Raw genomic sequence first — 71,188 nt, forward strand, 5'->3', positions numbered from 1 at the left:
AATCCTTTAATAAACCTCCGATAGTAACCTGCTAAGCCTAAGAAGCTGCGAATCTCGTTAGGCGTAGTTGGTGATCTCCACTCATGTACAACTTGTACCTTGGCAGGGGTCAACCTTAATCCCTTTGGATGAAGCAATATGTCCTAGGAACGTTACTTCGTTCAACCAAAATTCACCCTTGGTGAATTTGGCGAAAAGCTTCTCAGCTCTAAGCGTTTCCAACACTACTCTCACATGTTGTTGGTGCTCTTGCTCACTCTTCGAATATATGAGAATATCATCTATGAAAACTAGGACAAATTTCCTCAGTTATTAATGGAACACTTGATTCATGTGATCCATGAAAACTACTGGTGCCTTCGTCAAACCGAATGGTATAACTATGAACTCATAGTGCTCATACCTTGTTTGAAAAGCTGTCTTAGGTTATATCCTCCTGTCAAAATTTCAACTGGTGGTAATCTTATCTCGAGTCAACCTTCTAGAAAATGCTCGTTCCTCTTAATTGATCAAACAAGTTATTTATCCTTGGTAAAGGACATTTGTTCTTGAGTGTCAATTTATTCAGCTCTCGATAATCTATGCACATTCTCAACGTGCCATCCTTCTTTTAACAAAAAGGACTGGTGCTCCCCACGGGGATACACTAGGTCTGATAAAATCTAACTCGAGCAGTTCTTGTAGCTGAATTTTCAGCTCTTGTAGCTCCTTAGGTGCCATTCTGTAGGGTACCATCGACACTGGTGCTCCTCCAGGTTCTAGATCGATAGTAACCTCCAACTGTCTTGTTGGTGGCAAATCCTGGTAAGGTCTTGGGAAATACATATCTATATTCTCTTACCACTGCTACATCCTCCAAGTTTTTTTTACTTGATTCTCCTTCATCATTCAAGTAACTAGGTAAGCTTGTGCTCTGTTCTCCTTTACCAACTTCGACGCTTGAAACGCCGGAAGATTGGAACTCTCTTTTTTCTATCAATGCCGTGAAAACATGTCTGTTCCTTCCCAGGTGTTTGGAAAGTTATCCGTCTCTTCTTAAAATCAATCAGGGCAAAGTTCTCTTCTATCCAGTCCATCCCTAGCATAATGTCTACGTCCCACATAGGCATTAAGTGCAAGGTTCTCGTTCTCATCTTTAGTGATCCTAACTCAAGCTCCAAGTTAGAAATCATATAAAGAAACTGTAGTAGCTCTTCCTACAGGAGTGATTACTCTCAACTCGGGACTAGGTCGTTTTGGCTCGAGTTTGAAGGTATCTACTTCAAACAATTAAAGAATGTGAGGCTCCTGTATCAAACAGAATCCTGACTGGTACATCCTATAACTTGCCCCTACCTCTCAGGTTTCCCTGATTTTTCTCTCGGGCTGCTTCTGATTTAGCGCAAAGGCTCTCTGATGCTGTGGCGGCTGTGGAAGTTGTTGCTGCTGCTGCTGTTTCTGTGGACATTGCGGTTGACGCTGTCGTTGGGGATATCCCATGATGGCGCTCACGGGTTGAGCCGAATTCTGATTAGGCTTCCCTCTCACCATTTCTTGTTGTCTACCCGAGCAGTGTGACGAGTAGTGACCATCTTGTCCACAGTTGACGCAACTATTATTTCCAGCTTTGCAAACCCCCAAGTGCATCTTGTTGCACTTGGCGCACGGCGACGTCCTCTGTTGTCCTGATGACTGTCCAGGATATTTTTGCTTACCCTGTTGTTGATGGACTTGTCCTTGCCACGGTTCTTTGTTGCCATGTGCTTTGTCCTCTCACTTTCTCTTTCCATTACGTCCTTAAGGTACAGTCTGTTGTCCTCTAGGTGTTTTTTTTGTCTGAGTCAGCGGCAGTGTGGGTGTCTGCAGTATTTTCTGTGGCTGTAAAGCCAATATCCATATCCAAGGCTCGATTCAAAGCCTCGGTGTATGACAAGGCACTCTGACTTGCCAATACTACTTTAAAGTCTTGCCTTAATCGGCATAAAACTCAAACATCTTCTCGTCAGTATCCATCTTCTGATGAGCGAAACGTAATAGCTCACAGAATTCTCGGTTATACTCTACAACTGATTTCTTTCCTTACATCCAACTTCGATATTCAGCCTCTCGCTGCTTACGGTACTCCTCGATACATACTTCTGAGTAGCCTTGAAACGTTCTCAAGTGTAGTTTACCAGTTGCTCGGGTGTCAGAGTCTTCTGACGTGTCTCTCACTAGTCTTATACATCAAAAGAAACTACTAGGACAACTCAAAAGTTGTAAGGGTTCAACCGTAGAATGACATCAAAACAAATTGTTGCAAACAAATTTGCTCAAGAGACTCGAATGAATGACCAGAGGGTAGAATGAAGTAACTACCAGGTCGAACAAAATGACCTAGAGTAAGAACCCATCTGATCTTTTTCAACCGAAAGTTGAAATGCGTGGGTTTATAACCTAAAACACGTCTACTGAGATTTGGATCACGCGGAGTCGCGGACTGGCCAGGTCCAACATAATCACTCCCCAGTCACGCGGGAAATACTACACCGAACTTGAAAATTCTGGGTCCTTGAGACCCTCAACATACTATACATAAGAAAACTTATGTATGCAACAGCAAGCTAAAAGCTTCGTCTTTGGTTCTTTGAAACCCTCAACTCAACCATCACTCTAAGCGTCCTCGAAACTCAAGTTCAACTCACTCACTCAACTCTAAGGAAACCCTCACGGTCACCTCAATATAGAATACTCATGCTCGTTCTCGAAATTCTGATAAACGAGCTCGGTTCGTTTATCGAGAAATTCCGATTCACTATTCACTCATCGTCCAAAAATAAAAACTTTCGTCGTTGGACTCGTTTCGAAAAACTAAGAATATTTCTCGACGACGTGCACGTAAGATTTTGAAAGTCGACAAAAAGACGAAATAGCAGTATTTTACTATTCATCATCAAAAAGTCAAAAATTTCAAAAACGTCTTAACGGACGTGCACGTAAGATTTTCAAAGTCGACAAAAAGACGAAATAGCAGTATTTTACTATTCATCGTCAAAAAGTCAAAAATTTCAAAAACGTCTTAACGGACTCAGATCTCACTTCCGAGTTCTCCGTTCTCATCTCGAATTATTCAAATACTCAAACTCAAATACGGATATAAAATCCCACATCATTCTCACATCATTAAAAGAACATCTCAACATCACTTCATCAAAAATAACAAGAAACTTCATATAACACTTCACATCATTACCCAAAATAATTTCTAACAAGGGATCTAAACCCTAATTACTCAAACTTAACAATTAAACACGTCATCAAAAGCCCGGGTATTACAGTAGCTTCAATTCAGGAATACGAAAGTTAATGATTGAGCATCTAAACAAAGCAACTGTTGGAATTAAATGACAACATGAATTACTTGCTAGTTGTGTGCTCTTGAGATGAAGAATCTTGGACCCTAGACTTGTTTTGCATATGATACTTGTTAAGTTTTACTGTGGTTATTTGTCTTGATTTATTTCTTCTTTGTTTAGAAACAATTCTGGAAAAAATGGATAGAATATTTAGGATGTTTTTAATTTCCGTGTGTAAAACATAAACTCATTAGCTCTGTAAAGCTTTCGTCGAGGATACGACTTGTCAACTTATCACTCTACGATTGGCCTTGTACTCTTGCGAGCAATTTAGAAGGTACTCTTTAGGTTGATCAAAATTTGGTGCCGTTGTCAGGGAAATCTTTAGGCTTTGTGATTTGTGTCAGACTTTTTTTCGTGTTTGCTTTTTTTTTCTTTTTTTTTTCTTTTTTCCCTAGGTGCGCTAGATCGGTTTTGTATTTTTGTTTACACAATGATTAGTGCATCTAGGAGGGAAATTTAGTGATACATGTCTAGCAGTTGTAGCTTTGGATCTATATGAGAATACATGGCATGGTATTAAGGAAACACGTGGAATACAAATGAATTTGTATTTGTCCGATGCTCGCTATTAGGTTCTAGTAATGAGGAACGCGGCGCAGGCACTGAGGTGTGCGCGCGAGACTCAGCCGCTGGGCTGGATGATATGATCCTTGTCGATCAATCAATCGAACACGCAAGCGGAAGACTGAAGAACGAACGATAGATGGAAATTTTAGAACCTCTGAATCTAACCCACAGAATGATATAGGCGAATTGAATCCCTACACCCCAACGTGATGTTGACGCTGTAACTCGGGAACGATGAATGATACTCGACAAGGGTTGGTTGACTCGCCATTACATCGATAGATGAATTCGTCTTGGAATTTCAAGAGGAATTCGAAAACTCTCAAGAGAGAATAAAACTCACAATTTTGATAGAAAAATAATGTTCAACTCGGCCAACACCGATCAAGCCCTATATATAGGCAAAAACTAAACCTAGTCTATTAAGGAAACAACTTAAATAAAACCCTAATCAGCCAAACAAGGCCCTTATTCCTAATTTTTGAAAATAACCCAATTGGGCTCTAAAATAACAATGCTGAAAATAAAATAAATAAAGTCTTCCAACTTTGGCCCAAATGCACATAAATCAAAATCAAACGTAAACGTGGGCTATCCAACACGCCAACTCCACCATCTCCTATTGGCTTCTTCATTCCCCTCATTGACCATGAATCTTGGGCTGCATCATTCTCCTCTTCTTGAAGATGATTCGTCCTCAAATCCAAGTCATCACTTACATCAAAAAGGAAACTTTTCCTTGCGCATATGAAACCTTTCCATCATGTGCCCCTTGGCCAGTAACTCGCCAAATGGCCTCTCGTCCTTCACGGCCCACTTCCAATCACTAGCTCTTGTAAGAAATGATTTGTGCATCAACCCATTCTCCTTTTTAACTACAGGCTGCTCCTTGGACTTCACCTTTTCCGCCTCCTTTTGCAATTGCACTTGATCCTCATATGCTTGTTTAGGAGTAAGAGGAACAAGTGATACCTTCTTCAGATTATATTCAAAGGAATATTTGTTGGTGAAGCCATCATGAGTTACGCATCGATCAAACTGCCACGGACGTCCCAACAAGATGTGGCTCGCTTGCATTGGAATCACATCACACAATACCTCATCCTCATACTTCCCAATGCGAAAAGAAACCTTCACTTGCCTCGTAACTTTGATGACGCCGGTCTCATTCAGCCACTGCAAATGGTACGGCTTGGAATGCTTCACTGATTTATGCTTAAATTGCTCTATTTTTAAGGGTTTGTATGTGTGTGTTTTAAGATAATCTTCTGGAAATTGGTGCGTTTTATGGTGTATTTTATGCTTTGCAGGAGATTTAGGCTTTCGAGATGGAAGAATGCAATTTTGGAGAATTTCGGATGAATTTGGCATTTTCTAGGTGTTCTGGTCTCCAGAGCAGAGGAACCGACATCTCCAGAGCAGAGAAGTGAAAAGTCAGAGAAATCACCATTCCTCTGGTGAAAGCCCAGATCAGCGAAGTCGAAAGCCAGAGCAGAGAAACCAATCGCCAGAGAAGTCGAAAGTCAGAGCAGAGAAATCAGTCAGAGAAGTCGAAAGTCAGAGCAGCGAAATCAGTGCAGAGGAGCAACATCAGAGCAGAGAAATCACCATTCCTCTGGTGATAGCCATTTCTCTAGCGCGACCCGTTCCTCTGGCGATAGCATTTCTCTGGCGATAGCCGTTTCCCTGACGACAGCCGTTCCTCTGGCGAGAGCTGCGAATTCGGCAAGAGTGGGAGTATTTTCCAAAGCGTGCATCTAGCTGGAGAGTTGCCTTATTTTACACGATTCTATTACCTTTAGAATTCTACTTTGCATGGCAACTTCCATGGTGATCGAAGGAAATCTGAAAACTATAAATCGGTCCTCTTTTGACCTATCTAGGGCGGAGACCCCCAGACTTAATTTTTCAGTTTTCTAGCTTTAGAATTTTATTGCTTTCTAGTTTTCAAGGCTTGGATCAAGATTGAAGATTCAAGCTGCTACAATCATTCTTATTCGGTTTTTATATAATTCAGTTTTTCCAATTGTGTTCTTTTTAATTATGTTTATGTTTTCTTTTATTATGTCTGGCTAGTTTCGTTTAGCTGATTCTAGGGTTTGTAAATAGTTGATTGAATTTATGTGATTTATTTGTTAATACCTTTGTGCCTTCCAGTTTATGATTTATAATTCCTGGTGCTTAATTTCTTGTGAATTATCTGATCAATAGTTTGCATGTTTAGCTATTCGGTTTGAGACCTAGCGGAGATAACTGCTTAGCGGATTCAGGGATGTATGATATGATTTTAACCTTGAGACCTAGCGGAGATAGGTGAATCATAGGGAGCTATTCTTAGGAGCTATTGGGAGTTAGTAGATTTTCTTGAGACCTAACGGAGATAGATAATTTACTAATCTACGATCGTTGCTGCTCTAGCGAGAGTGATTGATTAATTAAGTGATCTCTCATCATAACTGGATTAAACTGGTACATAGGATTAATAGATTTAGTTAATGAATTTACTACCCTAGGATCAGTTGTCTTTCATATTTGAATTCGTTTACGTGCTTTTATTTATTGCTATTTGCGTTTTAGTTTAAGTCAATCAATCTCTACTTTTGTTTGCATGTCTACTGTTATAGTCTGTTTAGGGGATAGCTAAAGTCGTTTCGTTGTGTCAGTCCCTATGGATACGATACTCGGTTACCAATTTTTGCTACAATTGCACCGTGTTAGTTGCGGTATTTTGTTGCTAATAAATTAGTGATCAACTTTTTTGGCGCCGTTGTCGGGGACTGATAATAAGTTACTTTAATATTTCCGATAGGACTTAGTAGTACTTCAGGCGTTTACTGGTTCTTTTTATTTTTATTTTTCTAATTCTCGTTTTTTTTCAGGCACTGCATACGATGGCTACTGATGACCAAATTCGTGCTCTACAGGAGCAGCTGCAACAGCTGTTGGACGCTCAAGCTGCTAAAGAAGCTCAGAATCAGCCTCCGATTGCAGAGATGTTCGTTCCTCAGTATGAGTATCAGGAACCTCCCCGTATTAATGCCAATAATTTTGAGCTAAAGACTGGTTTGATCACGATGGTCCAGCAGAACCAGTATGGAGGACACGCTATAGAGGATCCTAATGCACATCTGGCGCAATTTCTAGAGCTTTGCAGCACTGTAAAGATGAATGGAGTATCTGATGATATTATCCGTCTTCGTCTTTTCCCTTTCTCACTGCGGGATAAAGCGAAGTCATGGTATCATACATTGAATTTGAGTGAAACTACTACGTGGGAAGATGTAGCCCAAGCTTTCCTACGCAAGTTCCATCCTCCTGGCCTGACCCTGAAATTAAAGATGGACATTGTGCAGTTCCAGCAGTTTGAGGGAGAAAAGCTGGCAGATACATGGGAGAGGTATCAAGAGAAGTTGAGAAAGTATCCGAGCCACGGATTTGATGAAGGCACGCTCATTATCATGTTCTACAATGCTTGTGGAGAGCATACAAGAATGCATTTGGACACAGCTGCAGGAGGTTCTCTGCTTCAGAAAGGTAGTTCCGAGGCGTGGAGCATCATTGAGAGTATGGCTGCTACGAGTTTTCAATGGCCATCAGAGAGAGTACAATTGAAAAGGGTGGCAGCTGTTTCCATCTCTGATCCTATGGCAACGATGGTTACACAGCAGGCAGCGATTGCTACGCAGCTAGCAGAGCTGACTACTAAGATTAATGCTTTGACCATTGGAAATCAGGAGCAAGCTGTGAGAGATCCCATATGCATAGAAGACGTAAATTTTGTCAATGGCCAAAACTATGGAAATTTTCAGAAGGTACAGCCAGGAATGTACAACAGAGGGCAGCAGGGTCAGCAGCAGTTCCAGCCAGGAGCACGCCCGCATCCTAACCTTTCTTACGGCAATCCGAACAATGCTTTGTAGCCTCCACCTGGATTTTTTGTATCTAGTGGAGGAGTTATAAATGAGCCGAAGAAAGTATCACTGGAGGATATGATGCAGCAGATGTTAACAGAGATGTCTAGCATGAAGACAACTGTTAATTCAAAGATGACTAATTTGGAGTCTCAAGTGGGAAATATTGGGAATAATTTTTCATCACTGTCCAAGCAAGTGCAGATTTTGGAGACTCAAGTTGGTCAGATGGCCAACCAAGCAGCTGCGCAGAACAAGCCAGGCCAATTTCCTAGCAACACTCAGTTCAATCCGAAGAGCCAATATCAACAACCTCAGCAAAATCAGCAATGTCATTCCATCCGGGTGGTTGATAATTCAGTTGAGGATGAAGAGCAGCGGAATCATCCAGAGCAGCAGGATCATCCAGAGCTACAGGACGGCAAGGATGGCAAGGAAAAAAATGTAGAGATTATGGAGGATGATGACCTGGAGACGATTGTGTGCGATTCGCCGCCTACTTCTAAGGTATCGTCGAATACCTCTGCTGTTAAGAAGCCTATTCCTACTCCTACGTTTCCCAGGCCAGAGTACAAGCCTGTAGCACCTTTCCCTCTTCCATTCCCGAGGCCAAGATTAGATGAGCAAAGCTCCAAATTTTTGGAGACATTTAAGAAGTTAGCTGTGAATATTCCTTCCGTGGAGATCTTGAGAAATAAGCCAAATGAGGTGTAAATTGTGAAGGCTGTGATGGAAAAGAAGAGTGCATTCAATGAATTTGAGGAGGTGCTCGCAGTGAAGGAGTATCAGTTGGCTCCAAAGAGGGAAGATCCGGGCAGCTTCAATATTCCTGTGAAGATTGGAAAGTCATTGTTTGAGAAAGTGATGTGTGACACCGGAGCAAGCATAAATGTCATGCCTCTCAAAGTGTATAGGAAGTTGCAGCTGGGGGATTTGAAGCCAACTAACAAGACAATTCAGCTTATTGATAAGTCTTTCATGCACCGTCTCCAATTCTGATCTCAGAATCTTTCCCAATGTTGACTTAAGTGCCTCCATCATGAATTTCGTCTTTGGATCAACAACAGGTTGATCATCATCCGTATTGGAACCCTACTCATCTCTTTTTGACATATTGACACAGAAAAACAATAAAAGGTTAGTAAAAACAGAACCTCACCACCTCACAAGCACTCGTGTATCACTCAAATAATGAATCACTCAGCACTCGTGTATGTCACTCAAATCAAAGGCTTTTTTTTCACTCTAATAGTCTCACCACTCTTGTATTTTTCCACTCAAGTTCTCTCTTAAGGAATCGAAATCCCTGAATCTACCACTTGAATTCAACACCAACAATAACAAACGAAACCACCAAACTGACCTCAACGAGAGCACTCAACGAAACATCCCGCAAGGTACCACACCAACTGTAGTGACCCGCTCTTTTATATATATATATATATATATATTAAATCCAGTAATGCGTGTTTATTACTTTTCATCAGTGAATGAAACCGGTTATTATCCTGATATGAATTCAACTTATGATCCTGAATTTATATTGTTAAGCAGTCAATGGTATTATTCCAGAGTTATAACTGACTTAGCAAAGTCACGTTATTTATTTAAGCGAGATGGAACTAGATTTTATTTTTATAATTACTTAAGTCGTGGATTATTTCCGACTCGTGAGTTAATTAAATCTACGGATTTAATTTGGATTCATTTCGAAATACGAGATTTTTTTTAATAAACAATATCAAGCAGATACGAGCACGCGATTCATATTACAGTTACAGAATCACCGAGACATAGGAATATACTTCATTTATTCACCACTATCTCATTCTCAAACTTGGCAACCTTTTTCACACAATCAACTTTCATTCATATTTCCTAATTACACCATAGTCTAGCAAGTATACAAGAAAGAGAAAGAAAAAAAGAAAAAAAAGGGGGGGAAAGGACGTGTGGGTGTGCTGGAGCAGCAGCTCCCTACAAGAAAGAGAAAGAAAAAAAAAAGGGGGGGAAAGGACGTGTGGGTGTGCTGGAGCAGCAGCTCCCACCCCTATCTCTGCACCTTTTGGCTAGCACACTCAAGTGTGCAGTCTTTCAGCCAGCTTTCCTATGTCTACCCCCATCCAATCCACCTCATACTCCAGCCACCCTATCTCTACAGCTAATACTAGCACACTCAAGTGTGTAGCAACAGCTTCTCCTTTAGTCTCACACTTCAGCCCCAATTCGCCACTCTCCTCTTTTCTACACTTAGAAACCTTGGGAGAGCAGAGACTTCAATCCAGTGCTCTGCCACTTCAAGGTAAGCTTTGGCTACAATTCCTCCATCTTCTCCATAACTCTACCTGCATTGATTGAGGAAACAACAATTGTTAAAACTGTTCCAGCCATTCAAGTTCATTCAAAACATCAACAGTTGGAGAAGTGAGGAAGAGAGAGAGGGATCAGGCATTCAATACTTGCCAAAATAAAGGTAAAACTTTTCCTTAATTCTTTCAACTGTCCATGATTCTCCCGCATTCATTGAGAGGAACCGGCCATTGTAATCATTTCAGATTATCTCAGTTATTCAATACCACAGCAACAGCCAACCAACAGTCATTCCCAAGGTATTAATTCTATACCAAATATCCATTCCAGTTCGCATACATACCAAAGCATGATCAGTTTCTAATGATAGAAAACCATTGTAGACATAATGGACTTAGCAAAGTTGCATTCTTTATAGTACAAACACCAACTGCATCATGATCCATTCATGGTTACTTCATGCTCTAGAACTTAGCAGAATCACCAAATATACTCTCATGAGCAAATGGCAGTTTATATGTAGTTTTAAATGTGCATAACTGAGTTTATACAAACAAGAAGAGATTACGCCTTGTAGTTAATTCGCGTTGAGGGCCAATAGAAGGAGGGTTGAGTTTTGACTTAGCTTTAGGAAGAAGAGTGGGCGGCTGCCCTACTCCGAATTGGAAACGGCGCATCTCCGCTCGGTCGGAACTGCGACGGCGCGGCGGAGCAGAATCTTGCTGCTTGACGGAGCTCGACGGACAGAAAAGGAAGAGCCGAATGCCGGAGAGGCAGCGGCACATCAACACAGTGCAGCAACGCGGCGAATCCGGCCGGTCATCCAGTCGCAGCGGCGGCAGATTTTCGACGGCAAGGAAAGCTAGGGCTCGGTGTCGAGGAAGGAGGATTAAGGCTCAAATCTTGGGGCGACCTCCCCTGATTTTGAGAGACGACAACAGAGGCAATTTCGGATGCAACAGTGCGACGGGCGAGACTGGAATACGGCAGCGTCGCCGGCGATTTCAAGCGAGAAAAGGGGCTGACAGGTCACGTCTTATTTTAGTGAGTTAAGGCTCGACGTCGAAGAGGAATCTGAGGACGGAAGTTGGACGGCGCCGCTCCCAGCTGACGACCGCTCGCCGGATTCCAAACAAAGGAGTAGCGACGACGATTTCCAAAAGTCTAGGGCACGATTTTGGGCTCTGTCGGAGGAGAGGGCGAGACGGCGCTGACAGCTCGAGTGGCCGGAGAAAGATGCGGCCACGCCGAACCTAAGCTCGGTGGCAGCCGACGCCGGTCGGAGCAGAGAAGGTGACTGAAGCCTCGACTGATGTTGAGAGAGGCCGACTGTTTTGGGGAAGGAATTTTCGACTGATATGAGAGATGGGGGAACTCGACTGATTTGAGATTGGAAGAGAGAGAGAAATTCAATTGGGCCTTTATTTTATTTTCCCTTGGGCCGAAAGTTGGGCCTTCTTTTTAACTGTTGTGGGCTGCAGATTATTTGATGATGGACTGGTCTTCCAAATCACTTAAGCCCAGACCCCCTTTCCTTCGAGGCATTTGTTTTTATTAGAGTTGGGCTGAGGATTATTAACAGATTCAGGCCCCACCTATTTTATTTAATTGGGCTGTTGTATTATCTTAGTTGGGCCTCGTTTGATTTCTTTATTTGAGCCCAGCTAATCAATTATTTATTCATTGGGCCAAGATTTATTTAATTACTTAAGCCAATGAATTATTTCAATTAGGCCTCTCATGTTAATTATTCAAGCCCACTTCTACTTAATTAATTATTAGGCTGCCTTATGTTGGGCCTTCTAATTATTCGAACTTACAGTATTGCTATTGTTCCTACTTTAGCCCGGGTAAATGTTATGAGGTTATACAACGAATAGACCGAATTAGTTATTTACTTTCTACCACTTACCTCGAGTGAGATTTATTTAATCGGCGGATTAGAACACCCTGAAGAGAACGGATTAATTTTAGTTAATTATTCGGCTTCATGAGACGAGACTTAGCTTTTGTTTAAATCTGATAGCCTGGATTAACAATAGAATTTCCCTGATTATTATCTCAGAATAATAATTCATGCATAAGAGGATCATGCATCGTTAATTTCGTATTCTCATTATTTGAGGATTTTGCTCGAGCAGTATCTTATTTATATTCTCGTAATAAAGGTCAAGCGCGAGATTAATAATCAATCAAGGAGCTACTGTACCACAGAAATTTTCTATCAGGTGGGCATTACTTTCATATATATATCAAATGAGTTTAATGTTACAATTGAATAAGTTATTCTGTTACAAAATCTTTGAACTGAAAATCATTTCAACTGTTGTCTTGCCATAAATGTTTAAATTTTGGTATGATATCTATCTGATGTGTTATGTAATCGAATTCGGGTCCTGAGCAGTTGATAGCTATCCTGCCAGGGCTAGTGTACACGTGTGACCGTGAGTCATCGAGCGGGTTGGCCGGTCAGGTGTCCGTGAGAGGTGGCCACCTCTCCGGCACGTAATTCCAGATATGATAGATTACAAGAGAACTTAGTCTGATCAGACGAACTTTAAGAATCACAAATGAATTTAGTAAGCTTGGGCCTTGTTAGCGAAAAACTCTCTTGCTGTACTGTTTATGATGGCATGACAATATACAACTTTGCGAAGCATGTTATATTTCATTATAGGCATATGTGCCCACTGAGTACCTTTGTACTCAGCCCTGCATATATTTCTAAATGTGCAGGTTGAGCAGTAGCCGATGGTGATGAAGTGACGAGCAGGATCTTCTTTTGTCTCGACGTTATATATATATTTTGAAAAACTCTTGGGTACATGTCTTCATACATGTAATCAGAAACCTTATTACTTCCGCTGCGTACTCAAAGAAGTCTTATGTTATTTTGGCTAAGTCGGAGATATCCGAACTTACTAGTTCAATCGAATCATTGCAACTAAACCTCCGTTATATATATATATTAGATGTTTCCTTCTTTATCAATGAAAAGTAAAATCCTTCTCTGTTAATTCACTCCCCTTTTCTACTCCCGCTTCTTATCTCCCTCCCTTAGTCATAGTTTCCCGGTTTAATTATCCTTAATTAATTCCGGTCGTGACACCAACAAACAAAAATGCACAAAGAAACAGAAACTGAAAACTAAAAAATGTGCTGCACAGAACAATAGGGGACGCCCAACAGCAGTATAAGGGCCCTAACTCTGTGTTTTGTCTATAAATACAGCTATCTGCTGTCAGAATAATACACACAAAATTAGGGTTTTGAGAAAGCAGAGTGGGGCGACAATACTGAGTGGGCGGCTACTGTCTCTGGGAGTTCTTATAGTTCGTTCTCCATCCAACATTGGGAACTGATCGGGATACAGTTCAGAAGATCTTACATACACATATTTATGTTAATAAAGCTAACACATTCGAGTTGTAATATCATACATACACATATGCACGATCATAACCTCCAACATTAATAAAGCTAACACATTCATGTCTTGACAACATTTTCCATACTTAGTTAAAGTGTGTATAATATGATCAAGTTGTTATCTAGAAAGTGTGTTGTTTTTGTGCCATCTTTAAAAATTCATAACAACAAACTCAATTAACATAAAATTTCATACCATTTTATTTCAAAAACTTCATGAAGTGTAGTTTACTCCAAAAGTGATAGTTAACCAAAAAGATTAAATGTTTTAGAGATATTACTCCTTTAGTGCAGGCTGTCAAAAATTGACAGTTTCTGCCAATATTGTTTAGGCCATCTGAAAACAAAGCAAACCTTTACAAAAATTCATCAAACTTAATCAGCCTATACCAAAGATATCCAAGAAGATTTGGTAAAATTTTCAAAAGGAAATTCGTTCATATGATCTGCCTAATAGACTATGAAACTCAGATACTTTTACTGTTGAAAAAATATGACAGCAAAACAGAGCTTTTTTGAAAGAATAAACTGATCTGTTTCAGAGGTCATAAAAATATAAGACTTATTTTTTTAGAAAGGTATTTTAGTCTATTTTCGCTTAAAAAAAACGGTGATACAAAATCCCTCATGGTTTAAGAGATATAAACGTTTTGGTGAAGCCTACCAACAGTTGACAGTTTTTGTCATCATTTTTCCCAAATATCTTAAAAATAGCAAACATCATCCAATAGACATGAAATTTTGCAGAGACAAAGTAGACATATCATAGATACACATACTAAAATTTCAATGCCATCAAGCCACGAAAACTCATCGAAACATAAGCTTTATTCTTCTGTAAAACAGCACAGGATTCCAGTCCAACAATTGTCATTCATAAACTCTAAATCAAAACTAGCATGCTTCCAGTATATATAAACACTCATATACTCAATCAATTTCATCAAACTAAATTCAAAACACACATACATTGTATACAAGACTCAACTAATCTCATTAACTTTTCGTCCATCATTGAACCCTAAGAAATTAACAAAAATTAACAAATTCACACACTAAGAAATGTTGAACACTAATTTAGATGACAACGTATGTAAATTGAAAGGTTGAGGAAAAATTTACCAGAGTGAATCGGAGAACTTGGACACTAATTTAGCTCCAGCTGGACGAGGCCGACTCCCGGTGGCCGTCCACTCACCTAATTTCAAGCATGAGATCAAGAAACTAGGAAGGGGAAATATATCATAGAAAAGATAGAAAAAGAAGGCAATAGAATTGACCTTTGTGATAAACTTCTGTGCATGACTTCTTATCTGCACAGTAGTCTTGGTTCCTATATGTTCTGTGCCAACACCAGATACAAAACAAAAACAAGAGCAAGGACAACTCTAAAATCAAAAGAAAATACACTGAAAAATAAATCTCATAAAAGGAATTATTAGTAATACATATTAATCTCAGATACAAATAACAATGTGGAAATGATTACGCAAGGAAGCATGTAATCAACCTGAACCAATTTGCAGGATTAGATCTATGAGGTAAAGTAAGAAAATAGAGACCTTGTATTCCTATTAGGTAAAGTAAGAAAATAGAGACCTTCTATTCGCTGCCAAGCATGGCCATAAAGCTTGAGAGCTTCTAGAAACCTATTGTGCTCCTCTTCAGTCCATCGCTCCCGCTGCTTAGTAATCGTGTAAGGCTTCCTTGTCTGCCAACGAAGAATAAACATTCATAGATCTAGAAAAAAATATGTGAGGAGTAGGGAGCAGTTTAAAATTCCACTGAAATATAATGAGTTATTATGCTCACTAAACACTTGAAAGGGAATGAAGCAAAAGAAAGATCCTTACAATGACATAGTTAAAAGAGAAATAAACAATATGCTAATTGCATAATCTCAAGTAATTCACTTCAATTTAAATAAACCAAAGCAGCTCAGCTTATCCTGAAAACCATTAATCAAGTTTCCAGAAGGAATGGCCTTCGAAGATCAAGCAACTGCCCCTTTCCTATCATCTACAGACTAGATAAACACAAACATATTTGTTATCAGCACAAAAGAAAAAAATGAGAACTGGTTGAGCAGCAGAAGTGGAAAACCTAACCTTAATTTCACAACTGTTAAATGCTACATAGTTCATACGAGAAGTAAGGTTAAATCAAATCCCAAAATCAGTCAGACCACACTGGTGCAACCCATGAGGCTAATAAATCACAATATCAAGCTAAAATAGGCAAATAAAATCTGATTAAATGCCTGCATACACACTGACCTGGAAGAGTAAAAATGTTAAAGCAACAAGGTAAATGCAGATTGAGGAAAACTTTCATAAATTCAAATAAACTAGACGAATTTAGTTCAAATAAACTAGACGAATTCGGTTCAAATAAACTGGACGAATTTAGATGACAACAAACCCTAGAAACTAATTTTTAGATGACAATATATCTAAATCGAGAGATTGAGGAAAATTTTACCAGAGAGAATCGGAGAAATCGGACTCCGGCTGGCGAGGCCAGCTCGCGGTGGCAGTCTGAACTCTAGGGGAGGCTGGGGGCTCGGCTGGACCCTGGGGCGACTGGAAAGGCCAGGCAGGGGCTCAGCCCTATGCGCGACTGTGCGGTGCAGTCTCTGCAAGGAGGGGTGGCAGGGGGCGCACGGCTGAAGCGAGAGCGGCGCGCGGTGGCAGGTAGAAGGGACGGAGCGGGCGAAGGCGGGGGGGGGGGGATTGATTCTAAGGAAGAAGATGATTTGGTGATTTGGGTGAATTTTTTTTTTGAAGAGGGTGATTTGGGTGAAATTAATTTAGAAAGAAAGGTTTGGGATTTGGAGCGAAAAGGTGGCGGGAGGGTTATATTTAGTTTTTAGAAGAATAATTTTATTTTTAAAAATAAAAATAAAAATAAAAAAAATAAATCATAGATAACAGTAGGGAATAACGATTACAACTACCGTTATAAATTACGCTCATACATAACGGTATTCTTAACACTGAAACAACCGTTGTTGAATCCATGCTCATACATAACGATTGGGTTAACGGTTTAGTAGCACTGTTATATATATCATAAATAGATAACGCTATTATGTAACGCTTAATTTGATACTGTTATGAATACATTTAGATAACAGTACTTACATAACAGAGATCCATAAAACCGTTATGTATATTCAAAAGTGCGCTCATACATAACGGTTTTTGACCAAAACCGTTATGTATGAACCGTTATCCCTATTTTGATTTTTAGTAGTGAGATCGTGTTGAGACAATTTCTGTGGGGAATGTGTTAGCTTTATTAATGTTGGAGGTTATGATCGTGCATATGTGTATGTATGATTTTCTAAGTCTCAAATTTTGTGGATGATACAATATGGTTGATTGTTTATGTGATTAAATGGTGTGAATTGTGAGAGTTATGATTAATGCAGCTACCTACCGCGATGAGTTAAAGGAAATTGCTCCCTATACTCTTTTGAAGTGCTCGAGTGACGCTACAACCTTGGTATGACAAGCACATTATTTCATTATCAAGTTTCAAGAATTGATCAGTTTGATATGATTCTGTGCAACTGAAATGCTTTGATTCTTGAATATGATGATGTGCACAACCCTACACTAGTCTAATGATAAATACAATGTCTCCTCTTTTTCTGTCTTGTGCTAATTGCTGCATAATCTGCAGAGAATTAGAGTCCAAGTAAGGAGTGTGTACATTGCAGGTAGAAGCCATCAAAAGGCCTTTACTTTTATGCATATAGGATCAGAATCACCAACCTATCCGATCGCCCGGTGCAACTTCTTAGACGTCATTGGATCATAACTGATGCCAATGGAAGAACTGAGACAGTCCAGTTAAGCTTCCAGTTTTCCACCTTCTACCCCTCAGTACTTCAATAGACTCGATTCTGTATCTGTTTTAATTTGAGGTATTATGCTTCACTTTCTCTATTGAGCACGTCGACTGGCAGAATGGTGAGACGCGTCTATCAGAAATGTGTTATGGTCCAAAAATATGGGAATGTGAAGATAGAATGTCTTATTTTCCCATTGTATATTGTGATGTTTAGATATATATTTGCTTCATTATTTGCAGGAAGGTGACTATGAGATGAAGCACATAGATAAAGTTGGAACTCGGACGTAGAATGTAGCTATTGCCCCCTTTGCTCTGTCCACATTTGGAGATGATATTAGTGTAGAGATTATCCAACTCATATGCAGTTTCTAGTTGTAGAGATTATGATGTTATTTAGATATATTTGACACTTTGATTATGGATGGATAAAGTTATTTGGATGATTAAATATTTATATATGTTTTGGTTGTGGAATATGTTGTGTTTGAGGATATTGTATATTGTATAATTTATATTTAAATTCTGCATTTAAAAATACATAACGGAAATAATCGTTATGTAAAATACAAAAAAACGTTATGTATAACAACAACAAAGTATAAGAGAGACATTTTATAACGAAAAAAATAAGTTTTATAACGATGAAAACCGTTATATATAGTTACAATACATAACGGAAAAAATAAGTTTTATAACGGTGAAAACCGTTATGTATAGTTACAATACGTAACAAAAAAAATACATTTTATAACAGATTTTATTGTTATGTATTACATTCATGCAAAACGGTATTTAACCGTTATGTAAAATATACAAAATCGTTATGTATAGTTACAATACATAACGAAAAAAATACATTTTATAACAGATTTTACCGTTACGTATTACAATCATACACAACGGTATTTCATGTGTTATGTATCATTATAGTGCCGTTATGTATACATAGTATAGATAACGGTATATTACCGTTATGTATGAGCGCCCTCATACATAACACCACTATATACAACGCTTGTTTTGGTACATAGATAACGGAAAATTACCGTTATGTATGAGCGTTTTTTTTAGTAGTGTCTATACTATCCAAGGAACCCATAAAACACTACAAGATTTAATGAAAATTCAAAAAAAGTGCACGCAGAAACTACCCCAACAGACTCTACACGACCCAAGAAACCCAGAAAATACTACGAAATTTAATCAAAATTCGAAAAAAGTGCACACAGAAACTACCCTAAAAGACTCTATACGACCCAAGGAACTAAATGAACAAAACTGCACACAAAGGATTTTCAAAAAATTCTATAAAACTCCAGAATGAAACAAAAAAATCGGATGTTGGATGCGTATGCGGTGTAAAATATATGTAAGATATGGAAATCTTGAATAGATAAGTAGATAGGAAAAAATACAGAAAAGATCAGACCACAGAAACCTTAAACCTAAACAGACGAAACTCCAAAACTGAAAGATATATGTAAAAATACAGACATAATCACACGACAGCAACCCTAACTGAAAAAGTCAAAACCCTAGGATGGAATGAAAACATGCGAAACACACGGAAACACAGAAATAGAATTATGAAAACACAAAACCCTAGAAAACGCCTATCCTTGACACGGATACAGAAACGAAAATGAAACATGGATACGAAACACGGATCTGGTGCCAAATGATATGATCCTTGTCGATCAATCAATCGAACACACAAGCGGAAGACAGAAGAACGAACGATAGATGGAAATTCCAAAACCTCTTAATCTAACCCACAGAATGATATAGGCGAATTGAATCCCTACACCCCAACGTGATGTTGATGCAATAACTCGGAAACGATGAATGACACCCGACGAGGGTTGGTTGACTCGCCGTTACGTCGATAGATGAATTCGTCTTGAAATTTCAAGAGGAATTCGAAAACTCTCAAGAGAGAATAAAACTCACAATTTTGATAAAAAATAATGTTCAATTCGGCCAACACTGATAAAGCCCTATATATAGGCAAAAACTAAACCTAGTCTAATAAGGAAACAACTTAAATAAAACCCTAATCAGCCAAACAAGGCCCTTATTCCTAATTTTTGAAAATAACCCAATAAACTAAACTAGTGGACTCTAAAATGCTGAAAATAAAATAAATAAAGTCTTCCAACTTCGGCCCAAATGCACATAAATCAAAATCAAACGTAAATGTGGGCTATCCAACGCGCCAACTCCACCATCTCCTATTGGCTTCTTCATTCCCCTCCTTAACCACGAATCTTGGGCTGCATCACTAGATAGCTCGGTCGCGAAGCACGATGCTTGGGTGCAGGAGACGCCCCGCCAGCGCAGAGTGAGCGGATAGCAGCGCGGGCGCAGGCACTGGCCTCGTGTGCGAGCACGAGTGTTTGCTTTTCCCTCATTCTTTGTTCCTTTTTTCCTTAAGTCTTTAATTTCCCACATTTCTTCAAACCCCTACAAAATATAGTGCACACATCAATAGATACTCAAAATTAAATTAAATATGAATGAATGTTACATCCATAAGTCCCCCAATATACTAACAATTAAGGATAAAACAACCCCGCCACACTTAGCCTTTTGTTTTTCCTCAAGCAAAATGCATATGAATTAAATGAAGAGACGGTTCAACAATGCTCAATTCCAACCAAACATTCAACAACCAATTCAAAATTTTCAATCAACACATATCTCTCAAATGGTGTAAGTAACTTAAAGTTTTAAGAGACAACACAATTATAATACAAATGATTCAGCCATACCCAATTCTCCGCTAGAGGTTAATTCCCTAATGTGATCGCCTTTATAATCAATATCTCATATTTCAACTGCGATGTTTTCACCATTTTCTATTCTGTTAAGAAGTTCTTTCTTTCATTTTCAACAGTTAAGCCAAAATTCATGAGATCAAGCTTTTTGGAGCTAATCCAAAGTCTTCTCACTTGGTTTTCCATGCTCATAGTAACACTAGAGAAGCAGAAACTCAGATCTGTCAAACATTTCAACAATCACAACACTTCATAACATCAAGATAAGATCGTAGGCAATCACACTGACAATACTCCCCCTAGCATCTACCGGACAAATCACATCATGAATTGCTCATTAGGATGTTGCATCCTAAACATTAAACTCATCACACCAAGCAAGGAATATGTATATCATGACAGACAAGGACACAACTAATCCAATCACGAATCACAAAATCAACTTGTGAACAAATCACCAACATATGAAGCATTACTCAAAGCCAAGCAAACAATCAAGGCAAAGGGGACCATTTGCCCCACACCAAACAAATCAATAATTCATCACAACAGGCAAACACAACCACAAAGCACCCAAACAGCTACATTCATAAACTTCTTAGCCAAACAAACCCCATACCTGAGTCTTGTCACCAAAACAACTCTTCAATCTCCACCTTATCTCCAAACTTCAGACGAGCCGCACCGTGAAATCGTTGGCCGCAGCGATGGGCGTGGAGAAGTCTAGAAGGTCCACAACACGGCGTAGTCTAGAAGGTCTACCGCAAGGCGATGTGGACTTCCTCCTGGTGATAGGCGACAAGTCGGAGGCGACACGCGCCCTCTGCACCCTAGAGAAGATCGAGCAGGTGCCGCACTTCAACTTCTACAAGAGCATGGAAAAGATCCACGAGGAGAAGGCCATTGGCCTCGACCAGCTCGTTCTGCTCGACGTTGGCCTCAAGCACTGCGGCCCCTGCGTCAAGGTCTACCCCATCGTCATCAAGCTCTCGCGCTCCATGGAGGACACCATCATCTTCTCGACGTCCTCTCACACTCCATGGAGGACACCGTCATCTTCGCGCGGTTAAACGACGATGAGAATGATAGCTGCATGCGGTTCTTGCACGACATGGTCGTGGTGGAGGTGCCCACCTTCTTGTTCATCAGACAAACAGTGGGTCCCATTCCAAAAATAAATTAAGTAAATGGCGAGAAACGACCGTTTTATCATTGGGTTTAAATGCACCATTTTTATGGACTCTAGGGGAGTATTTGGGCTAAGGTCGAGAATGGGGGGGAGGGTATACGCTCTAGGGGCCTCTACTTTAGGGGTGGATCTGCACCTTAATCCTTTAAATTAAATTAATGTAATTTAAATTAATGCAATTAAATGAAAAAGGCAAAAATTAAAACTAATACTCCCTCTGTCCCACGAATCTTGACACGTATGGTTTCGGCACGAGAATTAAGGAGTTGTAGATTAGTGTTTTAAGTGTGTAGTTAATAAAGTATAAAAGTGATTAAGTAGGAGAGATAATGTAATAAAAGTGATAAAATAGGAGAGTGAAGGTAATAATTATTATCTTATTTGGAAATGTGTCAGGATTCGTGTGACGGCCCAAAAAGGAATACGTGTCAAGATTCGTGTGACGGAGAAAATATAAGTCAGCAGAATGAGTCAGACCAATGTAGGCCTTGACTTATAAGTGGTCTCAGAGCATAAATGAGTGACTGGTTCAACCAATATCAATGCTCTAACAATCAAATATTCATAACTCCATTTGCTTCTCTCATTTTCCTTAATATTCACATCTCACATAATTAAATGCACTTTAATAATTTAATTCTATTAAAATAAATTGCAGCATATAATCTAACCAAGAATAAACTATTTTATTAAAATAAAAAATGACAATTTTGATCTTATAAATTAATAATTAATACAAATATATACTTCTTTGAATGGATTTATTAATAACAATAAGAAATTTGTTGGAATTTATTTGATTTAATTAATACCCCTCCCTCCATACCTAAAGACATGTTTTTTGTTCATTCTAAAAAAGATCAATAGTATATTTATTTTGTGGTGACCAAAACCCTTCATTTTTTAGTTGGAGGAGAAGCGTCCCACCTTCCTACTAATGTTATATGCTTGTGTTCACATCCATTTTTACCCAAAGAAAATGTTGATCAATTTTCCTAAGCAAACCGAAATAATAAAAGATATATATGTAAATGTTACTCTTATTTGGATGAATGAATCTTATGATGGCAATATAAGGTGAGAAACAGAGTTAGTTGTTGTAAACTGCAGAGCAACAAAATTCCATACTAAGTGGTAGCAACATAATGCTGCACAAAATGAGCATGTACACTATTGGTCTCCTGGTTGTGGTGATAAGAATTCTAAGGCAGTTACGACATCAGAAATCAATGGTCGCGATGCAGCATCTTCTTGGAGACACATGGCTGCAATTGCGAGAGCTTGGTACAACGACTTCTCTGGGTAGTTCCCTTCCAACAAAGGATCCGCCATTGTGTGGAATTTCTTCTTGTCTTTGAATAGGGGCTGCGCCCACTCGATCAAGTTGTGCTCTTGACTTGGTCTGGCGTTGTCAATGACTCTCCTGCCGGTGATCATCTCCAGAAACACCACCCCGAAGCTGTAGACGTCGGATTTGGTGGTGAGCTGTCCGGTGGAGGCGTACTCGGGGGCGCAGTAGCCGTAGGTTCCCATGACCCGCGTGGACACATGCGGGCGCTCCCCCACGGGACCGATCTTGGCTAGCCCGAAATCCGAGAGTTTAGGATTGAAATTGGCGTCTAGGAGTATGTTGGAGGACTTGAAGTCTCGGTAGATCACCGGAGGACTCGCTGTTTCGTGCAAGTACTCTAGCCCTCTTGCTGCTCCATGTGCGATTTTCATCCGCACATCCCACGTAAGCCCCTTTTTCTCAGGACTCGTATCTATTAATTCACCAAATTAAAATAAATTATTTCATTTCATTTCATTTTTAAGTAATTAATACTCCCTCCGTCCCATAAAAACATGCATAGTATGGGGTGGCACGAGTTTTACAAAATCCTGTAAAGTATAGTGTGAGTGGAGAAAATGTCCCACATTGATTGTGTGTTTAGTGGGATATATTATTGTATTATAAATGGACTATGCATGTTTTTATGAGACGGACGAAAAATGAAAATTATGCATATTTTTGTGAGACAGAGGAAGTAAGTAGCAAGGGTGCGGGGGTACGTACTTAACAGGTGATCCTCTAAGGAGCCATTGATCATGTACTCGTAAACAAGGATTCTTTGGTCGCCCTCGGAGCAGTATCCCACGAGATTGACAAGGTTCTGATGGTGAAGAAGACTGAGCATCATCACTTCCACCAGAAACTCTCTGTTGCCTTGGAACCCATTTCGGTCCAGCTGCTTCACCGCCACATCCTGCGCATGCACCCAATTAATTCAGCCTATACTCATCAAATATGAACGAGCTAGTTTAGTAGGTAGGTACCTCATCTTTTCCATTAATGCGGCCTTTGTACACCCTCCCAAAGCCGCCTTCGCCTACCAAATTATCGGCGTCGAAGTTGTTTGTGGCGACGGACAGGTCGTGGAAAGTGAAGATATCGGCAGAGATATTGTTCTTTCCAAGTTTTTCTATTTCTTCAGCTACATACCTTTGCCTGGTGCTATCTGCGAATCTAATCATCCATCAATTATATAATACTACCAAACCCCATTCAATTCGCATGCGCAGCTCATTCATTTTTGTTGATAGATATTTCATGATGACAAGGACAAAAAATTTTATTTTTATTTTTATCACAAATGCATTCTAATAATCATGAGATTATCCGAATAATTAAACACTCCCTAGCTAGTAATTGTGATCAAGAATCTAAAGACCAAGATTCAAGAAAATATGAGCATGAGAAAGCATTAACCAGGTTAATTATCCATGAAATGATGATAATTAAATTGTGTAATCCAAATACATTAATTATTATAAATGTATAATGAAAGATGGCGTGCGTTACCAGTTTTCAAGGATAGATTAGCAATAGAGGCAAGGGGTTTTGTGTCTTGGTATGGTTTAGTGGAGGGCTCCTGGTTGACGTTGTCTTGTGGCATGCAACAAGAAAAACAGAACATCCTTCCTCGAGATCACCTCAACCCCACCATTTCAATCCCCCCTTTATATTTTGCGATCAATCTGCTTTTCCTATTCGCATAATGAATTGAATTTCTTCAGCTCTCGATAAACCAGCTGCGCTTTCCGGTCTCTCAAGAAGCTGAAGAAGATTCAATGGCTCTTCTGCCCTCATAACCAGTTGTTTTCAAATACACTATATTTTGACTCCGTCAATTTTCCTATAATTAACGTGTGGTTACACTTACATGCAATGTCTACGGATTCAGATATCGATACTTTTTCCTATAATATAGGGAACTTATTTTCTGTCCCTTCCAAATTACATTTTGGCATTCTGGAATAGATTATTCAAACTAACTGCAACAACATGCTAAGGCATATCATCAAGACCACTACTTTTATTTCAATTTACTAATTAGTTAATATGCATAACAAATGAATATATATTAATTCCTTTCCCAAATAAAAGGGGAATAACGAATAATGAATATATATTGTTATTAGGATAAGAAAGATGTGGTTTCAGGTTCCTGAGTCCAAGCAGAATTGGGCTCGGACCAAGACCTGGGCCTCACACCAAACTTGAAGAAAATCAGCATTTCCATGGCCTCAAACAAGTGCGAACCATCCAACAACTCATTCCAAACCCCGCTCACAATGCAGTAGTTGTTGTTGTAGGGCGGGCGGTGGTGCGCCGCGTGCTGCAACGGCGACACCAGCACCCCGGCGTCCTGCAGCGCCACCACCAGCGGCGGCAGCTTGCTCTTGGTGGTGTGCGCCCACGCGTGGAACTGCTGGCTGAACATGATGCAACCGGAGCACAGCGCCACGAACGCCAGAACAGTTGGGTCGTCGCACACCAGGTTTATGGGTACCACCGTGAACGTCACCGCACGCGCCAGAGCATGCAGGTTGTTCGCAAACTGGCGGCGCGTGATGATCCACGGCCACTTGTGGTGCCCCTGAAACCCTTCGATTTGAGCCCCGAACACGGGTGTCTCCGCGCCGCCGTAGTTGTCGATGCCCCAGTGGTAGGCGCCGGACCCGAGATCGGCCACCACGTACCCGATTAATCCGGCAACCATCGGTTCCAGCCACATGTGCGACTCGGCTGCGCCGCCGACGGACCTGGCTAGAGAAATGAGGACGGTGGTGCAGCCGCTTGCTAGCCACGCACGGTGGGACCAATTTGATCGCAAACTTGGGTCGTTGAGCACCGGCGGGCGGGGGCTCAGGGTTAACGGGTCTGAGACGGGGCGACGGGGTCTAGGCGGCGCGGTGGCGGAGCTGTGAACGCGGCTCGGAGGTGCAATGCGGTTGAGAATTCGGGCATGGTTGAGAGATGAGTGACGTTGAGGTAGAATAGCCATTGAAAAATGTGGTGTTGTGGTATGACAAACATCAATGTTGATGATGATGTGCGAGATCACATAATAGCAAGAAAAAATAATTTGTGGTTATAGTTGGAATTGAAAGAGGTCCAAGTCTTAAGTTGATGCAAATGTGGTGGTGTGTGGGTGGGCTGCGTGGGGCTATTAGAGTCGTGAAGATGATGTGTTTACTTCGTCGATAACTATTATCCCGTCTGTTCCACCTTCATAGTTGACAATACACCTCTTAAAATTTTCCTTATTGTTTAAAAAAAAAATATCCTTATTTATTATTATTATTATTATTATTACTCGTAAATATTGACATAATTTAAGCTTCTCATAAGCAACACCAACAAAAATTAAAATGGGGAGATTTTGTGTGCGTGTATTGGCCAAGCGGTAAAGTATCAAGTCTAAGGCCAAAGGTCTTGAGTTCGAGTCCCCTGTGGCGTGGCCTTTTCATTTCTTTATTTAATATTGTAAATTTATCAAAAAAAAAAAAATGGGGAGATTTGGTATGTGTGTGTGTGTTTTGGCCTAGTGGTAGGAGGTTAATATCCAAAACCTCAGGTCCTGGGTTCAAGTCTTTCGTCGCGCGGTCTTTGAATTTCTTTATTTACTTATGTAATTTATCAAAAAAAAAAGGGAGATTTGGAGTGGTTATGCCTAAGGCCAAAAATCTTTGGTTCGAATTCACCGTCACATGGTCTTTAAATTTTCTTATTTAATTGTTAGTTTATCAAAAAAACAATGTGAAGATTTGACTCTAACATTATCTCATAAGAATTTGAATTTTTATTATAAATTTATAAATAACAATTGATGTCATTCATAAAAACAAAAAATAAAGGAAAATGAGTTATACATATAAAGTACTCCTATTCATGTGAATATTCTACTAGTAATTTTGTCCACACAGACAGTAGCAGACACCATCGACTTACATGCTCATGGTACAAAGTACTCCGATTCATGTGAATATTCTACTTGAAATTTTGTCCACACAGACAGTAGCGGACACCATCGACTTACATGCTCATGGTAGACGCAAAAGGAATGTTCTCAGAAGCAAGACAAAGAGAGCTATTTACCAAGTTTTGCTCCATGAAAGTCGAAATGGGAAGATAGAAAGAGGTGTATCACAAATATGGAATACATGAAATGATGTTCATAGTAGAGGTGGTGTTGCTCTTGAATTCTAATGAAGACTAGAAATCTCAACAGAGTTGAACAAAGTTTAGAATAAATGAAAGCTACTCTACTACAACGTCGAGCAAATATAAGATCATTGTCAAAGGCCTTGGGAATGTCAAAGTCGACTGTCCATAAAAGAATTGAAGAAGGATGTCTTCGATTGTCCATAAGAAGGATGTCTTCGACCACATTCGAATGTCGTGAAACCAACATTGACAAGAAGAATAAGAGGTCCAGGTTTAGAGTTTTGTTTGTCAATGATTAAGAAATATATGGTTGCATCTAACCATCTGTTCATTAACACGCATGACACTATATTCACCAGTCCTACATTAGACATTCATTATTCCCACATTAAAATTGTATGTTTGTCACATAAAATTGTATCCACCAAGTTAGTTACTAGAAAATAAATTGAATTACTGTCTGTAGGGGCTAAAATCTACAATTGAAGTTGACGTCTGCACGTTCGGATAGATTGGACACTAGCAACCTATCAACACAAGAACACGTAAGAGCCCTAGGTTGAGCACCGGGTGGGGGTGTCGACCGTAGAGCCTCCGACGCTCAAGTCAGTAACGGAAAAACAAAACGGAATTACAAATGAAATTAAATGAGAGAAAGACAGGCTAGAATGCGCGGTTATTCCAGGCTGGAGGCGGCGTCGGAGGGTGGAAACGGTGACGGTGTGTTGTGATAATGGAATGTGGGAGACGGAGATAGGCCAAGTTGGTCGTATCCGACTTAGAAGAGTATTCAGCCTAGCGGCGGAGTAGAGATAATTCAAAGAGTAGAGAGCAAGTAGAATTTCGTGTGTCCTTAATGATCTAGTCGGGCTGTTTATATAGTGGACATCTAGCCGCTAGGGTTTCTACAGTCCGACTTCGTCTAAACCCCTCTCTCCCAAGTTGTTACGACTTTCACGGGATCCTCAAGATTTTACTATTTTGACTACGTCAGCTTGGCGGACGATGTCTTCTAGGGTTTGACGGCTGGGAGATGTTTAGGGTTTGACGGCTGGGTTGATGGAACCCTTTGGGCCGGATGTGACATATCCGACTAGGTGTCGATTCCAAGTTGATGTATACTTTGGGTCGATCTATTTGACTAATTGGGCTTTTTAGGATCGTGCCAGGTTGGCAAACTATCGTGATGAGCTTAGACTGAGTGAGAATTATCTAGCTTGACTGTTTAGACAAGTTGGACCTTGAAGTGAGATGTTAACCTGGATCGGCCCGGGTAGGTCATGCGACAAATATAATTTGACTTATCAGGCTGGGCTAACAAAGTTCTTTAAATAATTTGAATAGCCTTGTTATCGATCCAAGTTGGTTCGAATTCTGTCAGGCTTGGCAGACCGGGTGGGTTGCTTGGCTTGCTGAGCTAGCCTGGAGTGCTGATTGGATACGGGTCATGTTGACGAATTTTGCCCACTACAGTTAGCTTCCCACTCTACAATTATAATTTTCTAATTAGAGAGTCAATTTGATTATAGTTATTCCGTAGAGGTGAATTTCTCGGAACGTCGGGTTGTCTCAGTTGATACAACCAATCGGTTTGTAGAAAGAAAATGACTCCAGTTAGTGTCGACTTGCTATTAAATTTCGAGACCGGCTTGTAAAGCGTATATATATATATATATATATAAATTGGCTTACCAGCTTGTAAATAATACCGCGAAAGTAGACGGCGTGGACAAGTTCGAATTTTTAAATGCCAGCTTGTAAATATGTGAGTTAAGTTGGATCGGTTTGCCAACGTGGGACTTGGTACTTTATAAGCTTGGAGCGATTAATCAATTTTAAAGTTTATTTTCTTCGAAATACAGCTTGTAGAGCTTTGGAGCGCTTCACCAGCTTGGGGGTTTCTTTTCCCCTTGTTCTATTGAAATTTGGAGTTTGATAATTTGAAATAGGTGAATATCTTCCACCTTGGATTTTTCTTTTTTCTTTGTTTTAGACGCCCCCAGCTTGAAATTTGAGATGGAGCAAATATCCAATGCTCCAGCTTGGCTCATTGTTGACATAACTATTTGCTCCAGCCTGTCTGAAACATTTTGAGTCCAATTGGGTAAAATCCTTCAGATTGATTATTCTCCCGGCTGGCTCAAAAATTGAAGAAAAGAAATAAAGAAAATATATGTGACGTATCAGCTTGGTTTTGAAAAGTAAAATATGTTATAAATAAATAAATCCAGCCTGGTTCGAAAAATAGAAAAGAAGGGCATCCAGCCTGGCCTATTTGTTGAAATAGTTAACTACTGCAGCCTGTGTGCAGTATAACGAATTCAATTTTCAATTTGGCTAATCTCCAGCTTGGCCCAAATTTGAGATAAGAAGATACTTTTTAGTTTGGATGTCTGGTATCAGATTTTTCTAATTTCTCCGGCCTGGCTTATTTGTCAAATTAATTAGTTGCTCCAGCTTGTAAGCAATCCGTTGAATTCAATTTTTCAATGGGCTGATTCCAGCCTGGCTCGCGAAAAGAGGAGGGGACGATTCAAATAGGCTATGCTCCAGCCTGGCTCGCAAAAAGAGTGGTTCCACCGTCCGGTCCAAATGTAGAAGAAAATGGGAGTCTTTTTCTCTCTCCCTTTTCATTTTATTCTTCTCGTTCCATTCTCTCTCTCGCCTCTTTCTTTCTGTCAGGCAGAAGTAGCTCGGACCATCAAATAGAGGGAGACCAAATCGGCGGTTGGTGCCTAGGTTTTTTCAGGTGTGGCTTTGTAGTCGTGGCTGTTGGGTGAGGATCGGCCAGGAGGCGACGCCCTTCGCCGGATAGTCGAAGGAGAAAGGTTGGATCTGTGGTTTTTAAGAGAGAGAAAATAAGACTGAGAGAGGGAGAGAGCAGCAGCGATTTTAGTGATTTAATCGGCTGCATGATTTGTAGATTTGGAATTGAGGGGTGGCGTCGCCGCTCGATTGACGGCGGCGGTAATCTGTTATAGAAAGGGAGTCGAGAAAGAGGGGTGATAGTCGAGTTTTAGCTTCGCTGGGCTTCGCTGAGGTTCGAGCAGCGGCGGATTTTGGAAGGCTGACTCGCTGGCTCCCAACAGTAGTGGAGGTGGCGGACTCAGACGGCGAAGATTGGTTAGGGCTGGTCCCTTTCTCCTCGCTGATGTCGAGAACTGGCAACGGCCACCCTGCGAATCTAAGCTCAGCGTTGTGTAGTCTTGGTTGGGTGGAGAGGTGGCTGGAATATGAGAGAAATGGCGGTCGGGCGTTGCTTCGCCGGAGGAGGAGCCGCGGCGGCGGGTCGTTCTTGCATAGGGCGATTTGAGCAATTTGGGGCTTAAGTTTTCACTTATGGCGCCGCCGCCGCTCGAGAAGCGATCGGCTGTTGGACAGGCCGATTTAATGGTGGTGGTCGTCTGCTCTGAATGAGGAAGAAAAGAGTTATGGTCGACTTCGGTGGCCGTTTGGCCGGGAATTTCTGTGGCAGCGGCGCAGTTAAGCAATTTTTTTTTTAGTATATATTTTCTGATTTAATTTGTTGGAATCGTTCCTCTTTTCGGACTCCAATGCATGTGAAAACGTATTCACAGTTGTGCAGCAGTTAGTAGCTGGATATCCTAAGCTGAGGGTAGAGTTGTAGCTACTTTTGGTTGTAACAAAGTACGGTGTAATAAAGTAAAATGGTTAGCTTCAGTAATTTCATTTTGTAATTGGAGATTTTGAATTAATACAATCTTTTCAAATCTTGATTTTCAGCTTTTGGTGGTTGACTGAATTTGTTAATATTGTACCTTCATCTGTAAAAATAGTAGCAACAGCCTTTATCTTGCTCTTCATTATTCACTATAGTTTTTTATTGAGTGTGAGAGAGTGGGCTCTGCAATATAGAGAGGTACAAGAGGAGGAAGCAATAAAAGGTCTCCGTGCAGTTTTTGTCAGATCTTTCTAAAGGTTGGTAGTTTGTAGGATTATTTTTTCTAGATATTGCAATAGCATTGCTAGAGTTCCAAGAACTTGTGGGATTCAAGAAATTCATTGACTTGGGTGTTCGTATATTGTGAGTAATACGAGGAGTTTATAACTCTTGTTTATAGATTTTGATGTAAGAATTTGACCACACTTGTAGGAATGACACACATGATGTTCGATGCTTTAATGATTTGTATGCTCGCTTGTTTTCGTTGTGCAAAGTAAATTAAAATATTTGCGTAGAGCTTGATGGAATTCCCATTTTTGACACACTATATTGTCAAGGTTCCTTATTTGTGTGTAAAAGTAAGATGCATGTTATGATTATTTAGTGCTAGACAAACTCACTGATAATGGATTTCTGCAAACCCTTCTCTATTTACTGAAGTGTTTCAAATGTTATAATGTTGTCGTTTTTCTCCAACGTGTGCCTAAGTAACAAATTCTCGCATGAGTTGTAATTCTAGCATTGTCATGTGCGAGTCGATTCTGAGTTTGTCTAATATCGTTTTCCTCTTTGCTTTGTTGCACTGTTTAGTACTTAGCAATTTATTTGTTTAGGTGTTTCTCGACATGTCTGCATCTTTTGTGTCGAGTGGGTCGAGTAGTGAGAATCATAGATCGTCAGATGATGACATAAGCTGTGTAAATACTGTAACGTCATGATAAGAAATAGGTCACGAGCCGGGCATGACATGGTTGTGTTTGATTATGGGATTGGTGAAAATCTTTCTGGACTGCTTGAAGGGAGTATTCCTGCATACAAGCTGGGAGACAGGAGCCCGAAATCCGTTATAACTTTTGACAAGTTGGATGAACTCCGTGCTGTCTATGCTATTCTTCCTTGTGCCAATCTGGCTGCTCCATCTGATTCGAAAAGGCCATATTGGTTATATCCAGGATGGACGGTCTTGTATGAGTGTTTTCTTCAGATGGGTGCCCGTTTTCCTCTTCCTCGACTAGTGTTCGAGGCTTGCACTCACTACCACGTTGCTCCAGGTCAATTGGTTCCGAACGTATGGCACATTCTTATGGCCATTCAAGTTTTTAGCGAGCTGAGAGGTGTTTACTTTAGTTTTTCTGAAGTTTTGCAGGCTTACAGTTTGGAGACGCATAGGACTAATAATGTTCGATATCAATTTAAGGCAAACCGTCCGCTTGTGCTATCCCTTCCAGATAGCGCTAAGAAATGGCGTTCTAAATACTTTTTCATATCCAATAACGCACTAGGGGAACCGCGTGATTCGATTATTCCACAGGCGTGGGAAGCTTGTAGTGAGTGTTACGTGTTGGATGACTTAGAATTTGAGTATTTTTTGTTGTAGCATCATGTTATTATTTTTATGTATTCATAACTTATACTTTTCATATTTTTCTTGTTTTGCAGCTTGTCTAAGGAGGGGGCCTACCGGCTTGGCTTTCTTGTTTTTCATGTTATTGGTTTTTAAGTTTTAGCGAAGAGGATTGCCATTTCTGTAACATTTGACCGAGGCCAACTTGCGAGTTAGCTCTTTGTGGAGCCGCGTGCCCGCAGGTATTGCTTTGCTTGTCAATTTCATTTTATTCCAACTTGTCATTAATACGACTAAGTGTTTTTATTTTGATGCAGATCACAGGATGTCGAAGTCATATGTTCCACCTCTGCTTGGGAAGGGCGCTGCCATGGATGTGATCCGTAAGAATAGGCAGAAGGCTGCTAGCTCGAGCGGCGCGGTTACAGATGATGCTGCTACCGCACGTGTCCCACACTCAACTCGTGTTCCGGCTCACAAAAAAAAAGAGGTCTGCTGAGGTTGACCAGGTGGACGATCATGTCAACCTGTCCTTTCCGAATGTATCGGCGCATGCCCAGCTTGGTCCTGTCCGTGGGGTGGCCGAACAACTATTACTCCCGCGTGACAGGGATTACTTGAAGAAGATGAGAAGTGGTAGTGTGGCTAGTGAGCTCTTTGATCCCGCCTTCTTGGTAAATATTTTCAAGTATAAATTATTTTGTTGATACGATAATTTTTCTAACTTGTTGCATTTTCATGTATGTTGTAGAGTTTGCAGAAAGCCGCCTTCCTCGTGGAGAGAACGGTTGCTATGGAGGCAGAACTTAGTGAGTTGAGGGCCGAGCGGGAGAACTGGAAGGGAGAGATGGCGGCCGTCAAGAAGACGCGTGATGAGGCCCGTCAAGTTGTCAAGAGGTTGGAATCAGCCAAATTGGAGGATGCTCGCCGGCTGGAGCGGGCTGCAGCGGACTACAAGGATCTCGAAGCAAAGGTTGTTGCGTTGGAGCAACAAATCCTTTATAACAGCTGTGAGACGGAGGTTCACATTCGGGGCGAGATGGCCTTGGCATACCTGGAGAACCAGCCCCCCAAGACTTGGGATGTCCAGCCGTACGTGGATGAATTTAACGAGTGGAAGGCTGGCAAGGAAGAGCAAGAGGCGGAGCTAGCTAGGAACTTGGCTGAGATGACCACTGAAAACGACCATCCTCAGATGGGCGAGTGACTCTCTTAGGCAGAGAAGGGATTTTGTTATTTGTTCGCTTGTTTTTATTGTTTTCTTACATTGCACTTATTTGAGACTTGACTATTTAGCCGACCTCCCGTGTCGGCGTATGCGTACTTTATATTCAGCTTGGACTTTAGACTATTGGGTCCGGTTTGAGCCGTATCTATCTTTTTATTTGAAAAACTCTTAGAAAGTTGAAACTGTCGACCATTTGTGATATTTGCCTTCTTCTATAAATCAATGTGGTTTGTTGAAATCTTGTATAACCATTTTACGTATAAATCCGTTTAGAGCATACATGCGCCGTATTGAAATCATGGTTTCAATGTCGCATGGATTAGCACAAGGTAGCTTGTATACTTGAAAAAACACTAATATGTCGAAGAGATGAGTGGATGCAGCTTGTCCTTCTCACCTTCATTTCGTTGCACCAGCCTGGACCGGATGTTGGAGAGTTTATTGTTTTTTTAGCAAGACCAGGCTGGACTTTGATTTTCTTTTAGTTATACAAGTTAGAATAGACTGTCTGTTCGGGATGAATCCAACTATTACGGATAAGGACGTTGGGGTCATCCGATACGATCAATGATAGGGTGCGGCATGCGCCGCAGGGCTGCGCTGTTGCGCGTGCCTCAGGGCTGCGCTACGTAGTCGAGCGCTGCCGGGCAGGGCTGCGCTAGTCAGTCGAGTGCTGCCGGGTAGGGCTGCGTTGGCCAGTCGAGCACTGCCGGGCAGGGCTGCGCTGGCCGGTCGAGCGCTGCCGGCAGGGCTGCGCTGGCAGCCGAGCGCTGCCGGGCAAGGCTGCGCTGGGCGGCTAAGCGCTGCCGGGCAGGGCTACGCTGGGCTATTGCGCGAGTCTCTAGGCTGCACTGACGTGCGTGCGTCCAGGCTGTGCCGACGCTCTGGCCTCCGAGCTGCTCTGCTCTAGCCTCCGAACTGTCCTGCTCTAGCTTCTGAGCTGCTCCGCTCTCGCCTTCGAGCTGTGCTGCTCTGGCCTCTGAGCTCTTGCAGCTCTGTTTGCTGAGACGAGCTGGGCACCCGGGGCTGCGCGGATCATTTTACCAGGCTGACCTGTTGGGCGGTATAATGATCCTTGGCCAACTTGTGATTGCGTTTGATTTGGGCGAATCGTGCCCCATCTTGGCGTGTTAGCTGATTTAATGCTTTCATGTAGCATGCCGGCTTGGAGTTATACTTTGAATCACAATATGAAATCGTAGAATTGTTGGCTTTAAATTGTCAAAGTCTAATATTTGAAATTGAATCAAGCTGGAATTCATTAGATTTAGGTCGTACTGACTTCTGCCAATTATGGCAAGTAAAATTTGACGGGAACACTTGAACGAGTGGCTAATTCTGACTTTCAAAAATATAAATGTTTATAAACTTTTATCTTATCTTGATAAAGCACTCCGAGCTGGGTGGTTCGTTCAACTGGAAGACTAGAGATCAAGGGTCTTGAACTTTATGTTGCGATGATGTTTACTTCCTTAGAGATACAGGTTGACGTTGTTCGTGTAGACGAGTCATCATTAGCGGCTTGTATCTCGCAAGGTGTTAACATCAAGGGGCAGGCTGGAAACACGTTGATTTGAGGTTGGTGGCTGCACTCCGGAGAGTTGCCTAGATACCTCTTGCGAGGATCAAGCCAAATGTAGTTCTTGGACCGGACTGTGCTCCGTAGAGTTGCCTACATACCCTTTGACAGGATCAAGTCTGATGTAGTTCCGACTTGGCCTAGGTAAAATTATTAGTAACAGTGTGGAAAAAATTATAAACTTAATGAAAAAATAAACAATCAAATGGAAAGTTTAGAAATGATACGATCGAAGATGGATGGCGTTCCAGCTATTGCCGATGTCGCGCCCATCTTTATCTTGCAGCTTGTAAGCACCATTGCCGAATACCTTGGTGATCAAGTATGGACCTTCCCAGGTTGGACCCACTTGCCCGCTCCGATCTCCTTGGTGTTTTGGAATACACGTCGGAGTACCCAATCGCCCAGCTTGAACGTTCGAGTGCGAACATGCCGGTTGTAGTGTCTGGCGACACTCTGCTGGTAGGATGCAAGCCGTAATCTTGCCGTATCTCTCTTTTCATCCAGTGTGTCAAGCTCGTGACATATTGCTTGGTCATTCTGGCTGTCTAAGGCGATCTCGGTCCTGGCTACGGGCACTTTGCGTTCGGTTGGAATGACTGCCTCCATCACGTATGCTAGTGAGAATGGAGTTTCTCCCGTCGAGGTTCCGGTGGTCGTTCGGTATGACCAAAGCACTCCAGGCAGTACGGCGGCCCATAAGCCTTTGGCTTTTTCGAGCCTTTTCTTCAAGGTGTTGACTATCGTCTTGTAGGATGATTCAGCTTGGCCGTTCGTCTGGGGATATCTAGGCGTTGAGAAGCTTAGCTTGATGTTCCAATATTCACAGAAGTCTTGAAAATCGTTGCTGATGAACTGGGAGTCGTTGTCAGTGACAATCTCTTTTGGTATTCCGTATCGGCATATCACATTTTTCCATATGAATCATTTCACCTCTTTATCACGAACTTTGTGGAACGCCTCGGCTTCTATCCACTTGCTAAAGAAGTCTGTTACCACCAGCATGTACTCCAACTGTCCAGGTGCCTTGGGTAGCTTTCCCACGATGTCCATCCCCCACTTCATAAAAGGCCACGGCGATGTGACTGAGATCAATGGTTCAGGTGGAAGGTGAGATATTTGGGCGAATCGCTGGCACTTGTCGCATCGTTTGGCGTAATCAGCCGAATCTGACTTCATTGTGGGCCAATAATATCCACTTGTTAAAGCTCTGTGAGCTAGGCTCCTCCTGTCAGAATGGTTCCCGCATTCTCCATCATGTAGTTCGGCCAAAACTATTTCTGCTTCTGCATGGTTAATACATTTTAAATATGGACCAGAATATGATCGTTTGTACAACTTACCTCGGATGATGGAGAATCGGGCAGACTGAGCCTTTACTCGGCGTGCTTCATTCTTATCGTCCGGGTGTATGTCTTGCTCCAGGTATTCTAGTATCGGAATCATCCAGGTACGTCCGTCTGATATGTTTGACACATGTTCTCCTTCTTGCTTCCAGACTGCCGGCCATTGGAGGTAGATAACCGGAATGGTTTTAGAGGTGGTAGTCTGTATGGAGGAGCCCAGGTTGGCTAAGGCGTCCGCGTGGCTATTGTCTTCTCTGGGTACCTGGCTGCCTGTGAATTCTTCGAAGCCAGACTGCAACTCTTTCACCTTGGTCAGGTAGGTTGTCATCTTGTTGTCCTGAGCCTGGTAGGTTCCTCGCATTTGATTTACTACCAGTTGAGAGTCGCTAAAGACGTCGATCTTCGTGCCTCTTAACTCCTTGGCCCGGGCAAGACCAGCTAGCATAACTTCGTATTCGGCTTTGTTGTTCGTTGCTTTGAATCCTCATCTGACTGCTTGTTCCATTTTATCACCTTGGGGTGATGAAAGGACTATCCCGAGTCCACTTCCATGTCTGTTGCTCGATCCGTCCACGGAGAGCTTCCACGTCCCTAATGCTTCGTCCTCCATGAGGCAGCATAATTCTTTGTTTGCATGTATTGAAAGGTTAGGCGCAAAATCATTTATAAAATTGACCAATACCTGTGATTTTAGTGAAGTACGCGGCTTGTAAGATATGTCATATTCGCTTAGCTCGACCGTCCACTTGGTTAGTCTGCCGGACAGCTACGGTTTGTGAAGGATGGCCTTCAAAGGATATGTCGTGAGGACCACTATCGGATGGCACTAAAAATATGGACGAAGTTTCCTTGCTGCATGAACGAGTGTTATGGCTAACTTCTCCAGCAGGCTGTATCTTGTCTCCGCATCTTGTAGTGATTTGTTGACATAGTAGACCGGTGACTGCTTGCCCTCATCATCCAGAACAAGGACCGCGCTGACTGCTGTTTCTGACACGGCTAGATACGTGTATAATGTTTCACCGTCTTTTGGATTGGATAGAAGTGGCGGCTTTGCTAAATACTGCTTCAGCTGGCTGAGTGCTTCCTCACACTCCGGCGTCCATTCAAACGTTTTAGATTTCCTCAACGTGTTGAAGAACGAGTGACATCGCTCTGATGATCTTAACATGAACCGACTAAGGGCCGCCACCCTTCCTGTAAGCCTTTGTACATCTTTAATACATGTTGGAGATGCAATTCTTTGTACGGAATCGATTTGGGCCGGGTTGGCTTCTATTCCTCTTTGGGTCACCATGTAGCCAAGGAATTTACCTGCAGTCACACCAAACAAACATTTAATCGGATTAAGTTTCATGTTATACTCACGAAGTATGTTGAAGGATTGTCGGAGGTGGTCGATGTGATCTTCTGCTCGTAGGGACTTCACAAGCATGTCGTCTATGTAGACCTCCATTGTCTTTCCCAACAGCTCTCCAAACATCTTATTGACCAAACGTTGGTAGGTTGTTCCAGCATTCTTCAATCCGAATGGCATATACTTATAACAGTAGATGCCTATGTTGGACATAAATGACATCTTCTCCTGATCGACGGGATGCATCAGTATCTGGTGATACCCGGAGTACGCGTCCATGAAGCTAAGTAACTCGTGCCCGGCTGTAGCATCGATAAGCATGTCTATGTGGGGTGGGTAATGGAAAAGAATCTTTAGGGTACGCCTTGTTTAGATCTGTGAAGTCTATGCACACTCGCCATTTTCCGTTCTTTTCCTTTACGACCACCACGTTGGCTAGCCAGTCTGGGTATTGAACTTCTCTTACCAGTCCATTGTCCATAAGTTGCTTGATTTCATCATTGATGACTTTGTTCCTTTCTGGGGGGAATTTTCTTCGATTTTGCTTCCTTGGAGGGTAGTCGGGATCGACATTCAACCTGTGCACAATAATATCAGGATCAATACCAGTCATGTCCGCATGGGACCAAGCAAAACAGTCATAGTGTTCAGAGAGAAATTGAATGAGTCTCTCTCTGATAGAGGGTTCCAGCTGTGCTCCAATCCGGACTTTGTTTTCCGGGAGGTCTGGATGAATGGAGACTTCATCTAACTCCATTGCATCGGGTTGGTCAGGCTGGACGGGCTGACTTGGTTGGGGTCGGATGATTCCTCTTGTTGTAATTGCTATAAGACAGCTTGCTTTGCTTTCATCGTTGTTTGATAGCACGATCTGGAATCTTTTTGGTCTCCTCGAATCTCCCTTACTCCCCACTTTGTCGGGAACCTCAGGACTTGGTGGTAGGTGGACGGTACAGCCTCCATCTCGTGTATCCATGGTCGACCTAAAATGACACTGTAAGCGGATGGAGAATCCACCACTAGGAACCGCATGCATAAGTTGACCCCTTCAGCATGGACGGGTTGCTCGATTTCACCAAGTGTGCTTTTTTGCTCTCCGCTGAAGCCGACGAGAACGGTCATCTTCCTTACGATCTTAGTTTCGTCGATTCCCATTTCCCTGAGAGTAGACAAAAAGAGGACATTGGCAGAACTACCATTGTCAATTAGTAGACGCTTGGTTAAACAATTTGCAATACAAATTGAAATTACTAAAGCATCATGATGGGGATTAAGTAGCCTGTTGGATTCGGATGTGGTGAAAGAGCTGGTTTATGCCGGCTGGATGATCGTGTTTCTTCCGGCTTTGCCATGTTCTGCTTGGGAATGTCCAGCCTATCTGGTGTGTCTCCTGGCTGCCAAGTGAGTGATTCCACTAACTTCTGATCCACCGGTTATCACGTTTATCGTTCGATCCGGTTGTGATGGTCTAGGCGGGGTGACATCCGCGTTGCTTTGCTGACGATCTTGGCCTTGTTGTAAGGTCTGACGTCCCTTGTCGGTAAGGAGGTCAGTCAGGTGACCTTGCTTTAGTAAGTGCGATACTTCTAATTTTAGTGCGATGCAATCTTCTGTTCGGTGTCCGTGATCAGTGTGGAAATCACACCATTTTGACTTGTCCCTCTGATCAGCCGACGTCCTCATCTTTTTCGGCCATTTGACCTTGTTTCTAAGCCCCTTAAGAGCTTCGACCGCCTCGGCTGGCGAGATTGACAAATTGTATTCTGGTATATTCACCCTTTCATGTGGTCGTGACTCGTAAGGGTGGTCAAACTGTCTCCTTCTGTAGTCTTGTCGTGGGGGTGGGTAAGGCTCAGACCGCCTGTCACTCGTCCGTCTCTCCACCCTGGAATCTCTTCTAGTGTGTCTGCTCGATGAAGATCGGTGATGGTTGTACTGATCTTCCTCCCACTTGATTTGTGCCCACGCCTTGGCGAGGACGTCTTCCATTGTTTTACAAGGGTATTTGGTGAGGTCTTTGTAGAGGTCCGAGTCGGGCAGGAGGCTTTTTCGAAAGGTGGTGATCGCTGTCTGGGTGCTGCAATTTGTGATGGACACCTTCTCCTTGTTGAATCGACCTATGTAGTCTCGAAGAGACTCGTCACGTCGTTGGATCATGGCGTAAAGATCCTCCGATATTTTTTCAAGTTTCTTGCTACTAGCATATTGCTGCACAAATATATCGGTTAGTTGAGCAAAACTTGAAATAGAATAATTTGGAAGGTTAGTGTACCACTGGAGGGCCGGTCCTATCAGACTAGAACCGAACCCCTTACATATGTAGGCTTGCCTCAATTCACGAGGAATTGCGGCAATGAACATCCTTTGCTTATATTGAGCTATGTGGTCGGTCGGATCCGTTGTTCCATCAAACATTTGCATGCTCGGAAAGTTGAACTTGACCGGCATTTCAACTAAGGCAATCTCATCCACGAATGGCGAGTCGGCGTAGCAATTCTCTGAGCTTTTGTAGATGGGTGCCGGGACACCAGGAATTCGCTGGATCAATGCCTCCATTTTGGCCAACTTTCTTGCCAGGTCCTCATCTTTGATTGCATATGGGCCGATCGCGGTTGGTTGGGCGAATTCATTCCCAAACAGTTGTTCTTGGGTGATCTCCCTCTGACTGGGTCCATCCGCCTGTTGGTTGGCTTGGCTTGGGGCGACCGCCAGGTTGGGCCCCAATATAGTAGGTTATGTGCCTCCTATGACGGCATTGCTCATTGCTATGCCCGGGGTGGTGAACTTGGTTCGGGCGAGTTGTCCTCCAATGATGGTTATTCCATCCTGTCGGAGTGTTCCTGCATTCAAAGTAGCACGGCCTGGATCAGTCCAGTTACTAATGACATTGCGGTTTCTTACCGAAGATGATGGATCCATCATGAGATGGTTGGATCCATCCTTGCGAGTGATTGGTGTATCTCCCAAAGGCTGCATGGAAGACACTTGGGCTCGGAAGTCGGGAGGTTCGATGACCTCGATAGGCTCCATGGCTTCGAGACGGTCATACAAGTTGGCGTTCTCTTTTTCCAACTTCTTGCACCTTTCTCGTTCTCGTTCCTGATTCATTTGTTCATTCAGTGCAGCGATCTGGGCGGCTAAGTCAGCCTGCGTGGTTTGAGCAACCACGTGGGTACGTCGGGAGTTTCAGATCCGTCACGACCGTTAGACATGATTGATGCTCGTAGAGATCTACGAAAAGTGTGTTGATTCGCTTGATTGCTAGGGCCCCACGGTGGGCGCCAAATTGTAGGGGCTAAAATCTACAATTGAAGTTGACGTCTGCACGTCCGGATAGATTAGGCACTAACAACCTGTCAACACGAAAACACGTAAGAGCCCTAGGTTGAGCACCGGGTGGGGGTGTCGATCGTAGAGCCTCCGACGCTCAAGTCAATAACGGAATAGCAAAGCAGAATTACAAATGAAATTAAATGAGAGAGAAAGACAGGTTGGAATGCGCGGTTATTCCAGGCTGGAGGCGGCGTCGGAGGGTGGAAACTGTGACGGTGTGTTGTGATAATAGAATGTGCGAAACGGAGATAGGCCAAGTTGGCCGTATCCGACTTAGAAGAGTATTCAGCCTGGCGGCGGATTAGAGATAATTCAAGGAGTAGAGAGCAAGTAGAATTTCGTGTGTCCTTAATGATCTGGTCGGGCTGTTTATATAGTGGACATCCAGCCGCTAGGGTTTCTACATACCGACTTCGTCTAAACCCCTCTCTCCCAAGTTGTTACGACTTTCACGGGATCCTCAAGATTTTACCCTTTTGACTACGTCAGCTTGGCGGACGATGTCTTCTAGGGTTTGACGACTGGGTTGATGGCACCCTTTGGGCCGGATATGACATATCCGACTAGGTGTCGATTCCAAGTTGATGTATACTTTGGGTCGATCTATTTGACTAATTGAGATTTTTAGGATCGTGCCAGGTTGGCAAACTATCGTGATGAGCTTAAACTGAGTGAGAATTATCTAGCTTGACTGTTTAGACAAGTTGGACCTTGAAGTGAGATGTTAACCTGGATCGGCCCGGGTAGGTCATGCGACAAATATAATTTGACTTATCGGGCTGGGCTAACAAAGTTCTTTAAATAATTTGAATAGCCTTGTTATCGATCCAAGTTGGTTCGAATTCTATCAGGCTTGGCAGACCGGGTTGATTGGCTTGCTGAGCCAGCCTCGAGTGCTGATTGGATATGGGTCATGTTGACGAATTTTGCCCACTACACTGTCAAATATTAATGTTATAACTAAAAATGATACATTTCAAATTTATATAATAAAAAATCAATAACAAAAAATAGTAATGGTTAAATTACCTAACAATGAATTTTACAATTTCTTTTATTCTTATTCATCAAAAATCATCAGTCCCACGTGAAACTTTTAGTAGACTTAATCATTTAGATAACTTAAACAAAAGGACAATAAAATCCAACTTCGATTTCACAATATAATATATTTGTTTGAGATAATTTATATTATAAATTATAATTTTTACCGCTTATAAAAAAGAAATTGTAATTTTTTATAAAATTTATACAAAAATCAAGAATTGAAAAAAAAAATAACGAACAATAGAAATTTTTATTTAAAATTATTAATATATGTATTTAAGAGTTGGTAGTATCATGTTAGTTGGTATTTCAACTTGAATTTGTCATTGTTTTTAATCCTTTGTTATTTATATATTTATAATTAATATATATTTTGCATTGTTCGAATTTTGGTTGAGAAGGATAATCAACAAAGGTAACAAATTATATTTGATCATCTAGATATTTAATAAACTTAAATAAATTTGAGTAATAGTGGGTATTACTATAAATTGGTCTGAAATCAAAACGTATAGTAAAATAATTTTTTTATTGATTTTCAAATGATTACGAGTATGGATTTATAAATTCGAAATGAGTTTTGTCAATTGAATGATATCCAAATATATACATTGAATTTGATTTTTTTATATTTTGTTATTTGTATTATTTATTATACCATATTGTTACAAGTTATATTTGATTGTGTAGATTTTTTATAAATTTTAAATGTGTTCAACAAATTAGCATGTATTACTATATGAGTCGAGACAGATGGCGTGGAAGGCTTCTTTCTATGGCAAGCCGTCTTTGTCCGGTGAAATCGGTCATTCAGAGCTATGTTACGCATTCTATGATGGTGTATAAATGGCCTAGATCTTTACTCAAAGATTTAGATGAGAAATGCCACAATTTCATTTGAAATGGGGATATTAGAAAGACGTCTTCTTGTTCTGTGAGCTGGAGTCGCGTTTGTGCTATTAAGGAGGAAGGGGGTCTTGGAGTTTGCTCTTTTTCTTTAATGAATAAATGATTTTTGATGAAGATGGCTTGGAAGCTTATTTGTGGTACGGGTTTCGATTTTTTTATTTTGCGGAACCGGTATTTGGATGTCTTTAGTCAGGTGAGGTGTAACTCTGTTTTTTCTTCTATTTGGCTTGGCCTTAAGGAAGAGGTGGGTGATCTGATGGATATTTTGTATAGCTATGTTGGGGATGGCACGGCCACGAATTTCTAGCGTGACGACTGGCTGGGTTACAAGATTATTGATAAATGTAGGGTACCTCATTATGTTGTGGTTTGCTAGGTCATTCTGTTGCCGATTATTTTGGTGTATGGCATTTTACTCAAGAGTTCATTAATAACTATCCTGAGATTGTTGGTGACATTTTGATTCTTCCTATTGGCGAGGACTCTGATACTCGTTACCGGAAGCCATCTCTTCATGGCACGGTCACTGCTGCTCTGGCGTCTGCTAACAAATGTAGTCATTTTCCTAGTGTCAGATGGGCTTCCTGGATTTGGAGGCCCTATATTCTTGTTAGCCGTTCTTTGGTTTGTTAGCGGATTCTTCATGATAGACTCCCTACTTATGATCGCCTGATTAGACATGGCATGATTATGCCCAACCATTGCGTTATTTGTTTTGCTGCTGGAAAAACTATGGATCATGTCATGTGGTCTTGCAGTCGTGTTTTGCCTATTTGAATGGAGTTCTTGAGCTGGTTTCAGTTAACTGAGGTGACTTTTGCGTATGATATTCATAGTTTTTTAGTTGGGGCTTGGGGTCATAAGTTCAGTTCTCAGCTGGATTATTATTGGAGAGCTAGCATCATTACTATTTTATGGGTTAATTGGACTCAGAGGAACTCTTGTTTTTATGATAACAATTGTTTTGACCACAGGCGGATCATCCATATTGTCAAAGTTTCTTTTAAGGAGATGGAGACTAATTTTAAGCTTGGTCATATGAATAATTCTTGGAAATATTATACTATTCTTAGAGCTATTGGTGTTTCTACCCGTGTAACTCCTTCTCTGGACTTTATCACTGTTCATTGGTGGCCCCCGGCTTCTCCTTGGATTAAAGTTAACACGGATGGGTCTGTGATGGGTGCTCCGGGTAATATTACTACTGGAGGTGTTTTTCGTGATAACTTTAGCTGGGTTTGTGGTTGCTTCCATTACAAGGACGACGTGGGTTTTGCTTTTGAAGCCGAGCGCTTGGCGGTTATCAAGGCCATTCTTATTGCTCATGATCGAGGTTGGCATTACTTATGGATTGAGTCGGACTCTATGTACATCGTTCATATGCTTAAGCAGCGTTCTACTGCGGTTCCTTGGCGTTTCATTGCCTTATGGAATAAGGTTCTTTGTCTCCTTCCTGGTTTTCATGTTCAGATTTCTCACATTTATCTAGGGCTGGCAATTTTCGACACGACACGAAACCGCACGAAATTAATGGGTTAGTAACACACACGATAGGGTTTGAGTCCGTATCGGATCGACCTGATAATTTCGGGTCTGGTTCGGGTTGGGTTCGGGTCGGATTCAGGTAACTGGATAGTGATATTATTATTTTTATTAAATATTTATTTTAATTTTTTAATTTTTGATTTCTATTTTTTTATCTTCACTTCAGTTTAGGGTTTCAATATCTTCCATTCTTCCAACATTCGTCGCACACTCAAGTTTATCTTCACTTTAGTTTAGTTTAGGGTTTCAATATCTTCCATTTTTTAACTATTGTTTCTTTTATTATACTTTTATGCCTCATTCTAAATTCCCCCTATGTCGATTGGATATGTTGAGCATATGTGACGAATCTTGTATTATTATTATTATTATTATTATTATTATTATTATTATTATTATTATTATTATTATTATTATTATTATTATTATTATCATGATCATTATTATCATTATCGTTGTCGTTGTCGTTGTCGTTGTTGTTGTCGTCGTTGTTGTCGTTGTTGTTGTGAATGAATCAAATCAAATTCGCGTCGTTATTTTGTCGTAATCGGATCGTGTCGTTATTTTATCGTGTCAACCTGATTAAAATCGTGTTGTTATCAGGTCGTTATCAGATCGTGTCGCTATCGTGTCGTGTCAACCCGGTTCAAATCGTGCTGATATCGGGTTCGTGTCGGGTTCGGATTTAGGTGTATCAGGTCGGGTTCGGGTTAGGTTCGAGCATTCTCTTATCAGGTCGGGTTCGAGTTTGGCCTTATCAGGTCGGGTCGATATCAGGTCAACCCGATAACGACCCGACCCGCACGATTTGCCAGCCCTACTGGCAATCCCCACGCTCCCTCTCTCTTAAATCTGCCATTCTCTCTCTTTTCTCTCTATCGTCTCTCTCTCGCTCTCTCCTCCGGCAAATGTCGCTGGCCCTCCCCGCCTCCGGCGCGGCCGGCCCTCTCCTTCCCCCTCATTTTCTTTCTTCCCTATTTTCTTCCAAATTTCTAAAATGTCCAAATCATAAAATCTAATTCTTAGGGTTTCTACCTCACTTCTTCCCCTCTGGAATTCGTCTCTCTGGCGAGGCCTGCCTCCACCGTCGTCGTCTCCGTCGTGCTGCCGCCCCTCTAACTCAGGTAAGCCCCCTATTTCTCTCTTTTTCTATCTCTGCCTCTCGATCTCTCTCTCTCTGCCCTCTCCGTGCTCTTAATCTCGATCTCCCCCTCTGCCCCCTTGCTTGTGGCGGCCGCTGCAAGCCGCGGCGGCGCATGCAGCCCGGCGGTCGTCGCCGCTCTGCTCTCCTCTCTCCCCCTCTATTTCACTCTACTTCTTCTCATGTCCTTCCCTCTCTGTCTATATCACAGTCTCTATCTCTCTCTCTCTCGTTCAAACTCATTGTCTCTCTGTTAGCAGCCACCGCGGACCGGCGTGGCGCGGGCAGCACCGGCGGTCGTCGCCGCCAGTCGCACCTCCTCCACGGTGGCTAGCGGCTGGTGCTGTTGCCGCCCCCCACCCCCTGTTCTATCCCTTTTTTTCTCTTTCTATCTATTTGTTTTTCTGACTTAAAACTCTTGATTTCAGCAATCGATGCTCTTCGATGAACATCGCCGACGGCAGGCATCACCGGTCCGACGAGGCAGCCTTGGTTTTACTATGGCTGTTCGAATTTCATCTATTCCATCTATTCTTCTTTTGTATATACTCAGTTATTAACTCCTTGTAAAACTGGAATTTCTTGTAAAAATTACTCTAGATGCTAACGAAAGTTGGTGTTATTACTTGGTATATGCTTTAAATGGGGTGAAGCGAGGGAGATGGCAGACCTTCGGCTCTACGCCGGAGGAAGGCCGCGGCGGCGGATTCTGAGAGAAGCGCGGTCGACGGCGGACATGGGGGTGTTGTGGTTACTAGGAGGAAAAGAGGAACCAAGGGAGGCAGCGACGGCTCGCCGTCGCCAATGGGGGGAGAGCCGAGGGTGGTGCGGCCTATCACCGCTGCTCCTCCGGTGAGCTTTCGCGGCGGTGAAACTCACGGCTGAGAGAGAGGCGCCGATTTTGAGAGTTGAGAGAGAGTGATGAGCGGCTGAATAGGGTAGAGATGAAGAGGGAGTTATTTGGGCTTAGGCATTAAGTTGGGCTGATGGGTTTTAGGCTTTAGGTTGGGCTGATTATTTTTATTGAGTCTGGGCCTCCCTACTTACTCACTTGAGTTTTAATAATGTGGGCTGCATTTTAAGTTTGATTGGGCTGCGAATTGGATTTGGGCCTTGCATTTAATTATTTTGGGCAGTCCACAATATAATTAATTTAACTACCATTAGCTTGATTAATTATTTTTTTTAAAGTAAAATTGCATAATAATATTAATATTATTATTATTATTATGTGCATGAAAGCATGATTATTGATTATATGATTTAAAGCATGAAAGAAATTTGCATTAAACATTTAGCAAATAAAATCATTTTTGATTAAATTGGTTTTAATTATAAATCTAATTATTTAAGGAAATTGAGTAAGGATATTGTTGGTGTTCTTAGCTCAATAATTTAGTTTCCAATCTTTTTAATTAAATTTTGAAAACTCGGCTAAGTGAATCATAGGATGATATGCATTTCACCATGTCTTAAGATTAGATTCAGGAGACCTATTAAGATTATATATTTCTTGTAGGCTTCTTGGATCGTGAGGACTAGCGCTGCTATTCTGATTCAGAGTTAAGATTAAACTACAGGCTTTGCCTAAACAGGTGGGCTTACTTTCCAAATGTATAAAGTATGATCGAGTTATTAATAGGGCTGTAAATGAACAGAGCTATTCGCAAGCTATTCGAGATTCGGCTCGAAAAAAGCTCGTTCTCGATTCGATAATAAACGAGCCGAGCTCGAGCCTGATTTCGAGCTCGAAAATTTTATCGAGCCGAGCTCGAGCCTGACAGTGCTCGGCTCGTTGTGTTCGCGAACATGTTTGAATTCGATTGTTCGCGAACATGTTCGCGAGCCTGTTCACGAACCTTCAGTCGAGCCTCCAATCGAGTTAGTACACGAGCCTTAAACGAGTCGAACTCGAGTAACATATTAATTAAGAAGATTTTCTTAAATTTATAACAAATTCGAGCTTGAACATCATATATACGAACATCTAACGAGCGGAGCTCGAGCTCGATTTCGAATTCGACATTATCGAGCATCACCCGAGACGAACTAGAACCGAGCTCGAGCTTAGTAAGTGGGTGATGAGCCGAGCTCGATCATCAAGATAAAAGCTCGGATCGAGCTCGAGCCGAGCTCGAACACCCGAATATTTAAACGAGCCGAGCTCGAGCCTGCTAGTATTCGGCTCGGCTCGGCTTGTTTATAGCCCTAGTTATTAAGCTCTAAATGTTTCAATGAAATGCAAACTGTTTATCCAATAAAATGTTTATGTGCACTCTGCTCTGTTTAAGGCTCACAAAGTTAATCAATTGAGGTTCTCTTATGACCTAACACGTTGTCTGATAATCGTGTACACATGTTAGCTAACCTGGTGTGTTGATCTCCATCGGGCACTGACCAGAGGCGTTATAAAGGTGCTCGGCTGGATGTGTTCCGGAGCATGTGAAATATAAGGGCCTACCTGGGTAGCATTCCGAGGTCAAAGTAAACTTGTATGGGTTAACGCCCTAAGTTCAAGTAAGCAGGAGTAAAGGATCCGACAGTGGCTCAAAGGTCTAGGATCACAGCCAGTAACAGAAAGGGAGTGTGACATGTGCGCACAAATGAAAGAAATTATTTTAACATGCTTAGAAGTTCTTTCTATTTAAAACCTTCTAAGTTATGTCAATTATGATTGGATAAACTGTCTTTACGAAAATATGAAATGTTTCAGAAAATACTTGCCCACTGAGTACATTAGTACTTAGCCTCATTAGTACTTAGCCCAAATACTTTCAAATATTTTCAGGTTGGCTGGCTGGTGCTGACGGGACTGAGCTGAGGCTAGGGTTCAACTTCCTATTTAGTCTTCCGTTGTAGCACTAACTCTTATTTGTCTTTTGTTTTCTCCACTTAAGACTTTCATGTTATATTCCAAATGATATCTCTAATTGTGCTTAGAGATAGTTTATCCAGAGCTGGCGTTTTCACTAGCATTGTCTAAATATGCTGAACAAATTTTCTTTTGTTTCCTTGTTTTTACGTTGTTTCCTTAAATTAAATTAGGGTTTAGTTTTGCCTATATTTATGGCTGCATGTGAACGAAATCGGAACTTATAACTTATCTTTTATCAATCAAATAGTGAGTTTATTCTCTCTTGAGGACTTCGAGTTCTTCCTGAATTTTGCCAAAGCCAAAATTCAATTTATCGACGTAACGACGAGTTCAACCATCCCTCGTCGCGTGTCATTCAGCGTCCCCGAGTTGCTGCGTCAATCATACGTTGGGATTTAGGGATCTGTTCTCCTAGATCATTTCGTAGATTAGATTCAGAGGTTTTGGGATATTCCATCTTCTATCTTTACCTTTAAATTGTTATTCAAGTCTTCCGCATCGCGTGTTATTCGAACTGGTCGGCCGAGCTCAGATCGTCCGGCGAGGTTCATATCAATATTGATCTTAGATTATTTCTTTGATTGGTTTACGTTCTCTAGTACATATATATGACACTCAGATTTGTATTTGTGCATGCTCTTTGTTATTGTGAACTTGAGGAAGTTGGTCGGCTATAGCATGATGAAGAATCTTCGACATCCAATCTTCAATATTTCTCTTGTTGGATGTAAATGACACTCCAAGCAGCACATCAGTACCAATGAGATTGTGAAAAGCTCCCACTAAAACCTTGTTTAGACCATCTAACAAGTTTTATTTCTCAATGTTGACTTTGTGGTTCTTAAATCTTGTCAAGATCTAAGTCATAATGATCTTGTTTCCTATAGATCAAGTATTTTCAAGAAACATCGCAATCCTGAAAATGAGAACTTATATTTTCCTAGAAAATACTAGTATTCTCGTGTTTTCTTCGAATATCTCACAAAGTAACACTTCTTACTTTTGATTCCAACTAATCACTGAGCATTTTCTCTACATATGTAGCGCAACCCAGGTTCACATATGTGTAAGACTATGCTTCTTTCAATACCATAATCATATGATATTTATTCAACTGATTTAAGTGGAATTTGGTTCAGAATAAAAGCAATATTAAACAAGGCATGATCCCAAAGATACACCAGAAGTTTTGAGTGGCTCATTATGGATCTAACCATATCTAATGAAGTTCAATTTCTCATTTTGGATACCCCACTCAAATGAGGTGTCCCTATAGGAGTCCCATTGTGGATGAATTCCATACGACTTCAAGCAATCGACGAACGCATGGTTTAAGTATTTCTTTCTCGATTTAATCATAGAGTTTAAATACTTTTCCAAGTTAATTTTTTATTTCTAACTTAAGCTCTATAAATTTCTCAAAGCTTATGATTTGTATTTCATAAGATACACATTTACCATGAGAAATCATCTGCGAAAGTTGTTAAGTACGAATATCCACTTTCTGCTTGAGTTAGAAACGATCCACATATGAATATGTGATTCAACCCAAGTACTTCTTTAGCTCGTATTCCTTTCCCAGAAAGTGGCTCGTTAGTCATTTTACCCTTGAAATGTGATTTCACAAGCACTTTAAGACTTTACGTCAAAAGTGTGAGATAGCCTAACTTTCTGGATCTTGTTATTCATTTCTTGTGATAGTTTATTTTACACATTGAGGATATTTTATTCGCATCTAAGCTAATATGAATCATTCTCAAGAGAAATATTTTCATCTCCATCAAGTGAGGTAGAATAAATTCTATTAACAAAATGGAAAGAAAAACTTCAATGTCTAACACGACAATGGAAATTATATTCCTCGTAATGGCGAGAACAAAATAACAATCTAACATGTCGAAAACCCAAAGGTAGATCAAATCTATAAAACCTAATGCATTTAACAACAACTATTGCTCAATTACATATGCGCAATTCAATTTTCCTCGGTCTCATTCTCTTATTTTTAGTTAGACAACACACATTATAACAAATGTGTGAACCATAACTCGTATCTAATACCCAGGAGCATGAGTTGTTAGTAGACATGTTCACCTCAATGACAAACATACCAAAATCTGCAATCGAAACACCCAATGTTTTGAACATCAAGCAGTATCCCTTCCAGTGTTATTTTCTTGACAAAAGGGCATTTCATCTTTGGGTAACTTCTACTTCTTTTGGTTTCCACCTTAGGATGCAAAATTTAGTTCTTTGATGTTTCTTCTACCTCTTCTTTCCTTTTGGGTTAGAATTGGTAGAAGCATTAATCATAAGAACTCATTTATCCTTAGTAGAAGACGATTCAAAATCGTTCTTAACATGTTATGAAACTCGGGTAGTGTCGCCGTCCTATTATTCATTTGAATTTCACTATGAAGTTCTCAAATGAGACAGATCATTACTGCAAGATTAAGTTGATTGAGATAATATCGGATAGCCTCGTTCCAGTCGTAGCCAGCCTCTTAATTAACTCAATATTCTTCAAGACATTCTTAGAGACCTTATCTATCTCATGTAAACTGATCCTAAAGAGATCCATGAGTATCTTATACTTTATGGTCTTAGCTTCTAAAGCATTAACATTCTTCATGTGTATCAAAATCTCAATAGAAAACATGTGCTCACGTTGTTTATGCAGTTCCAAACTCATAGACACAAACATGACACATTTAGAAGAAGTTGCATCATCCATATGTTTCTTATAACTTTCATTGTCAAACATTTTGAAAGTTTCTAAAGTCGCATTAAAGATGATGTGGATTGATTTCTCCAAGACATATCAATCCTATCTAGCCTTAGCACCAAACGCAAATTGTGAGGGAAATCCAAAAAGTTTGACCCAGTCAATACATCGTATCCAACAAACATATCAAAACAATGGCAGATAAAACAGAGATAAAAGAAAGCAATAAAAAGAACCGAATCAAATAAGATCGCATTTATTTTACTAATCAAGCAAGGCATTATGTTTTGATTAACGAAGATGAAAAGCATGACGATTTTTCTCTCAACAAACCCTAACCCTAGCCGTTGATTTTTCCGTTCGTTCTGCCAACCATGACCTCCGCTTCCCAGCCGCCGTCATCGACGGACAGGGGTGCTCTCAACCTCCCCCCGATGTCGAACAATTTCCTGCGTTCCGCAAACCCTTTATCTACAGGACCTCTTCTCAACCCTAGTGCTGCGAGTTCTGGAGTGCAGCACAAGAAAGCTTCATCTGTTGAAATTTCGGGGACTACTAAGGATCATGATGCTGCTCTGCTGATTTCTTATGCGAAAGTTACGGCACCGCAACGAGTCAAGAAACCTGATCTGCCAGCACATAACTTTCGAGCCCTATGCCCGGTTCGACAAGGAGAGACTGGAATTCTCAAAGTTCCGAAGGAAATACATAACTTTCAAGCGTCAAAGTTTTAGTATGCGCTCATTGGTCGATTCATGATGAATAAAGGAGAAAAACCAAGGTCTACACGTGAACTCAAATCTGAGCTGCAATCTCTATGGAACATCTCTTCTCCATGGCATTTAATGCCGATGGGTAAAGGATATTACACGTTAAAATTCCATAATAAGGAGGATAAAGCGAAGGCAAAATCGCATCTTATTTGGGATCTTCCCGCAGGCTCTTTAAGATTGCGTGATTGGGTTCGTTACTTTAATCCTTACAAAGAATCTTCTTCGTTAGCACAAGTGTGGGTTAGAATTTATTATTTGCCTGTCGGTTTTTGGCACCCTGAAGTTTTAGCAGGCATCGGACGTTGGCTTGGGCAGCCTCTGAAAATTGATGGTAATTCTATGGATGATGAAGTTGCGCACTTTGCGAGAATTTTGGTGGAGATCGATTTAGCTCAACCTTTGCCAGAGACAATGGCTATTGATGACGGTGAATATTCCTTTAATATTGAATTCAACTATGAGTATCTCCCACTTTTTTGCACACGATGTAGAATAACTGGACACTCGGTGGATAAATGTCGGAAAGGGAAAAGGGTGACCAAGGCTGCTGAGGAATTAGTTAAACCAAAAGAACCTGAGTGGCATGCTGTTGGCAAAGATGTGAACAAACCCTCCTCCTCAGGAAAGGACGTGTCGAAGGAGCTTGAGAATATTCTAGCTGCTGAGCCAGAAGAGCAACAAAAAGGAGCTCGGGACCGAATCTCCTTGAAGCGATGTGTAAAAAGAAGATGGAAATGGATAAATCGCTGACGATAGATGGGAACATATTTCAGGTTTTGAATGATCTGGGATTTCATGACACGGAAGTAGGAGCTGCTTCACAGCAAGGTTTTCAGCAAGATCAAAACGTTGGTGGTCATCAAGATCTTGAGGTTACGATAGTTCAGGAAAATGAGCTTCATTCTCCGAGGCGGAATGAGGAGAATATTCATGCTACAGAAAGATCTGCTGGAAGGAAAGATTCTACTCGTCAAAGAGTTCCTTCAGACCATTTAGAGAAAAGAGTGGCTGGTGGTGGTCATAGTGAGATCGAGCTACAGAAGGTTTCTACTTCGGATGGTGAGAAAGACGTTTTAGAGGATACAGAAGGATTGACGGAGATGCACGTCTTGTCGTCAGGGAAAGCTAGTTCAGAGGAACGTGAGGAAACAAATATTGCTCTGGGGAATGAAGTCTCGATGGCAAAAGAGGATCCTCCCAAACACGGTCGAGGCCGTCCTACAAGGCAAGACCAGGCAGCTCGTAATCATAATAAAGCGCTCCTGATGCAACAAGAGAGTATTAAAAACCGTTTAAGGAAATCAGTGGAGGCGGGTCACAGGCCATGTGATTTCATGGTTGATTATAGTAACACTGATAGTTTACGAGCAATGGATAACGTTGTGCACAAGCAATGGGGTAATGAAGCGGATCTGGGTAACTCCCAGTCCAGGACACATCTTTAATTCTATGAATATCCTTGTTTGGAACGTCCGTGGTCTGACGGACGAATCCAAAAGTCTTCTTAAGGAACATTGTAGTTCTTTTTCCCCTTTGATCTTGGGTTTGATTGAGCCTAAGAAAAAGTTTCATAAAGTTAGACAGAGTTTCTGGAGATCTATTAACTTAGTTCCTCGACATCAGAATTGTAGACAACCTCGTTGCTCTAATATTTGGTTGTTGGCTCACCCTTCGGTGAGCTCTCAAATTGTTCACTCTTCGGATCAGACGATTATTGCAGACTGTACTTGGCAATCGAAGAGCCTCCATATTGTCGTGGTGCATGGAGCAAATGATAAAATTGCTCGTCGTTCTTTGTGGATTGAGCTTATCTCATTTGTTGACGGGAGCACGGTCTTCATTGGGGATTTTAATGCTGTCAAGGGCGCGCATGAGCGTCGGAGTTCGGTGGCTCCTTCTAGAAGCTCTTGAGTTCTGTGATTTTATTGAAGCCACTGAGTTCATCGAGTCTCCCTCTTCTGGTCTTCGGTTTACGTGGTCTGGTCGCCGTTTTCTTCCACGTCATGTGGAATCCTTGCTTGATAGAGCAATCTTCTCTTCCAGTTTTGCGGATCTTTGGACTGACATTAATACGCATGTTCTTCCGCATCTCACTTCTGATCATTCTCATTTGGTTTTGCAGTGTAGAGCTGGCTTGGATAATGGTCGACGTTCTTTTAAGTTCCTGAATATGTGGGTGACTCACCCTAATTTTCAGGAAATGGTGGATTCTTCTTGGACAGGTTCGGTGGATACTAGTTGTCCGATTTATAGGGTCATGTTCAAACTTAGAAGACTTCGCGGGGATCTTCGGGTTTAGAATAAAATAATTTTTGGGCATGTTGATATGCAAATTCATGAAGGGCAGCAAAAGCTGATGGAGGTTCAGAATAAGATATCGATTTTGGGGTACACTAACGAGTACTTTGACGAGGAGGTCGAGGCTCAAGCCTCTTTAAGCACTCTTTTGGTGAGAAAGAACAATCTTCTTCAGCAAAAAAGTCGTGCTAATTGGTTGACGGATGGGGATAGAAACAATTCCTTTTTCCATCGTCTCATTCGGTTTCGGAAGCAAAGTAAGAGAATTGAGCACCTTCGGATTGGTGATTCCATTTCTTAGGATCGGGAGACCATTCAACATCACATTATTGATTTCTTCTCAAACCTGTTTAAGGAGGAGGGGCAGGTTCACGTAGAGAGGGTTCTGCTTGAAGCGATTATTGATCAATATGTTTCTGACGAGCAGAATGATAATCTTACTGGTATTCCTGACGATGATGAAATCACGGCTTCGGTTTTTGGTATGGATGCTAATAGCTCTCCTGGGCCCGACGGTTTCTCTGGTCGTTTTTGCCAAAGTTGTTGGAACACGATCAAAGCTGACATCTTTGTTGGGTTAGAGCTTTCTTCCTCAACTCTTATTTGCCTGCTGGCTGTAATGCCAGTACTCTGATCCTTATTCCTAAAAAGGAGACTGTTGAGACGGTGGCGGATCTGCATCTTATTGTTCTTTCGAATTTTTTCTTCAAGATTATTTCAAAAATTTTGGCGACCATACTGAGTGTGGTTGTGGCGGCTGGTGTTTCACCCAATCAATTTGGATTCATAAGCGGTCGCTCGATTCATGATTGTATTATGCTGGAATCGGAAGGGTTCTGCTGCATGAATCGTACGGGGCGTCGATCAAACATGGCTTGTAAAATCGATATCCATAAGGCTTTTGATACGATGAGTTGGGATTTCATCTTTCAGGTTCTCCGTGTGAATGGTTATCATGAGAGATTTATTAGATGGATCTCTATCATCTTTACTTCTGCTCGCATCTCCATTCTTTATAATGGGCAGTTGAGTGGCTATTTTGCGTGTTCTAGAGGGGTGCGACAAGGAGACCCTCTCTCTCCTATTCTTTTTGGTATTGCTGAAGATGTCTTGAGCCATTTGTTCTTGAACTGTGTCCGATCTAAGCATCTGGTCCCTATGGATTTTAGTCGGAGGTCTCTATTTCCCACTCATCTTCTCTATGCGGATGACATCTTGATCTTTTGTAAAGCTACTGTGAAAAATGCGCGTAAGATCAAAGAGATTCTCGACCTCTATGGTGAGCTTTCTGGTCAGCTTTGTAATCCTGTCAAATCTCACGTGTTTTTTGGCTCTGGGTTTCTAACTCTATCAAGAATGGGGTTACTCGTGATTTGGGGTTTGCTTTAGGATCCTTGCCGGTTACTTATCTGGGTGTCCCTCTGTTTACTGGTCATATTCGGGCTTCGCATTTTACGGCCATTTATGACAGGATTGTTAACAAGTTCTCAAATTGGAAGGGTTTACATCTTTCTATGGCAGGTCGTATTTGTTTGGTTCGCTCTGTCATCCAGAGCTCGGTTACACATTCGATGATGGTGTATCGTTGGCCCAAGTCGCTTATTTACAGTCTGGATAGGAAGTGCTGCAACTTCATCTGGACTGGCAATGTGAACAAAAAAGTCGTCTTGTCCGGTTAGCTGGTCCCGGGTTTGTGCCTCTTGCGCCGAAGGCGGTTTGGGGATTAGGTCGTTCTCGACTATGAATAAGAGTTTTTTGATGAAGATGGCTTGGAACCTGGTGCAGGGTAAGGACTTCGCTCATTCTATCTTGAGCACGCGGTATTTGACAAGGTTCGGTTATGCCAAAGCTTATCTGGCGTCTTTCCCGTTTTGGATGGGAATTCAGGAGCATGTGAATAATTTGATTGATCACTCTTATTCTTACGTTGGGACTGGTGATCACACGTACTTTTGGCGTGATGATTGGCTGGGTTATAAGTTGTGGGAAAAACTCCATATTCCGCCTTTTATGCTGGATTTTCTTAATCAGGCGGTAAGTGATTATTTTTTTGACGAAATCTGGCATTTCACTGCTATCTTATCATCTTTACTTAAATCGATCAAGCGGAGCTATCACGACTAAAATTTCTAAGGCATCATTGGGTAGTTCTCAAACGATTTGTAAGAGGACTCATCATTCAAATCGTATATGCAGTGGACCTAAAACGGTAACATAAAACTTTTCATTCATTCAATCATTTATTTCTTTTGAAACCTTAAAAACATTTGGACAGTAAATGTCCCTTTCATAAAAATTTTCTTAAGTCGGAAAGATTAATGGAATCTAACTCGACCATAAATTCATTTATTCGTTAAGGGCTCGGGTAGTCCCAAACACGACATACATACATACATACATTGGTTATATGAGTCAAAGGCTCAAAATAACAATATGAAAGCGATAAGCAATTCATATAACATCGTTCATTGAAAGCGCGCACTTCTTAAAAACTTTGAAAGCATTTAAAATCATTGAAACTTTTAAGTCGTACCTTTTTGTTGCGGCAGTGTGACGGCGAGCTGAGGGTCAACAAATTTCTTAGAAGCCTAGAGGTACTATTCTAGACTTGACATCAAAAAGCTTATGGTTATCAGAGACATGAAAGAAAACTTATGCTCTGATACCACTCTGTCACACCCCAATTCTGGAAGGAATAAACTATAATCGAGGTGCAACTAATTCATAGAAATAAATAAGGAACAACCTTGTTAAAACCCGAATAAAATAACAAGTCGGGCTAGTCCCCTTTGGATCACAAGTTTAGTGTCATGCTTCTGATAACCAACATTTAGAATGAAATACTTGTGAAATAATAGTCTCGGCTCAACAAAATATATATATATATATAAAAGTTGAGAGTCTAAGCTCGATAAGAAACATAATTCAGAATTTACATATAGGTCTTAAGTCAGAGAAACAAAAGACAAAAGAGCTAATGCAACAGCGGAAGACAAAATACAGAGTTGAACCCTAGCCTCAGCTCTGCCCCGTCAGCACCGACCAATCAACCTGAAAACATTTGAAAGTAATTTTGGGCTAAGTACTAATGTACTTAGTGGGCTAGCATTTTTATAAACATTTCATAATCATAAGAGCATTTTATCCAATTATACTTGACATGACTTAGAAGATTTTAAATTGAAATAACTTCTAAGCATGTTAAAACATTTCATTATATTGCGCGCAATTGTCACACTCCCTTTTCGTTACTCGTTTCTGATCCCGGACCTTTTAGCCACCGACGGATCCATTACTCCTTCTTACTTGAACTGAGTGCGTAACCCAGTCAAGTTCCCATTTGGGACCCAATGCTCCGGAACACATCCTGTCGAGCACCCTTATAACGCCTCATACATGATTAGTGCTCGAATGGAGATCAACCCACCGAGTCAGCTAATAGGTGTACACAATTCTCAAATAACGTTTTAGGTCATAAGAGAACCTCAATTGATTCGTTGTTGCGAGCCTTAAACAGAGCAGAGTGCACAAAATATTTTATCGGATAAACAGTTTTCATTTCATTGAAACATTTAAGCTCAATAGCTAAATCTTACATTTGGAAAATAAGCCCACCTGATTAGGCAATGCCTGTGGGTAAATCTTAACTCTGAATCGGAATAGCAGTGCTAATCCTCCTGACGTTCAAAGCCTACAAGAAATCTATTCTTAATAGGTCTTTTAAATCTAAACTCAAGTCCCGGTAAAGTGCTTAACATTCTATGATTCACTTAGCCGGGTTTTCAAAATTTAAAGAATAAATAATTGAAAACATTTCTCTTGAGTTAAAAACACCAACAATATTCTTACTCATCTTTCTTTTGTAATTGGAATTATAAATAAAACCAATTAAAACGTGATGCAATGCATGACTCATTTCATAATTAAGCCTAAAAAGTATTTACTAAAAAGTGCACAAGAGTTCTACATCTGTTCTGCTTGGTTACGTTAATCAGCTCTGGTCTCTACCAGCTCTGGCTATCCCAGCTCTGCCCTACAGCTCGGGCGTTCCAGCGGGTTCGTTCCAGCTCTGGCGTTCCAGCGCAGCGAAGTCGTCTCTAGCCGAGCAGAGGGATCGAGTCTCCCGAGCAGAGAAATCACTTCCCCGCTGACAGAGAAATCGCTTCCCCGCTGAACAGAGAAATCGCTTCCCCGCTGACAGAGAAATCGCTTCCCCGCAGAACAGAGAAATCGCTTCCCCGCTGACCTTCGACTCCGCTGGCCTTCGACTCCGCTGCTCTGCTTTCATGCTCTGCCCTCATCTCTCCGCCCTCATCTCTCTGCCCTCATTTCTCTGCCCTGCTCTTCTGCTCTCATTTCTCTGCCCTGCTCTTCTGCTCTGCTCTTCACCCCCAACCTCTGAACACCTCACCGATCATCACCTTGGTAACGGCGAAGAGCCTGTACCTCCATCTGTTTTCGGCGACCGCAGCAACCATGGCCTCCCCCCCTCTTAACTCTCATCTACTCTCGACTCTCATCCAAAACTCCAATTTAGCCACCATTCAACCCACGCAACCAACTTCCATAAAAACCATGCTCAAGACTCGAAACTAAAGCAGCACAGTTCATAACTCTACCTTTCCTTATTCATTTAACAGTTATGAAGCTAAAACACATATAAACACACAAATACATGGACATGCATTTTGAATTATTGGACGAAAAGTGAAGTAAAGAAGCAGGGGAGTTTAAAGGTGAAACCTTGGCTTGGATTTGCTGGGTGAATCGTTGGCTGCTGTTCTTGGAGTTCAGTGTTCGAAGCTCAGTCCGGGAGAAAACGAGAGAGAAGTGAGTGAATGAGAAGAGAAAGATCGGAGTGCAGCAAAGGAGATATATATATTGAAGAGAGAGAGAACATTGAGGCGGTGGTGGTGGTCGAAAATATCAAGGAAAGAGGTGGGTTGGGCTTTGATGGAAGATGATGGGTTGGGCTTTCATTTATGCACTCAAATGTGAATAAAACATAAGGCCCAACATGAAATAAATCTCAACACACCTAAAATGCTTGAAAGCTTAATTAAATAAATATGCAATGCATATAAATTTAATTACTAAATTTACAAATGCTTTTGTAAATCATTTTTGTTGGAATTAAAAATAATTTCTTTTTCTCAATACGGCGTGAATCATCTTAAATCTAAGTTCAAAAATTATTCTAAACTTAATATAAATGGGCGGGGTGTTACATTCGTGGTTGTTTCCACTTTAAGGGTGGGGTCGGTTTTGCTTTTGAAGCCGAGTTACTTGCTGCCATTTACGCTATTAATATTGCCAATAATAGAGGATGGCGTTCCCTTTGGATAGAGGCAGATTCTACTTATATTGTTAACCTTTTGAACTCTCATTCTAATGATGTCTCGTGGCGTTTTATGGCTCTGTGAAAGAGGACTATCAGTTTGCTCTCGAATTTTAACATTCAGGTGTCTCACATTTACAGGGAAGGAAACAATGCAACTGACCTTATGGCTAATCAAAATCGTTCGGAGGGCTGGTGGCCGTTTGCGATTGATGAGATTAAGGATGCCGTGGTTTTAGATATGGCCACGCATAGCAGGATCCGTCTTAAATTCTAATGGTGTGGTTTTGGTTTTTTAGTTTAGTTGGGGACTTTTTTCGAACACCTGGTGCTCTCTGTTGGGTGGGTTCTTTTTGGAGGCGGCAGTTCAGTTGCTCGTTTTGCTATGTGCCTGGTTGGCGCACTCTCTTCTGTTGGTGGGATCTTTGGGGGCGTTGTGTTGATAGTATTTGGGTGGAACGGCCCCTTTTCTTGAAAAATGGGTTTGAGTTCCTCTGGGGTTTTTCCTCGAACACTTGGTGCTCTCGTTTTCTGGCTTTTAGATGCAAAGGGCTGGTTGCTCGTTTGGTTTTGGAGCGTCATGCTGCTGATGGTGGCTGGGTCGGGCAGCCTCTCTGTCTTTTTGCAAGATCTCGAGCGTGCTCGGAGCTGGGGATGAGAAGGTCGTCCATTGGCTGTTCTGCCGTGCCGGAGGGAGTCTAGCTGGAATTGGGCGCTACATTTCTCCGAGCTCTTGGTGGGTCTGGTGGTTAGTTGGTTTTACAGCTGCGTTGATTTGTGCTCTGTTCGGAGTTGCTTCGTTGAATGCGTGGTGGTCGGATCGCGCTGCTCTTGAGGTTCCAACTTCTCCTGGCAACTCCGGTGCTTCTAAAGGCTGTTTAGTTTCCAGCGACGGAGTCTCACCGGCCGAAGCTTTCAGCCTCTCATCTCTTTTGGATGTTCTCGTTCGTGGGGTATTACCGGCGACGACGTCTAACCGGCCGATTTTTTACCTTCTGGGTGTGCTTTTTCGGGTTGGTGGTTGTGGAGAGCTCATGGCAACGGCGTATAACCGGCCGTGTAGCTTTCTTTCGTTCTCTTTATTTGTTCTGTTCGGGCTAACGGCGACAGCGTCTTACCGGCCGTGTAGCCTTTTCTGGTTGGCATTTTGGCGACGGCGTTTCTCCGGCCTTTTGCCTTCGCTCTTTTGTTTTTGTGGGGGGAGAGCCGGGATTGTTTGGGGACGATGGTTAGGCCGGAGTTCCGGAAACTTTCTCTTCCGCTTTTCCCCTCTTTTGCTTTCGTTTTTAGACGGGTACTCTTTTCCCTTTTCACGGTTTTTCCCACTGGGTTTTCCGTGAAAAAGTTTTCATAAGGCTCGGCCCTTAATCTGCTTTTCTTGTGCTTTCAAGGGTTTTTTTTAGGTTTTTTCTTTTCGTTTTTCTAATAAAATCGCATTTAATAAAATGTTTTGATTAACTCCCACTAATTTTAACATATCTTATGCCCCCAAACATAAAATATGGATTTATAATCAATATAAATCTTAGTGGTCCACGATCTAAGTCAATATTATGCAGCCTCTGCTTTTCTTATGACTAGAATAATATCACTTAGTAGGCCTCTACGCCAATTGCAACAACAATTTTTGCAACTCTTGGTTGATTAATCTAATTAATTTGTGTCCTGAAACCATTCTGGCTTATTTGCATCACAACATTATCTAAGCAAGTCAACCCCATCACACGGTGCCAACCTATGAATGAGCTTTGGCCTTGTCAATTCAGAGCATACAATTTTATGTAAATACCATTGGACAAAAAGGTTAGTAAACTCAAACAATTATGATGGATGACACACTTGGCTTCAAACAAAGACTTGCATTTTGTGGGGATTTAACATGTTATACTAATTGCTTATATTTAATATCCAATATTAAATAGCAAAACAATTATTGGATGCCGCTTACCCAGGCATACAAATTGCGGATCACACATACGCCTACCCATACATATTACGAACCTACATATACAGGGCACTGCCTATCCAAGCATAAAAGCGACCTCTAACTACTATAGTTAAATAATAATAAGCCTAAAATCAAATAACATGCTTATCACAAAACAACATAGAATCTCTACGAATAATATTCATTAATCTAATTAAAATTTTATGCTCTAATAAAAATATGGGTTAATCAATTAGTATTAATTTAAAATTAAAACAATTCTATTATTATTTTAAAATTATGATAAATCTCAAATTACACATATTAATTCCAAATTAATATAATAATTTATTTAATATTACCATTTCAAAATGATAAAACCATGGTTAATTAATCCAATTAATGAATTAGTCAATTTATATCAAATTCCAAATTAATATACATATGCATTCAATATTATTATTTCAAAAAAATTAATAATAAATCAAGATTCATTAATCTAATTAATTTATAATAATTTCATATTACTCCCTCCGTCCCACTGAAGATGATACATTTTTTTTCGGCACGGGATTTAAGGAGCTAGTGTTTAGTAGTTTAAGTGTAGTTGGTGAATTTAGGATTAAGTCATTACCTATTTAATTAAATTTTATGAATTATTTTTAAGTAAATAATTTAAAAATAATCATCTGGATATTTTTTATTTTTTATTTAATGTATTTTTAAATAATCTTAATTTTTTTCTGTTCGCATGCTTTTAACTAAAGACAAATTTGAAAAAAAAATTATAAACCAAGTACAAATTTCAAACTTTAACAGAAATCTGAATTTTGGCATAACACATGGAAAAGTTTGGCGGCAGATTTGATTTAGTCAAAATACGTTCGAAATTTCCCACCTAAATACACTTCACCTACTCCTATAAAATCTAAATTCCCATCATATTCAAAGGAAAAAGATCAGAAAATCTGAGATGGTGAGAAAAGGAAAAAAAAAACTTCTAATGCTCTAAAAACTGAAGCCAAGTGCAGCCACCATGGGGAAGAAAGAGCTATCCACCAAGCAACGAAATCAAATCGTGCAATTCATCCTTCATTGGTCAATCAACGGCAAACCACCTTGAGGCAAGCTGTTGGAGGCGCAATTGAAGTGGTCCGTCTCGTGATTTACCATTTATCGGTTATGGGGGAGGGGGGGCTGTAAAAAAACAACAAGAGAAAGGGAAGTCATTCATCTTGTTAGCGGTAAGAAAAACAGAAAAGTGGAGAGAAAAATATACTTAGACATCACACTAGTCTCTAGCCTAGAATACACAAAAAGAGGCACAGTTGGGAGATGGGTGTGGAAATAGCAAGAGCACAGTTGGGAGATGGGTGAGTGCAGGGCTGATCAGGGCTCATACTTCAGCCATTAAACCGGATTTGACAGCCCCAAACAAAATGCTAAGGATGAGATTTTCACTAGAGACCTTAGAGGTGGATAGGGTTTTAAACAAAATTAGGTTTAGGAATATGCACAACATTGTGCATATAGATGAAAAGTGGTTTTATATAACCAAGGGGTCACACAGATTCTATTTAGCCCCAGAAGAAGTGGAGCCACATAGGACATGTAAAAGTAAGAAATTTATAGGTAAAATCATGTTTATGTGCTTTGTGAGCAGACCAGTGTTTGGAGGTAATGGAGAAGTCTTATTCGATGGCAAGATTGAGATATTTCCCTTTACAAAGTAAGTACCTGCCAAGTGGAACAGCAAAAACAGAATTGCAAGCACACTAGAGATCAAACCTATCGAATCTATCACAAGGGAGGTGATTAAGAAGTGTTTAATAAATAGGTATGTAGTGGCAGCCACATTTATCATTAAATGCATGGCAGCCAGCTGTATGCTTACTACCAAGTTCATTTAATGCTTTAAAGGCAATGAAGATCATATTTATGCTTACTACCAAGTTCATTTAATGCTTTAAATGCATGGCAGCCACATTTATGTTTACTACCAATACATTTAATGCTTTTAAATGCAGTGGTAGCCACATTTAATGCTTTTTAATGCCTTTAATTGCAAATAATACCTGCAATTAAAGCTAAATGGCCAGCATGTATCTTGGATTAATACTCGATTTGCCCGAGGATCGTCTCTTGGATTATCTTAATTCACCATATATCGATAAAACTTAGCATGCTCCTATTAATTTAATTACTGCACCGAGGAGTTCAGAAATACCTGAAGAATTCCTAAGAATTCATCATTTGTCGCTGAATAGGTCAGCCAACTTCAACCCTTTGTTTGAAGCCTCAAAATTCCTCCAATTGTATTTTTCCCAGAAATATGACTTCTTTCTTTTCGAAAGAGCTTTCCGTGGCCGCCTGTTTCATCCAAATCCTAGTTCTGTAGAAGAAGTTATGGCCGTTCTTCAGAAACTGCCATAACTTGATTTCCTGCGAAAATCTGACTCCAGCTCTGATCTTCAGGACTGTATCTCGCTCAATCCCCGACGTCGGATGGACGACGATCTTCGAAGATTCCCCAGAGAAATTACCCACTCAACAGGCGCCGCTCAACTCTCACAGAAAACTTAATTCTCCGTAGTTTAAATTTATGTCTGGTGTGTTATGTTCTGAGAGCTGAACTGTATTTATAATTATAAATACAGGATATGGGCCAGACTTATGAGTTAGGTTATTTTTCTCCTACTGGGCTCAGGAGTCTTTGGGCCAGCCCAGGGATCAAACACAAGGAATAAAGATGGGCCTCAAATGAATTAATTCTTATGATCAGCGCAGATCATTAATTCATAAATATTAATTAATTCCACTAGAGAATCAATATTGACTTACCCTTTTATTGCCGATGATGAGTCGAGGCTTGTATTTAGACTTATCGAACCCTCGTATTTAAGATATCCAACATCCATTAATTAATTAAAGCTTCTGACAGCTTATATTAATTAATTTTTTTATTAGTCCTTAAGTAGTACCACTCAACCTTATTATTGCACCTGAACTTAATCAACCTGCAGGGTTTAGTACAATAAACCTTTTGAGCTCCTTAAGGGTATGTTATCATCCTATACCGGATACGGTCACCTAATACAGATTACCAAATGTCAATTATAAATTGCTATCACTCAAGATACAGAGTACTCAAGTTAATATGTAACTCTCACCCATAGTAAGTCAAAGTGATACACAAATTCATATTTACACCTGAAATCTTATTAGGATTTAGGTCTCATTAAGTCACCGAGATCTTGATTCTTCACTTAGGTCTGATAGAAGAATACATCTCACTGTGATCCTATCAATACGTTTACACGCACCAATATAGACAAGTATTCAAGACAAACTACTTCTATCTATACTGCAACCTGTTGGATTTGTATACTGAAAGCAAGAACGTTTTATGCTTGTATACAATGTTTCCTAAGTTCACTATCTAATCACCTATCTGATTGTGTTCATGATTGCATATGTATGTTCTTTATCTCTATATAAGTAGATTATATGGTGTGTTGTAGATCACAAAAGACCATATAATTGGAATAACCTTAAGAGATATAATATGATCACAGCCGAAATAACTCTAGGACAAGTTATTGGTTTAGGCTGCAGTATAGATGGAAGTAGTTTGTCTTGGCTACTTGTCTATACTGGTACGTCATTACGTATTGATAGGACCACAGTTTGAGATGTATTCTTCTATCTGACTTAAGTGAAGAATCAAGATCTCGGTGACTTATAAATCTTAATACTAATAAGTATTCAGATATATATATTAATTCGTATATCACTTTGACTTACTATGGGTGAAAGTTATATACTAACTCGAGTACTCTGTATCTTGGGTGATAGCGGTTAATATATGATATTTGATTATCTGTATTAGTACCCGTATCCGGTATAGGATAATGACATCCCCTTAAGGAGCTCAATAAGGTTTATTACGCTAAACCCTGCAGGTTGATTAAGTCAGGTGTAATAATAAAGTTTGAGTGGTACTGCTTAAGGAATTATAAAGAGATTAATTAATTTAAGCTGTCAGAGCTCTAATTAATTAATGGATGTCGGATATTTTAAATACGGAGATTTAATAAGTCTAAATACAAGCCCCCGACTCATCACCGGCAATAAAGGGGTAAGTCAGTATCGGTTCTCTAGTGGAATGAACTGATATTTATAAATTAATTATGGTCTGGGCTGACCATAGATAAATTAATTTATTTGAGGCCCATCTTTATTCCTTGTATCTGGTCCCTGGACTGGCCCAAAGACTCCTAGCCCTAGTATAGAGAGAACACGCCTCCTACATTATTTTCTGGCGCCTTCTACGTATTTAATTCTATTAAAATACAGCTGTCAGCTCTCAGGAAAAAAGACTGATAAAATATTAGGGTTTTGAGAGAGCTGTGGGGCGAAGGAAAAACGTGTGGAGCATTCTCTCTTGGGACTTTCATAGATTGTTGTCCATCCAACGGTGAAAGCTGAGCGGGATACAGTCGAGAAGATCAGAGCTGGAGTCAGTTTTTCGCAGGAAACCAAGTTCTGGCAGTCTCCGTAAAACGGCCATAACTTCCTCCACAGAACTCCGATTCAGACGAATCAGGTGGCCACGGAAAACTCTCTCGAAGACGAAGAAGTCGTATTTCTGGGCGAAATACGATTTGAGGACGTTTGAGGCTTCAAACGAAGGCTTGAAGCTGACTGGTCTGTTCAGATACGAATCTGCGAATTCTTCTGAATTCTTCAGGTATTTCTGAACTCCAACGTGCAACTGTTAAATTCATAGGAGCATGTTAGGATTAATCGTTGTATGATAAATTAATAATAACCAAGAAACGATCATCGGGCAAAGCGGAACGTTAATTCAGTTTAATATTCCTTCACAACCTAAACCAACAACTCGTCCTAGAGTCATCTCGGCTGTAATCAATTTTATATCTCATAAGGTTATTCCAATTTTGTGGTCTTCTGTGATCTACAACACACCATATAATCTACTTATATAGAGATAATTGGACATACATATGCAATTATGAACAATTCAGATAGGAGATTAGATAGTGAACTCGGGAATCATTGTATACAAGCATAAAAGTTCTTGCTTTCAGTATACAAATCCAACATAGCAAGTGTAAGCAAGAACATTTTCATTCAACAAGACAACGTGTAATACCCGTGCTTTTTATGACATGTTTAGTTGCTTAAGTTTGAGTATCTTGGGATTCGATCCCTTGTTTGATTTATTTTTATGTAACGATGCGATGTGTTATATGAAGTTCTAGTTTTGATGGAGTGATGTTATGATGTTTTTCAATTGATGTGAGAATGATGTGGGATTTTATATCCGTATTTGAGTTCGAGTATTTGAATAATTAGAAATAATTATTTGAATGAGAACGATGAACTCAGAATTTAAATCTGAGTCCGTTTAAACGTTTTTGAAATTTTAGACTTTTTGACGATGAATAGTAAATACTACTATTTCGTCTTTTTGTCGACTTTCGAAAATCTTACGTGCACGTTGTCGGGAAATATTCTTAGTTTTTCGATACGAGTCCAACGACGAAAGTTTTTATTTTTGAGCGATGAGTGAATAGTAAACCAGAATTTCTCGATAAACGAACCAAGCTCGTTTATCAGAATTTCGAGAACGAACTTACGTTTTCTATATTTATATAGAATTACGAGTGTGATGAAAGTGAGTAGGAGTCGAGAGGGCGAGTAACGAAGAGTACGAGTAATTAGTCGTTAAAACGAGATATTTAACGACTAAGTAGGATTAACATCCTAAATATCTAGGACTACCCTACCTAGTCTACGCCCCTAAACCGCCTATAGGCTATTACCTTTCTATAAAAGGCGGATGTGGGTCAGCCCCACAGCCATCACTTTCACGCCTGCACACACACACAACACCAAGAACACGCACCACCTTTGAAGCTTCTTCAAGCTTTTGAGCTCCGATCCAAGCACCGAGTCAGGCGCCGATCATCTTTTTGAGCACGTATCTACGTAGGTAACTTCTCAACCTACGTTTTGATCGGTTTTCTTTTGATTTTTGTCAACGTCGAAAAACGTCGATTCTCGACTTTATTTTGAAACAATGATGGATCGTCGTAAGTTTTTAGTATGTTGTTCTTGGGTAGATGTTGAGCATGTTTAATGAAAGAGTTAAGGTTGGTTCGAACCGTAGCAAGGGAACCCAAGAGGGCAGCCCGGCTATGTTCTTTGTCGACGTCACTTGTTCTTCGATTTTTGTTAATCGATGTAACTTGTGTTTTTGTGTTTTAGGAGCATGCTAGGTTTGATCTTTGTTTATCTTTATTTTTACCAAGCATGATAGATAATAGGTTGTACTGTGCGTGAAACTTAGTAATGCATATTAGGGTTTACTTGATTTCTGTGTTCTAAGTTGAGTATTGAGCATGATAAGTTAAGTTTAAGGTTTTAAGGAAGTGTTAGATCGAGAGAGAAGCATGAATAGGATTTTTGTTGAGCATGATAAGTTAAGTTAAGGTTTTGAGGAGTGTTAGATCGAGAGAAAAGCATGAATAGGAAGTTGTTTAAGTTGCAGAGCATGTTTGAGTGTTGAACTATGAGAGTTAGTGCGTGATTTCCAGCTCTGTCGAGCTAGTCAGCTCCGGCGGCGAAATCCAACTCTGAGCGAGTGGATTCAGCTCTACCGAGCGAGTCAGCTCTGGCAGTTGAAGTGCTGTTGAACTCAGCTCTAACTATCGAAGTTTAACTCCTTGAGTCAACTCTGGAGGATTCCTCTGGCAGTCGATCTCTATGGCGAGTGATTCTTCTGGCAGTCGATTCCTCTGGCGAGTGATTCCTCTGGTAGTCGATTCCTCTGGCGAGTGATTCCTCTGGTAGTCGATTCCTCTGGCGAGTGATTCCTCTGTCAGTCGATTTCCTCTGGCGAGTGATTCCTCTGGAAGTCGATTCCTCTGGCGAGTGATTCCTCTGGAAGTCGATTCCTTTGGCGAGGCGATTCCTCTGGCAAGGCGATTCCTCTGGCTGGGCGATTCCTCTGGCAAGGCGATTCCTCTGGCTGGGCGATTCCTCTGGCTGGGCGATTCCTCTGGGGAGGCGATTCCTCTGGCTGGGCGATTCCTCTGGCTGCGCGATTCCTCTGGCTGGGTGATTCCTCTGGCTGGGCGATTTCTCTGGCTTGCGAGTCAGCTTTGGCTTGAGAGTCAGCTCTGACTGCCAAGTCAGAATTAGGTGTTAAGTTTTATTTCCCTATTTGAGCTTAAGTATAGGATGTTAGTTTTCTGTTAATGTTCCTTCTTCTTATCGATTCTTTATAACAATGAAGGTTCGTTTGGGAAGCAACGACTCGAGAGAGAGAGTGACGTACTTGTTTGCAGAGACGCAACGAGGTGGGCTTTTTACGCTAAAATCAAGATGTTTACGCGTTTGATATTATGATGTATTGATGTATGATGCATGATGTATTGTCGTATTGATGTATGATGAATGACAAAATGGATGTTAAATTGATGTTTTATTTTCTTTCAGAGCATGAACTGAAAATATATTTTGAAGTTATTGTATTGCCAAATATTGATGATTTAGTATGTTATCTATCTGCATGAGTAATGATATCGGTTCTACGCGAGGTAGAATTAGTGTACACCGTGATCGTGAGTCAGCTTCCAGGTTGGCCAATTGCAGTGCTGCAGAGGGAGGCCTCCCTCTCAGTAAATTGATGTTTTATTTTCCTTTCAGAGCATGAACTGAAAATATATTTTGAAGTTATTGTATTGCCAAATATTGATGATTTAGTATGTTATCTATCTGCATGAGTAATGATATCGGTTCTACGCGAGGTAGAATTAGTGTACACCGTGATCGTGAGTCAGCTTCCAGGTTGGCCGATTGCAGTGCTGCAGAGGGAAGCCTCCCTCTCAGTACATACGTTAACAGATACGATACTTACTTGAAACATAGACTGGCCAGTCAACTTTGAGAACGAAAATGAATTTAGCAATCATAAGGCTTTGGATAAATCCCCTTATGCTTTGTTTAAAGTATGGCAATTACAATTTATAGCTTTATAAAGCATGATATGTGATGTTTTGGCATGTGTTCACTGAGTGCTTTTGTACTCAGCCCTGCATATGTTTTTCTAAAAATGTGCGGGTTGAGCCGGTGTGATGATGGTGCTGCAATGAGCAGAGTACGGGGTTGTTAATAAATATGTAACCTGTCTAGAATATGTCTTCATACATATGTCTAGCTACTTTTCCGCTGCAGAGTACTTTTAGTACAGTTATGTCGTACTTTAAGTTTAAGATGATGTTTTGTTGATGTAATAACTTGATTAACGTCTTATTAAGTTTTATGTCATCTTTCTTTAATGCTTAATCTGAGTCTTACGCTGTCTTTCATTAGACTGTATTATTTTGCATTAATGAGTATTAATTGACTAGTCTTATTAAAATGAGTAAGTTTGATGGTTTTAAATGACGCCCCTTTCTTCCCCTTCTTCTTTAACCCCGTCCCTAGTCGTGGATCACTCGGCCTAGCTATCCCTAGCTAGGGCGGGCTGCGACAGAGTGGTATCAGAGCTTTGGCTTGTAAGTTAAAGCTCTGAATTAGAAGTCTTGAGTTAAGTCTAGAATGAGTCACTAGGCTAATAATTATTAACAACCGTAAGCTCAGCGCACCATCACACCAAGCTCAACGAGGTATGTGAAAATTTCAAAGTTTATTCATTAAATATTTGAAGAGCATGAAGTTGACATGATGAACTATGATGTTATACTTTGAAAATGCATAGCTTGAGTTTGAGCAGGACAACATAATAACTCGTTATTAATTATTATGTTGCATGAATTATGTAGTGACGTATGATGTGACATTTTTGTGATGTGAATTGTTTGAGCAGTTGAGTTGAGTCACGATGATTTAGATACAGGAATCTAATATCATTGTTTAGAAAGATTTTCTACTAAGTAGAGGGATGAAATGAGAACTTAAAGCTTAAGCTAGAGAGATTAGCATTTGCTTTTAAGTACTTGTTTGTTTGAGTTTTGATTGTGCTTGTTTATGTTTCCTAAGTTGAGTCGGGTTAGTACTTCGAGTCACCTTTAAGTTTTCCTTATAGGATGGATAGGATTATCCGCACCGCGCGAAAGCGGACGACAGCGAGATCGACCCCGGCACAGGTCAGGCATGAGTACGAGACATATGGCATCTGCTACCGAGACACGATGGCAGAGTTCCTGGCGCACTACCATAGACTGTGGCTAGAGGCCAGCCTTCGAGCAGAGGTTACTGGTCTTGATGGCATCATGCGCCTAGTCAGTGTGCTACCGGACGAGTGGCAGAGATGGGCAGGAGCTATGGCCCCCCATTATATCTACCACGTGGGACAGGCCTTTGATCTCTACGGAGACTTCACTGGTTTCGTGGCCGTGTTGAGCCATCAGTTTCTGGCTTGGGGAGTTCCCCTTATTGGACCGCACGAGAGGCCGTTCGATTTGGGCCGAGCCTTTGCAATTGAGCCGCCCGAGTTTGGGTCATACCACGACGAGTCAGTGCCAGCTCCAGCCCCTCAGGCTGTACGATCGCCTAGTACGGTTGACAGGCCAC

General features: G+C 40.9%; 5 protein-coding genes and 3 long non-coding RNA genes across 8 annotated transcripts; 4 read left to right on the forward strand and 4 right to left on the reverse strand.

Annotated features, from left to right (window-relative positions):
• Positions 1-13,634: 13,634 nt before the first annotated feature.
• LOC131024392 (uncharacterized) lies at positions 13,635-16,704 on the reverse strand. The gene is made up of 3 exons (XR_009101801.1): positions 15,194-16,704; positions 14,875-14,936; positions 13,635-14,792 (listed from the first exon to the last, which is right to left on the reverse strand). It is a non-coding gene; the product is annotated as an uncharacterized LOC131024392 (long non-coding RNA).
• Positions 16,705-16,943: 239 nt separating this feature from the next.
• LOC131024391 (uncharacterized) lies at positions 16,944-17,929 on the forward strand. Its single transcript, XR_009101800.1, has 3 exons — positions 16,944-17,101; positions 17,282-17,450; positions 17,693-17,929. It is a non-coding gene; the product is annotated as an uncharacterized LOC131024391 (long non-coding RNA).
• Positions 17,930-22,443: 4,514 nt separating this feature from the next.
• LOC131024387 (probable serine/threonine-protein kinase PBL23) lies at positions 22,444-24,668 on the reverse strand. The gene is made up of 4 exons (XM_057953889.1): positions 24,264-24,668; positions 23,738-23,919; positions 23,478-23,667; positions 22,444-23,184 (listed from the first exon to the last, which is right to left on the reverse strand). Exons 1-4 carry the CDS (start codon positions 24,376-24,378, stop codon positions 22,592-22,594), a joined length of 1,080 nt encoding a protein of 359 aa, XP_057809872.1. The 5' UTR covers positions 24,379-24,668; the 3' UTR covers positions 22,444-22,591.
• Positions 24,669-24,757: 89 nt separating this feature from the next.
• Positions 24,758-25,964, reverse strand: LOC131024388 (fatty acid desaturase 4, chloroplastic-like). The gene has a single exon (XM_057953890.1). It carries the CDS (start codon positions 25,747-25,749, stop codon positions 24,880-24,882), a length of 870 nt encoding a protein of 289 aa, XP_057809873.1. The 5' UTR covers positions 25,750-25,964; the 3' UTR covers positions 24,758-24,879.
• Positions 25,965-32,669: 6,705 nt separating this feature from the next.
• On the forward strand, positions 32,670-33,477 carry LOC131024390 (uncharacterized). Its single transcript, XM_057953891.1, has 2 exons — positions 32,670-32,835; positions 32,913-33,477. Exons 1-2 carry the CDS (start codon positions 32,788-32,790, stop codon positions 33,366-33,368), a joined length of 504 nt encoding a protein of 167 aa, XP_057809874.1. The 5' UTR covers positions 32,670-32,787; the 3' UTR covers positions 33,369-33,477.
• A 5,568-nt stretch (positions 33,478-39,045) lies between these two features.
• LOC131025917 (uncharacterized) lies at positions 39,046-40,227 on the reverse strand. The gene has a single exon (XM_057955695.1). It carries the CDS (start codon positions 40,225-40,227, stop codon positions 39,046-39,048), a length of 1,182 nt encoding a protein of 393 aa, XP_057811678.1.
• Positions 40,228-45,331: 5,104 nt separating this feature from the next.
• Positions 45,332-46,278, forward strand: LOC131024393 (uncharacterized). The gene is made up of 2 exons (XR_009101802.1): positions 45,332-45,629; positions 46,075-46,278. It is a non-coding gene; the product is annotated as an uncharacterized LOC131024393 (long non-coding RNA).
• Positions 46,279-52,097: 5,819 nt separating this feature from the next.
• On the forward strand, positions 52,098-60,357 carry LOC131025918 (uncharacterized). The gene is made up of 11 exons (XM_057955696.1): positions 52,098-52,736; positions 52,793-53,435; positions 53,951-54,096; positions 54,142-54,241; positions 54,362-54,468; positions 54,619-54,942; positions 55,251-55,685; positions 56,103-56,351; positions 59,780-59,887; positions 59,960-60,093; positions 60,198-60,357. Exons 1-11 carry the CDS (start codon positions 52,098-52,100, stop codon positions 60,355-60,357), a joined length of 3,045 nt encoding a protein of 1,014 aa, XP_057811679.1.
• The last annotated feature ends 10,831 nt before the right edge of the window (positions 60,358-71,188 follow it).

This window comes from Salvia miltiorrhiza, chromosome 5 (assembly GCF_028751815.1).
Source record: "Salvia miltiorrhiza cultivar Shanhuang (shh) chromosome 5, IMPLAD_Smil_shh, whole genome shotgun sequence".
Classification (NCBI taxonomy): Eukaryota; Viridiplantae; Streptophyta; class Magnoliopsida; order Lamiales; family Lamiaceae; genus Salvia; species Salvia miltiorrhiza.

Coding starts and splice junctions, on each gene's coding strand:
- LOC131025918 (XM_057955696.1), top strand. CDS start 52,098: ATGGGTAAAGGATATTACACGTTAAAATTCCATAATAAGGAGGATAAA. Junction 54,469..54,618: donor CCTCTTTAAGCACTCTTTTG/GTGAGAAAGAAC, acceptor TCCATTTCTTAG/GATCGGGAGACCATTCAACA. Junction 55,686..56,102: donor TATCAAGAATGGGGTTACTC/GTGATTTGGGGT, acceptor AACCTGGTGCAG/GGTAAGGACTTCGCTCATTC.
- LOC131024388 (XM_057953890.1), bottom strand. CDS start 25,749: ATGGCTATTCTACCTCAACGTCACTCATCTCTCAACCATGCCCGAATT.
- LOC131024390 (XM_057953891.1), top strand. CDS start 32,788: ATGAGAAGTGGTAGTGTGGCTAGTGAGCTCTTTGATCCCGCCTTCTTG. Junction 32,836..32,912: donor TCTTTGATCCCGCCTTCTTG/GTAAATATTTTC, acceptor TGTATGTTGTAG/AGTTTGCAGAAAGCCGCCTT.
- LOC131025917 (XM_057955695.1), bottom strand. CDS start 40,227: ATGGAGGCATTGATCCAGCGAATTCCTGGTGTCCCGGCACCCATCTAC.
- LOC131024387 (XM_057953889.1), bottom strand. CDS start 24,378: ATGTTCTGTTTTTCTTGTTGCATGCCACAAGACAACGTCAACCAGGAG. Junction 23,920..24,263: donor TAATCTATCCTTGAAAACTG/GTAACGCACGCC, acceptor TTAGATTCGCAG/ATAGCACCAGGCAAAGGTAT. Junction 23,668..23,737: donor GCATTAATGGAAAAGATGAG/GTACCTACCTAC, acceptor GTGCATGCGCAG/GATGTGGCGGTGAAGCAGCT.